This window comes from Dermacentor silvarum, chromosome 5, assembly GCF_013339745.2.
Source record: "Dermacentor silvarum isolate Dsil-2018 chromosome 5, BIME_Dsil_1.4, whole genome shotgun sequence".
Taxonomy (NCBI): Eukaryota; Metazoa; Arthropoda; class Arachnida; order Ixodida; family Ixodidae; genus Dermacentor; species Dermacentor silvarum.
In genome coordinates, this window is record NC_051158.1 from 127701666 (window position 1) to 127773754 (window position 72089).

At 46.2% G+C, this 72089-nt stretch overlaps 1 protein-coding gene and 1 long non-coding RNA gene across 2 annotated transcripts; both read right to left on the reverse strand.

The window, feature by feature from the left end:
• Nucleotides 1–3474: 3474 nt before the first annotated feature.
• On the reverse strand, nt 3475–24085 carry LOC125945998 (uncharacterized). The gene is made up of 3 exons (XR_007467305.1): nt 23972–24085; nt 16476–16564; nt 3475–3583 (listed from the first exon to the last, which is right to left on the reverse strand). It is a non-coding gene; the product is annotated as an uncharacterized LOC125945998 (long non-coding RNA).
• Nucleotides 24086–28645: 4560 nt separating this feature from the next.
• Nucleotides 28646–58592, reverse strand: LOC125945763 (sodium-dependent multivitamin transporter-like). Its single transcript, XM_049668049.1, has 5 exons — nt 58320–58592; nt 54520–54585; nt 53856–53907; nt 47063–47130; nt 28646–28807 (listed from the first exon to the last, which is right to left on the reverse strand). The coding sequence occupies exons 1-5, from the start codon at nt 58353–58355 to the stop codon at nt 28646–28648; spliced, it is 384 nt and encodes a 127-aa protein (XP_049524006.1). The 5' UTR covers nt 58356–58592.
• Nucleotides 58593–72089: the final 13497 nt, after the last annotated feature.

A 72089-nucleotide genomic window follows, 5' to 3' on the forward strand; every position in this document is an offset into this window, starting at 1 on the left:
TCCAGCAGCGGGGCCCACTCCTGCAGGAGTTCCGCCGCCTGGGCCTCCCCTCTGGCAAGGAGGAAGATCTCCTCTTCCCCGGCCGACACCACCTTTCTGCACTTCGAGGCGTCGTGGAGTTCCTTGACTCGTCAGGGCTCTCCGCACGCCTCTAAGGACATTTCTACAAGCGGGAAGGCCTCACGGCCTCCCACCCCACCCCGGGCCTGACCGGCCTGGCACAACACCCCTGCAGACTCTGCAGCACACCAAGGCCTTCCATCTCGGCCTGATACGTGCCGCCTATGCCTGCCGGTTTTGCTTCGCCCAGCCATGGCGACTCCACTCTATCCCTTCTTTCGCTCCCACTTACCCCTCCCCGTTGGCGCTGAGCCGTGCTCCCTCAAGGGCTGCAGAAGATAGCGCCAACCTTTCCCTTTCCCTCAAGAACCACTTATCATCATCGCGCGGCGACGATTCCATCTCCATTGACGACATACGGAACCTCACGGCAACGGCGACGACGACGGTGACGCCGACGGCAGAAATATGCTTTGGAGTGTCCATATAATTGCTATCGCAATAAAATGTAGGTAAACGGAGGAGTGGGATGTGGGAGGAGTTCGCGTGAGCGTTAGTTGTATATACGGAGCCTTGGCCAAGGATTCATGTCTGGGAACATCGTAGAAGACCGTCAGGAACGCGCCAGGAACGCCGTCGCCCGTGGACGCCGACGCGTTCCAACCCACGTTATGGTCTAGGAACGCAGTGGCCCGTGGACGCCGAGCCAGTTCTTTCAGAGCCGAGCATTGCTTAGCCATCGTCTAAGTGTTAATAAATACCCCATTGTACTACTCGGAGCCAGCACCGAAGCCTATTTCTCCGAGTACGTAGCGAAGGGGTTGGTTTAGCATTTTGCAGCCAAATTCAACATAGCAAATCTCCAATATACCAAAGCCCCCACATAGCAAATCCCACAACAGTGCCAGCTCCGCTGGACTTGCCTCTTGACAGGGTGGAAGGGCTCCAACCTTTTTGTCATCAGCATAGAGTTGTGCGGAATATACGAGAGTCTTCACCAGCAAAAAAACCGGGCAAATGCCCGTCAAATACTCATTCGCTAAAGGCCGTAACCAAACGGATGCCAGGATACCACGACGTGAGCACTCTCGAAGATAACTCCTTGTGTAGTGCGGTTACGAATTCCACAGTGACCTGGGGCGCTATACCGTGTAATGAGTCCAAACTGCTTTGATTCCAAACTCCTGACATCAAATTTGCGTAATCATCGACGCAAGCATCGGGCGGTGACCCGAAGCGTAGTCTGAACAACCCAATCAAACACTCTCATCGTTTATAGGAGGTCACCTTTGTTCGCTTTAAAAACCAATAACATTGTCTACACTCAGAGGTTTTTCTTATCTAATTGGCTGACAAGAGGCGAGGAGAACGCTCTAGTAGAGGCGGTTTCGAAGGGGTTGAGCCAGCACAGTGAAAATTGATAACCGCATGAAGAGGCTGGTGCCGGCTTCTCCGATTGGTCCGCTTCGCCTTACATAGCTTGCGGTGGCTGGTTTAAAATCGTGGTTGCGTGCGACGAAAAGATAAGAATGCCGCTAAAACGGATCCTCAGCAAGGAAGAGTTGGCAGAGCGATGTCGTATGCATGCCGAAAGGGCTCGATAACGTTTTACTGCCATGCAAGAAGGTTTATCATGCGCCAATAAATACCTGCTCACCGGCAGCTGCGAGCAGCGAGGGCCTGAGCGATCGGCGGGCAGGCATCTCATATTCATTTCGGAACGGGACAGTCTATGGCTATTCAGAAACATTTTTAGTTTTGTTCGGCATAATAATGCATTTTTTTCGCGTACACGTCACTTTGACGTGGTGAGTTCCCGCGGTTTTGTGAGGTCGCGTGACAGACAGGCGAAGTGGGCGTAGCCAGAAAACATTGGACCAATAACAGAGCAAAATGTTTTGACCAATCGTGGAGACTGATTGTAGAAAGTGGAATCAAATCAGTTTTAAATCATTTTGCGTTAGAGCGCCCCTGCATGACGTTCACCCGTTCTATCTCGAAGCCCTTCTGTCGAAATTTAATTGCATTTTGCACCACTCTATAGAATGCTTTTTTCAAATGAGAACGAATTCACGATTGAGTAACCTATGAAGACTGTGTGCAGTGTAGGGGGACGTAGGTTCCTGATCGCGATATTATGAAGTAACAATGTAAGGGAGACACTGGCTCATGTATCAGGGCTGTAGTTCCCATTAAATAAGTAATATTTTCCAGTTCAGTGGTTCGTATTATTTTTAAACGAATGGTTTCACTATACACGTAGACTTCAAGAAAATAAGATGGCAGTTGTTCTTGAATATCGTCATATAGTAACTGCTTTCCGGCAATGTCCTTCTTTGGTGCAAATATCGTCACATAGTACCTTCAATCACTCATAAGGAGCAATCACGGCACTAAGTGTAAAATATACGTGATTCAAACAATGCATAAAGTCATGCCCAACCAAAAAACTTATGCCGCACTTCACAGTGCTTTTTAGTGAAAGGTGCCGTGAAACAATGTTCTAACCGATGAAATAAAGGCCTCATCATTATAGGACGTCGTGTCCCGAATATCATGCCGCACTCCTTGAATTATAAGGGGAGTTATCGCACCAATAGCCGGATTTCCCTGTCTTTTCGTCTCATGTAGCGCCCTGGAAGCTACACAGCGGAGAAAGCAACAGAGCCCCGGCTAAAAGTTGAGTATCTTGACGCGAGAGGGCGAGTCACGAAACACAGCGGTGCCGTCTCGGATGACGCAGCCACTCCGAGTTAAAAAATGAAGTGACTTTTCTGCCTTTTTGAGATCGCAGGCATAAATATTTGTCACTTATTTACCTCAATATTAGCAAATATGTATTACTGAGAGTACTCTAGCGATGAAAACATCGTATAGTAGCGTTGGCGGGCCAGCTGCTTTTGATGACGCTGCATGACGTCATTGCGGAAGCGAGAGCATGTGATTTCTCTGTCTTTTTGAGGAGATTTTACATTCCCTGCTGCAGATGGGCAACGTTTCCTTACTACAAGGTATATGTTGAAAAAGTGGTCCAGGACCTCGTTATGAAATAGATGAAGACCTCTTGATTCCTGACCACTCATAAGGTGTATTAAAATTATTGTTCACAAAATAAATTGCTTAGAGAATGAATGAATTACGGGGTTTTACGTGCCAAAACCACGATCTGATTATAAGGCACGCCGTAGTGGGGGACTCCGAAAATTTGGACCACCTGGGGTTCTTTAAGGTGCACCTAAATCTAAGTTTTTGCATTTCGCCCCCATCGAAATGCGGCCGCCGTGGCTGGGATTCGATCCCGCGACCTCGTGTTCAGCAGCCCAACACCATAGCCACTGAGCAACCACGGCGGGTGAATTACTTAGAGAGATATGTCAGTTAGACACAAAGACAAAAAGAGGTGAATACTTAACCAGTGGTACGTGTAATCATCAAAACGTGCTCGTCTGCTCTTTTATATCCTTGAGAGATGACGTCGATGTAGAGGATTGCTGCTTGCGAATTTATCGCGGATGATATTGTGCTAGATAGCAGGAAAGTATTTTTAGTCAAGACTTGCATCAATAAAATGCATTCACATAGAACTGCTGCATCTTGCATAGTTTGTTAGAACCACTTATGAACGATACAAGGGGTAAAATGCGTGCAAAATACTGCAAACATGCCACATCAATTTTCACCTCAGCATTGATGCTGAAAAAAAGAGACATCCTGGTAAGATGAACAAATACAGCCACGCCGAGAGAACCAGATACATTGAGGCGGGGTTTCTGCTTCTTTCTACTCGGATCACCAGGCGCGTGTCTTCAGGTAATGCATCCTACTTTCCGTCATCAAAAAGAGCCGTGTCAGAGAAACTAAACCACTAGGGTTCAAATCTGACTTATTGTTGTGAGCCAAGCATTTTCAGGCCTTTACCAGTGCTTCAGTAGTTCCAGCATACTATACAACTCTGTAAGTATACAGAGAAGCAGTTAAACTCAACAGTTTCGCGCTTGCTTCGCAGATATACAAAAGCTTGGCGTTACAAGCCGTGTATTAAGACTTAGAGATTGACTCAAGCCAAATAAAGAAATTTACTAGCCCGACGTTTCGCAACCAATTCGGCTCCTTCTTTAGGGGGTATTCTTCGGAGGTGGCGGTCTGCCGCCTTTGAAAGGTCCATCGTAAGAAAGGAGAGGAAGGGGGAGAGAGCGTAAGGTGCGGAGACACTTGGCAGGGCACCTGTTCTAGACAGACAAAATAGGTGGGGGGGGCTTCGGCGTCGCTGGTCGGCTGGGTTGACCGATGCTGGGCGCCCTTTAGTCGCGGGAATGCGTTGACGAGGGACAGGGGGGGGGGGGAGGAGTTGTTTTGGTGTTGCTGACCTAGAGCGGGGGGTCCTTTCTTCCCTTCGTCGCGTCTGCAAGGCCATGACCATACAAAGAAGGAAGGGTGCCCTTCACGCGGTTTATATTGCCCGCCGTGTTCTGAATGTGCCAAGACTGCAGTAGTAGCCTTTTTCGCCTGTTTGTCTCTGTTAGAAGGATTTGGGTTTCTTGGAAAGAAATCTTGTGGTCGGCGTCTTCGGAATATTCGGCGACGGTGCTGCGTATTCGGTTGAATGTTCTGACGTCGTTTTCATGTTGTCTGATTCTTTCTTTTAGATTTTTGGTTTCCCGATGTACGACGCCGGATAGTCGGCACAGCTGATTTTATAGACGATGCCTTGAGCTTTTTCTTTTGGTGGACGGTCTTTTGGTTTAGGAATGAGGATATTCAAAGTGTTCATCGGTTTATGCGCGACTTTGAGGCCTTCTTTTTTTCAATATTCGGCTGAGAGCTTCGCTGGTACCTTTGACGTATGGGATGGACACTCGTTTCTGTGGTCGAGGGGGAGTCAACGATTGGAGGTCTCGTAGTTTGTTTTTTCTTTTTTGTTGTCGGGTTGTTTTTTCAATGAATTCCATTGTATAGCCGTTCCTTTTGAGTTCGTTGAGAACCGTTCTCCTTTCTTTCTTTTGGTCTGATTCCAATGTGCAATGAGTTTCGACTCTTTTCAATAAATAATTTATGACCGATGCCTTGTGGTTTGCCGGATGGTTGGATGCGAAGTGTAGGTAGCGGCCTGTGTGGGTTGGTTTTCGATAGACTGAGAATTTTAGATTGCCGTTGGGTCCTGTAACTTGTACATCTAGTAATGGTAACGATCCGTTTTGTTCGCGCTCCGACGTGAACTGTATATCCGGGTCTATGGAATTTAAGTGGTTCTGCAGGTTTTCGACTTGCGATACGATACAGAAGCAATCATCCATGTACCTGAGGAAAACTTTTGGCTTCGGGGAAAAAGTACTCAGAGTTCTGTCTTCGATATTTTCTATAATTAGGTTAGCCATGGTGACGGAAATTGAGGCCCCCATGGGAGTTCCTTTCACCTGCTTGTAGTAGCTGCCTCGGAAGGTGAAGTAGGTACTTGACAGGCATAGCTCGAGAAGGCGGCAGCTCTCGTCTACACTCAAGGGGGTTCTCTCGTCGAGTGTGTCGTCGCGTTCCTCGGCGCGACTAAAGGGCGCCCAGCATCAGTCAACCCAGCCGACCAGCGACGCCGAGGCCCCACCCCACCCCCACCACCTACTTTGTCTGTCTAGAACAGGTGCCCTGCCAAGTGTCTCCGCACCTTACGCTCTCTCCCCCTTCCTTTCCTTTCTTACGACGGACATTTTAAAAGCGGCACACCGCCACCTCCGAAGAATAACCCGTGAAGAAGGAGCCGAATTGGTTCCGAAACGTCGGGCTAGTAAATTTCTTTATTTGGTTGGAGTCAATCTCTAAGTCTTAATCAATTTTCCCAACCAGACAGGTAATTCTGTCGAAATGCTTAGCTTCAAGCCGTGGATTGCTTTGCGACAGCGGCCAGTGATATTCCTGGAGCGAAAAATGAGCAAACGGAAACACTTGCCGCAGAGAATGCCAGAGCAAGATCAGCATCCACAAGCTTAAAAGTTTGTAAACAAATTGTAAATGCGAACTCAGGGGTTCCCCTCGGCTATCGCCACTGCAAGTCGTGTACTTTCTAAAGCAAAGAAAGCCGTAGTTCCTTCGTTGTGGCGCGCTGTTTTTATTTTTGACGCACTCCGTCATTCCACGCCTCATTTTTTGACTTGATGAACTGTCATTCCAAGCCTCATCCTGCCAGTCTGCTATCCGTGCTGGCCCCCGTGACATTAGGCAGGACGAATTGGAGTCTATGGCAAGCATCGTCACTTATTCTAACTTTGACTTGTGTGATCATAGAAAGCCTGCACACGAATACTTGGCGCATTATCTGTGCAGCCTATGAAAATGGCTCAGAGAGACGCAGGAAAATGAAAATTTCCGTGCACGTGTAGCACATAAAAGAAGCGGTTCTCCGTTAGAACTGGCAGCGCTGTACTTTTTTTCGAGTGAGCTGAGCGAACGCAGTTTGGCTGAGTTGGAGAGATCTGGAAGAGGGAAGCCAATGAGAAAGGAATTGGAGTAAAACAGGCGCCCTGGCGGATGGTCGGTGGTCTGTTTCTATACGATATTTTTTATTTACATTATTAGGATTATTACATGCACTCAGAGGGCAATATAAGGTGCAAAAGAGAAAAGAAAGAGCAATAGAGAGATGAAACGACGCTGTCATTAAGTAACAATCACACGTGTCAGTCAAATCTCGCGATGCGCTATGATAGATGCCCTGCGCAGTGTAGTCAGTGAACAATTCAGCATAATGAGTACGTATCATACAGATGTCGCCGGAAGAGTAATGACTTGAATATCGCAGCATTGAACATAATCTCTCCGATGTTATCAGTATTAATTCTCTCTTTAGGACTAGAATGTGGAAGGTGTCTAATACTTCGGCCGATTTATGTCAAAGTTGTCATAGGCTAACTGGTTGAGAAACGAAAGATTGAAGAAGCGGTGACGTGTTTGTCATGAACTCGAAGGTAAACAAGTTTTGAGGGTGGTAACGCGCCCGTTACGTTATAAACAAACAACAAACCCCCCGAAAATGCGGCTTCAGAGTCAAGACACTTGCACAACACGCAACTGAACACGTTATCTTTCATTCCTCGTTTCTATTCTCCCTCCGCTGTGGCGCTGTTGTTATAATGGTTTGCCAACTAGCTTGGTCTCACACATTACCAAAGTTACGAAGGCATGAATTAGTGGCTAAACGTGCCACACAACTTTTAACCGCTGGAAGCTTGTTAATGAACAACTCGGAGTACGCTTAAGCTTCGCCTTTGAGAGTGCAACGTGATAGCGTTATTGGACGCCATTGACGCCGACACTGACACCTCATTTTCTGTGACATGGGGCCCGATCAAAATTTAGAAAAGCGCGGTTTTCAATATTCCCCTCACTGTTGCCTAGGACCAAAGTACACCGAAACACCATCTGAATTTCGCCTTTGAGATTGCAACGCGCTAGCATTCAAGGATCCCTGACTGCTTATCAAGCTTTTTTCTCGTGTGTTCAAATTACAATCCGACGCTGTCATGTCTGTAGGTTGTGGTTAAGTCGTACTTCACGATTTTTCTGACGGATTTTACTTTGAGAAATTCAATTTCTATTCACTAACACCTTGCGCCACGCGAAGGGCCCTACCGGTCGGGGTGGTTCGGGATGATGTCGTTCAGCATGATTATTTCTGCCAGATGCCAATGCTTACGCCGACACCGATGCCGGATTTTCAGCGATACGGGACCCTTAACGCTATCACGTTAAAGTACGTTAGTGTAGGTATTCCATATCATCATCGTAATCATCAGCCTATTTTTCTGTCCACTGCAGGAAAAAGAAGGCCTCTCTCAGCGATCTTTTATTACCCTTCTTGAGCGAGTTGGCTCCAACTTGGGTGTGAAAATTTCATAATTTAATCACCCACCTAATTTTCTGCCATCCTCGACTGTGCTTACCTTCCCGGCATCCCTCAGCAACACTGGGGACAAATTGCAGCAAAGTGGGTGAGCACCTTAATCGAGAAAGTGGAGGAGTGGGTTTGAAGAATAATATGCAGAAGGGAAAGGTAATGTTCAATTGCCTGGCAAGAAAAAAAGAACTCATAATCGCCAGTCGGCCTCTAGAGTCTGCACAGGAGTATGTTTATCTAGGTCAGTCAATCACTAACAGGGCAGCCTGACCACGAGAAAGTAGTTTACAAAAGAATAAAATTGCGTTGGAGTCCATACGACTGGCATTACCAAATACTGATTGGTAGCTTATCTCTGCCGTTGAAAAGAAAAGTGTACAATTATTGCATTCTACCGGTGCTAACATATGGAACAGAAACTTGGAGGCTAACAAAGGAACTCGAGAACAAGTTAAGGACCACGCAAAGAGGTGATGGAACGAAAAAAAATATGTTAGGCGCAAAGTGAGAGACAGGAAGAAAGTGGTGTGGATCAGAGACTAAACGGGGTTATGAGATATTCAAGTTGACATTATGATAACAAAAGTGGAGCTCGCCAGGCCATGCGAGGCGTAGGGTAGATAATCGGTGGATCATTTTAGTTACAGAATGGGTATTCCAAATAATGGCAGCTTATTCCAGAAAGGGCCACACGTTGGTTATAGACAACACTGCTCAAACTTCCTGAGGCGGCCGCTTAAAGGTGCTACAAATAAGAATGCGAATATCGGCTGGCTTTTGAGTTTATCATTTCAAGATGTTTATTTAAACTGGGTTCTTTTAGGAAGATTACGACAATATTTCAAATTTTCGAGTATAGGAATGTTTTCATTTTTAAGCAGTAACTAAATTTGATCAAATTACATTTGCGCCTCAAGGGAACATTTTTACATTTAAAGGGTTTTCTTTAAAGTTATCTTTATCACACCATAAAATGATCTTGATCAGGTCCTTTTCTAAGGATGCGTCACCCGTTAAACTAAACATTTCCCTCTACAATACGGAAGAAGAAGAAGAAGAAGAAGGCGCCGAGTAGTATGGTCGTGCTCACATCGGCTCCTGCTCTCTTCGATAGTTTTGGTGAGATATTCTTCTCGATCTCGATGATTTCTGCGTCAACGAATGCATAAGGACAAGAGGAACCCACGGATACCAATTTTTCAACGGTGGGTGGCCTTTTCGTTGGTTTTTCGAACTACTGCTCTTCCGTGACGCCGCGCTCTCTTCATCCTGACGGCACGGCCTAACCAGCGTTCGCCGGGCAAGGTTGGTCCCGCGCCCAGCCGGCCTCGTCATGACAGAGCAAATGGTTGTTGTAATGGTAGGAGACGATCTTCCTCCGGAAGAGTTTGGTGCGGAGCATGGCTGGCGTTCCGCCGCTGTCAAGAAAAACGCCCTGCGCGTCTCTCGTCGCGACAGCACCCGTGAACCGGCAAGCAGCTAGGGGCATCGCGAGCGTCTCAATGGCAGCGGGAAGCCTATTAGCCTAAAGAACAAGATAATTAAATCATCGCGAATGCCCCAGCTCCCGAAGGAACACTGGAAGATTATCGCCCGCCGCAGGGGGGGGGGGGGTTCTTGATGTTCAGAAGACGGGCTCCGCTCGGCTTCGGGCCGTCGCCGCCGCGGCAGGACTCACGTCCGAGCAATCTAGCCACGACATCGTCTGCCCCAAGGCAACGCAAAACATCCTCCTCCTCAGCACCGCGTCTCACAATAAGGCAGATGCTTACCTTAAAATGAATTGCATCACCCTGGAAATGAAACAGTACGAACTCAGCACTTACGAAGCCGCGCCGCACGCCACGTACAAGGGTGTAATACGTCAAATTGATGTGTCGGAGAGCCAGGCCAACCTGGAGAGAAGCATTCTCAATGAGAGAAATCCCTTAGCCCCGGGAGCCAAGCGAATCAAGAATAGCGAAACTGTAGTCATCGTTTTCGACGGCTACAAGGTCCCCAACTTCGTTTTCTACGGCTCGGCGCTAGTCAAGTGTTCCTTGTACCTCAGGCAGCATGACTGCTGCTATGTCTGCGGTAGACTAGGTCACAGAGCCGACCTCTGCCCAACGCCGGAGGACAAACTATGCAGGAAATGTGGGGCCAACAACCCCGACGAGAACCACACCTGCTCGCCTACTTGCGGCCTCTGCGGGCCCCGCATGCCATAGCAGACAAGATTTGCAAGCAAAGATTCTAACTCCCGTACATTGTTCGACGAAGGATAAGGGAAAGAAATGCGGAATCCAGAAATCGAGACCCATCACCAGCACAAACAAGCGCCGGCAGCGCACCGGCTAGACCTTCGAGCAGGCGTTCCCGCTCGAGAAGCCGCTCGAGGTCCAGGAGCCGTTCCAGGTCCAGATCCCGAGGCCGCTCCAGATCGGGCGGGCGCTCCCGGGGCCCACAGAACAGGGTCCGGTTCGAGGAGCTAGACGGTCCTGGGAAACAAGGCACCACCTGGGCATACAGGGTGCGGAGCGGAGGGAGACCTGCCGAAAAGGTAACGGGGGGTGCGGCGCCAGCGCATGGTTCGTCTGAAATAGCTCAGCTTAGGAAAGAAAATGCCGAGATGCGCAGCATAATCGAGTCAGTGCGAGCCGAAATAGCAGAGCTCAGAAAGGCTAATCATCCTCACCCCGTTCCAGTCCCTAGTTCAACCCCCTCGGTGACCCCCTATCCCCAACCCGCAGAGATTCCCATGGCTAATCAACCTCACTCCTTTTAAGTCTCGAATTCAACCCCTTTGCGGGCCCCCTCTCCCCAACCAGCAGACGTTACCATGGTCGTGGAGGCGAGCCACCCGGGAAACCCAGCCAAAAGAAAGGCCGTTCCCAGCATGCCCGAAAATGTACAGGCTAAAGCCAAGTCCGAAATCAGAGAAATATTGAATTCCATATGCTTCGAGATCCAGAAGATTAACGAACGACTCTCTGCAGTGGATCAGCGAGTTTTGATAGTTGATCTGAAGATAGACGCACAAAACGTCAAAATTCAATGCTTGGAAAACAGAAATCCAGAAATAGAGTCCAAGGTGTAGGAAATGGACATCAGGTCGTCGACCCGCGTACGTCCCGTTTTCTTGCCAGATGGCGCGTCGGTACCTACGACGCCACCACTGCACATCGCCGGACCTCCGTCCCTCGAGACCCTAGTAGCAACGCCGGAAGGCGCTCTATACAGCAAAGATGGGGCCACACACTCAATTTAGAATTTGGCAGTGGAAATGCAGGGGACTCCACCATAAAAGGTTCACCCTGCACCAGTTTGTTCGCACTCACAAAGAAAAGCCGCATGTTATATTATTGCAAGAAACGTTGATTGATGAGGTTTCACTCCAGGAATACAAAGCTCTTGCTCTCCGTGGGGACGGCACAGGAATCTGCACGTTAGTCAACAGCAAGTTCACTTTCGTCGCACACGATCTAGGGGTCCGGCCTAGCAAGACGGAGAGCTCCCTAGTCGATGTCATCCCAAGTCAATCCAACAACTCTAGCATTTTTATACTTAACGTATACAGCAGCCCGAACGATCACAGACAACGTTTCAAAACCATCATCACTAGGGCAACGAAACTCGCCGGAAACTCTCCACTGGCTGTGGCCGGCGATTTCAACGCCCCCTTTCACATTTGGAACTACCCGCACAACACGGTCAAGGGCAGACGCCTGTGGCAGGAGGCGGGAGATACGGGACTTTCTCCATTGACGGACCCAGCCTTTCCCACCAGACGCGGCACCTCCTTGACCAGGGACTCTGTCGCGGATCTCGCCTATACTAAAAATTCTGGCTCAGCCGTGTGGTCGAATCTGCTCATAGACTTCGGTAGCGATCATTACATCGCGGCAACGATCCTACAAGTGGAGCAGAAAAGAAAAAAGGCCTTCTCGGTCCCTGACTGGGACAATTTTCCTGAGGTTCACAAGGCCCGCGCCTCAGTGGAGAAAAGCCCGAGGCCTCGTCCAGTGGTCCGAACTAATTCTGCAAGATGTCTGCTCCACCACCAAAACCATAACGACGGATCTGCAGGCAGACAAAATGAATAGCAGGCTAGCACACTTACTCGAGGCCAAGCAATCAATCCTCGAAAGGTGGAAAAGCCAACGCCTGAATCGCAAGCTCAGGAAAAAGATAGCCGAGATCAACAAACAGGTCGACGAGCACTGCCGAGCCCTGTCTAGGCAGCAATGGGACAACATTTGCAATTCAATCAACGGGCAGATGCGCACGGGAGGGAGTGGAATCTTATCAAACACTTGCTCGACGACTCCGGCATCAAATCAAACCAGATAAGTGTCCTCGCTAAAGCGCTCCACGAAGCCAAGAAGTCGTCTTCGGAAGAAGTGCTGGAGATGCTAGCTAAGAAGTACCTGCCGCTAAAAAGTGTGGCCGATGAAGCGGCATACCCAGTTTACAAAGGGAAGCAGAACTCAGCGCTGGACGAGGCTTTCCAAGTCAGTGAAATCCGTCGCGCCCTTCACGACCTCAATGGTAGGTCGGCACCCGGCCCGGATCACATTAACAACAAGGCTCTCAGAAACCTAGAGGACGAATGGGTAGAGTTTCTCACAGATTAGATAAATCGCATTTGGGAGGAGGGAATTGTTCCGAAACAATGGAAGGTGGCGAAGGTCATACTCATCCCAAAGCCCGGTAAACCGCCGAGCTTGGACAACCTCCGCCCAATCTCACTGACGTCATGTGTAGGGAAGGTGGGCGAACGCGCCATCCATAACAGAATTGCCGAGTATATCGAGACCAACGACCTTCTCGCTCACAACAGGATAGGTTTCAGGCCAGGCCTCTCAACCTAGGACGCCATGAAGCTTATCAAGATCTAAATCCTGGAACGCTGCACTCGGGACACGAGATCCATCCTTGGTTTGGACCTGGAGAAGGCCTTTGATAACATCCGTCACGAATTCGTTCTCGACGCCATCTCCCAACTCAACCTGGGCTCGTCCTTCAATCCCTTCGTCAGGCCTTTCTTAAGCAAACGATCCGCCATCCTCAAGGCTGGAGATTTGGAATCAGAGAAAATTGAGCTGAGCGGAAGAGGCACCCCCCAGAGGTCAGTGATCACACCGCTCCTCTTCGACATCGCAATGGTTGGCCTCTCGAGATACCTAGGCAAGATCCAGGGCATCTGTCACACAATCTACGCGGACGACATCACTGTCTGGTGCGCGGGAGGCAATGACGGTCAAGTCGAAGCCGCTCTCCACGAAGCTGTCAACACTACAGAGCGCTTTCTAACGGACACGGGACTCTGGTGCTCCCCAAAGAAATCAGAACTCCTTCTCTACAGCCCAACTAGAAAGCGCCGCAAGCCACAGAACTGGAAACCCCCCACTGAAATCGACATTAATCTCTACATCAAGTGCGGAGATCCGATTCCCAAAGTCGCGTCCATTAGAATCTTGGGAATGACACTCGAAGAGGTGGACACAAATAGCATCACTATTCAAAACTAGCAAAGAAGACGGATAGCGTCATTGGTCTAATCAAGCGGGTAGCTAACAGAAGGAGAGGCCTGAGTGAAGAGAATCTGATAAGGCTACTCCAAGCTTTCTTGTTATGCCATTTCACGTACGTAGCGGCCATGCACGTCTGGAAGAGGGCCGAGCGAGACAAGCTAAATGCCATGATAAGGAGGGGGATCAAGAGCGCGCTCGGACTACCAAACTACACACGACTTCTGCAGTTGGGTATTCATAATACACTGGAAGAAATTGCAGAAGCACAAAGAAGGGCACATATTCTCAGACTCTCCGGCTCCACGGCGGGCAGACGACTCCTAACAGAGATGGGCGTCCCCCCGGCTAAGGTCGAAGACTGCTACAAGGGCCTTCCGAAAGAGCAGAAAGACCACATCATCATATCCCCCGCCCCGCGCAATATACATCCCCAGAGCAACGTGGAAAGAAGGAAGGCCAGGGCTGGTGGTGCTCCTACGCGGGGCGACAGAACTCCCCGGCGGCAGCTGCTTCGTTGACGCAGCCCAATATGGCAACAGCAGAAACTTCCCAGTAGTGTCTATCAACCACAGGGTTTGAACGTTAACGCAGCACATCGTCATGTGCGGCCGAGCAAGTGGGCATTGCCTTGGCCTTCTTGGACCAGAAGCATGCCAACATCTTCAGCGACTCCAGGGCAGCCATCCGCGCCTTCAGCGTTGGCGCCGTGTGTAAGGAAGCCTGTCGCATCATCGACGGCAAAAGCATCGCCACCCACACTCTCACGTGGTTCGCCGCTCACATGGGATCCATTATGGGAGGCCCCACAAACCTCAACGAGCTGGCCCACTCCAAGGCGCGAGGTCTCGCTTTCCGCCACCATGGGGAACTCCCCGGCCGGCCCGCAGTGGTGGAGAACGGAGATCAACCGACAACATATAACGAAATTACGCAGCACTTTTATCTTGGCAGGAGAGACTTTCCCCTTCCTCACAAGAAGTTAAATAGAGCGCAGGCATTGACTCTCAGATTATTGCAAAGAGGCTCGTATTCCAGCCCGGCTTTATTACACAAGCTTTATTTATTCCGACACTTATGCCAGTAGTTCTTGCAGGCACTGCAATGACTTCGCTAGCCTAGACCATATGCTCTGGCATTGCCCCTCGTTGCGAGGCACGGAACGAATCAATGAGGACAAGTGGCTCTCCGCTATCAAGAGCCCCGATGCCGGGGCGCAACTATGGGCTGTCCAGAGGGCCCACGATGCGGCGGTCGGGCATGGCCTGACTGTCCCAACGTGGGGGCGGCCCGCTGCACGCTGAGGCACGTACGTCAGTACTTTAATTAAAGTTTTACACCCATACATCCATCTTCTATAACACACAATAATCTGCATAAAGTCGGATTGCTGATGAGATGCTCTGGTCTATGTCTTTCACGCGCACTAAGATTAGCAACTGCCCCATTACCGAATACATGGACACACCTGATGTGGCAGCAACAAGTTCACATTCCGGGTCCTAAATTACACAATGTTGTTATTGTCCGTTAATGTAATTACGCCTCCAGTTAATGGCATTGTCGGCTCAACGTGTAAGAGCTTAAGGAGAAGAAGAGAGCGCTGAAGCCCAGTGGGCCTTCCTAATTTTGTTGCGGCTGGACTAGCATAACCCCACTGGCTCTTGATATTTTTTTGCCGGTGTCAGGCGCTACTCCTGGTCTGAAAATAGAGTGGACTGGTACGAGGATTCCAACTTTGGACCTTCAGATTAGAAGTCTGGTGTTCTACCTCTGCTCCACGCCACCACATAAAGTTACATATTGAAGCGGCATTCCTGATCAAATAGAGATCTAACAACTGACAAGAGATTATGCTTAACAACGGCACATATACAAGAAGGGCCAGATGATCAAACGAAATGCTATGAAGCGTAGCCAAAGATAAAGTCAAAGGATTTTTACCTTATCTCGCTACAAAGCTAAGGACCAGGAAACGCCCTGTAAATGACTGGTCCTAGGTGTGACGTAGGAGGGACAAGTTATAAAGCGAATAGCTTTCTTTGGCGATTTTGGCCATTTTCGTGGTAGGTGGACGGCACTCGGGCGTTCACCGCCCACCCAAAGGGCGGCGCGTTAACATAATAGACTAAAAATCTGTTGTGAACGTAGTCCTCAGAAACGGACGAGTTCTACCTGTGGCATTTTCAACGTTAACACTAATATTCCGCCAAAATACAATAAGAAGCCGGGACTATTAGGGTAGTTATGAAAGTAGGACAATGGCCGACAATGCGAAGGTAGACATTCCTTTCTTTGAACGTCCGTTTGCGTTATATCGTTGTGTGTGTAGGCGATTAGCAGGGTATGTCGGCGGAGTCTGCCAGTTTTGATGCTCTGGTGGTGCACTCCGAAAGGACTACCTTCCTCTCAACCGTTGCCGGCTGTAGGAGAGGGCTGAGGCACTACTAGAAATGTACTGGTTGACGTTTTTATTCTTCGCGGCATTACGCGATGGAAATACAATCTCTACCGAAATGTCCTCACTGCAAAAATATCTACGGCCTCAGGTGCGTTATTAATTTAATAAATCGCGTAGATTCCTACCAGCGTTCGGCTGGTCGGTTGCATTGACAATTGTCGATGATTATCACGCAACATTTTTGAGAAACGATACAGTACGCCACGACTTCATGGTAAAAACGTCTAGCCGGAGAGAACAAAACATACGAAGACATATGGAGACACAAAACAATTTCACTGAACTAAATAATAATAGGTACATGAACCATTAACGGTGCTACTCGTGCGCAATAATCAGTAGGACAAGTACGAAAGTTAGATTTAATTGCCTAGAAATGTAGGAATAGGAGATTCAGCCACTGTGGATCTTGATACGCAAGGCCTCCAAAAATATACCGTTCCTAGCAGGACATCTTGCTCCTCAAATGCAGGTGAAGTGGCTGTGCATTCTGAATAAATTCATTGTCCCTCTCCATTACAATAACCCAATAGCATAGTCCGCTGTTTTATCTCCTTACCTTGTTGCAGCGCTTACAACACCAGCCAAGAAGAGTCCTGCAAGTCCGGGTATATTTACAAGTTCAGTATTTATGTAGTGTGGTATAATCTGAAAATTAGAAATGATATTAGGTTGAAATCGCGGTCCTAAGGTCTAAGATGATTGGTAATTCCTACATATTATATCACTGCTATAGCCGTAGGCAGGACGAATAAAGAAATCCCAAACATTAGGAAATCTTATGGAATCCTGGAAGCCTGCTGTCTACATAGCTCGTATTGAAAACGCGACAAGAGCGGGAGTACAACTGCTGGTTAAATGGCTGGCGAAATTTCGATAAATGCAAATATCAGATTCTTGAAGCGCGGCAGTCATTGCCTTTACATCATCTCTAATAAAGTTAAAAATAAATGCCAAAATGAATAATACGTAACAAAACGACACTCATTTCACATTATTGTAGCGCTTTGTCGGATTTCAACGCTATAGACAATGCGGTCTATATGTGCAAAATACATTTCATACAAAAAAAACTTGGCATATGACGAGGCAAGATGTACGAACTGAGCGATAAGCAGGGTAGTATCTTCAGCAATTTCGATGACATAGTAAAAACAGTGAAAGAATTCTATAATGACCCGTACAGTACCCAGAGTAGCCGAGCTACTTTCATTCGAAGTAGTGATGAACAAGATACAGAGGCACCTTCTATAAGTAGCGATGGAGTTAGAAGGGCCTTACAAGACATGACCAGGGGAAAAGCCCCACTGCGTTTGGCCTACAAGGATCACTTCGCTCCCGCAATGCGATTGAAACCCTCATGCGAAAGATGCTAATGATCCAGCGACAATGAAAATAAAAAAACGGTGCTCGAATGACCCATTGAGCGAAATGCAGCTCCACTAACGTGAAACCTTGGGAGGTGCAAAGCCTGCAGTGATGCACCGCTAATGGGCTCATACTGCCTTAAGCAATCGCTCATAAACCCGTAAACGCGGCCTCCCCATTAGGACGGCAGAAGAGAAGTGAAATTCTACGATGGAATGATAAACGGCAACGCAGCCAACTGTGGAAGACTACGACGGACGCAGGAGCAGTGGCACGAACGCGTGCCGAGCGCGAGCATGAGCCGCTTGCTTACCGTGACTACGACGACGACAACGATTACGACAGGAGACGCCGACAGTACGAGCGCCAAAGATGCTTCGAATCTATAAGTTTTGTACCCATAGCTGCATGTTTAGCATATGACGAACGCTTCCATATACAACACTACAAACAAGGCTTGTCTTTTGGGTAGATCGAAACTTGCTTATTACGTTAGCAGCCACAATATATGTATACCACCAATGAACTTCCACACACACGCTCAAGTCACTTGCCGTAACATTCTGAATTGCAGCTGGTTGCTCCCTTTGAGCGAGATATGGAAAAGAAAATGTGGTGTTCCCTTATTGTGCAGGCCAGCAGTTTTGTGTGTTGAGCCATGCTTTCGGCAGGAAATCAGAAATAGCGCCTTGGTCATCGCTGCAACCTCTCTCTCTCCTTTATGTGAATTGTTTGTGGTTTAGTCTGAGGGTTTAACATTTTTTGGCAACATGACCATGTTTGCGGCATACATGTCTGTCTGTCTGTCTGTCTGTCTGTCTGTCTGTCTGTCTGTCTGTCTGTCTGTCTGTCTGTCTGTGTGTAGCCTCTTTCACGCCAGCTTGGGTGACTGGGTAGTCCAGGGTCTAATGAGTAGAACATAGGGCAGTTGTAATGAAAGAACCGAGTTCTATACCAAACGTAGGACATGTCTTAAAGCAATCAGCACAATTTGCGACCGTAACCTCTCGGCGGCATGCTTGTTTGGCTGTATCTGTAGCTTCCCACGCCATCCTGAGTAACTGGCTATGCCCAACCGGGCATGTGCGGCTCTTCAGCGACAAAAGAAGTCCTTTAAAATTTATCCAGCGATGCGCGGGATTGAACTCTCGTCATATATGTTCAGAAAATGTGGCCTCACTATATGTTCAGACAAGCACTACGCGCGGACTTCGCGGACGTGCCGCTAAGTGGCGCACCGTATTCAGAGGGAAGTGAGAGAGAGAGCAGTCCGAATGCAATACACGCCTCATACTTGAGACGCTTCGGCGGTGGCAGTACGCTGTGTTGCTACATTCTTTCACTGCGAGTTCCGTTACGGTCGACAGTCACCGACAGATAGTTTCCGCAAGATTTTTGTCATGGTGGTTGTTTATGAAATGTGTAGTCAGTAAAGCCCATCCGAATAAGCACTATATTCAGCGACCATCGACTGCAGTGCATTGCCACTCGCTAAAGTACCACATAAGTCACAGATAAGACTCGGATCGCGTTCTTCAGACGGCTCATTTTCAAGTGCCTATGCTTTCCAATTCTCAGAGCTTCTGAAAGCGCCGCGCGTCGCGCGGCCGGCCGGACACAGCGGCGCCTTTTGGTAACTTCGGCACCCGGTGAGGGAGTCCATCGGCTTCTGGGCTTTTGAACCGAAAAGCTTTCTTTGGCTCTGTGGCCCAGTTATCGGAAACTTGTTAGGTATAGATATGGCATTTGAGGCAATAACATAACTGCTTTGACAACTTTCCTTAGATGTTCAAGGCTATCGCGGAGGTGAAAATAAGCAATGGTCCACAATGTGGAGGTAGCCCTCGGCATCGATGGAGACGTTCCATCGTAGCCGTGCACTGCCGTGTCGTAACTGGGTCTCAAATTGGTTAAAAATAAACACGTTCTTGTTAAGGCGTACACACGCGACTGATCAAATCGTGATTTTAGCTGGCGGATGGTGTACTCGTTCCGTGGCGTTCCATCGGTACCCGCTAAGCGCTTTGAGATACGGCGGGCAAATTATATTTCGCTTCAAAACCGGTGGACCTTTGGAGTTACAGAACGGATGCTAAGAGAAGCGAAGGGCGGTCGAGGATGGCAGAAGACTAGGCGGGCTGATGAAGTTCGGAAATTTGCAGGTGCCAATTGGAATCAGCGCTAGACGGGGTAATTGGAGATCGCAGGGGGAGTCCTTCGTCCTGCAGTGGACATAAAAAAATACTCCATTTCCCGCTAAAGGGAACCATGTGTGGATGCAAAGCATCGGGGAGATGGTTAGCTTGAGCGGGAGATGGTTTTGCGGCAGCGGCCCGAGCGCTCATCGCGGCGCTGCACAGGAGAGAGAATGAGGCGCGCGCGCTCCGTCATTTTCATACCGCGGAACTACCGTGGCGCGCCCAGCGGAGTATGCAGCTGTTGCACCACCTGTTGTGCGCGCCGCTCTGGATTCCTAGAGGAGAGAAAGGGGTGAGCGTAGGAGAGGAGAGAGTGGAGGAGGGGACGTGCATGCACTGTGGGGGTGTGGCAATCGGGCGCCGCTCCGTACAGTAGAGGATTCCTAGAGGAGAGAGAGGGGGAGGGGACGCGCATGCGCTGTGGGGATGAGGGATGCCGCGGGACGGAGGGACGGACAAAGGCCCCGCCATAAGCTGCTTCGCATCTAATATAGGCTGCTGATGATGATGTTGATGATGACGACAGCGTTTCGCCAACTCCTGTACGCTGATCATGCATTTTAGTGGCATTTCTACCTTCCGTTGCAGGCCACCGCGATTTTTGATCAGTGACCGCAAGTTCAGCAATGGAAAGTGGGCCAATCACAGACGTCGGTACCACCCTCCTCATGAGTTAATGTGCTTGCAGTGCCCACTGCCCTAGCTGAGCTCTCGAATTCCTCTCCACTTCTGCGTGCTGCTCGCCTTTTGTCAGCCAATTAGATAAGAAAAACCCGTCAAAGTAAAAAAAAAATGTCATTGGCCTTGAATGCAAATAAACGTGGCCTTCTCTAAATGAGGAGATATTTTGATTTGGCGGTTCAGAGAACCCGGCGGGTCGCCGCCTGATCCTTGCGTCAGGCGTTACATAAATTTGTCGTAGGGAGAGTGCAATTAAAGCGTTCTGAATAGTTTTACGTTTTAGGCACCAGTATACTACTTTTTATTGTGCAGAACGAAGATGCACTCATGCATTGTTCCTACTTTGCCGGTAGACAATTTGGCGTGCAATGGGATTGCGGCAGCACGGCCGCGGTGAATTTCCTGAACGATAGCGGCAAATACGCAGCAGTCGGTGGCCTTTGGTTAACGCTGTGCAAGAATGCGCTGTACCTACAAATCGATGAATGGTCCTTGCCGCGACGAACATTCGCGATAAGTTACTACTTCATAAGCACGCACTCCTCGGCCACTGCCGTCTGCCGGTAATTGGATGCTGGACATTGGTGAGTGGATGTTGGAATTGACGTCGTCGAGGTTTCACAGAAGTTTTACACCAACCACCTGATCTCACGCTCTGTTGTGGGTAAGTACCATGTTTGAGGCCCATTATCATCATTGTCCTGTACGAATCATTTATGCCACCGACGCTGCTTACCCGAGCATGACAACGGAGAATTGCACGCGAACAGTACGCCATCCTGTCAAGAACAATTTTAATACGATCCCGGTTATGTCATCCTTGTCCGCTAAGGTATTGGTCGTTCACGCCTCCAAAATACATGCACAGCAGCCGCTGCTCCGAGTCTGTGTGGAGCACGATACATTGCACTAATTGCTCAGTGCTCCTCTTGCGCGGTACCACCAGAAATAGTGCAACAATTTTTGCATAGCCCGCAATGGTAATTTTGAAAAGTTATCGAGATTTTTGTTCAGCATGTGGTACATTACGCCACCGCTTCATGATGGAATTCAGCGGAAGACAATCTGCGATACCTGTGAGTGGTGCTCTCGCCGTTTTAGAACATATATATTCTCATTTGACGGCAGAAGTGCTTGAAGTACAGTAGATAGGCCAGTCTTCAAAATGACGGAATCTTTCTATCTTTTGTCGAATGCTGGTGCCTGCAAAACGCTTCTTGTACCCTGTATTATCTACGTGCTGCAATTGTTCTGCTGCTTGAGACTTTGATACAGGTACTACTTAGTGCTTCCTCAGCTCTCTCTGGAGCTCATATTTCTCCCTCATGTCAGAGGTGATCGAGGCCCAAAGAGTGGCCGAAATAATACGACTCTCATTATCGCGAGCGGGGAGACGCATTCTCGAATCTGTTGGATGCGGTCGCCAGGAAATCACGGAGCGCAACGCGGCCCTGTCATCCATGGTCCGAGATACGTTCAAGGTAGATCCCCTGCCACGTAACGTTCACCCTCAGTACAATGTAGGGCGCCGGGTAGCCCGGCCTCATTCCCTATTAAAAGTGGCTGCGGCCACTGCGAATTTTGCATGTTTCGCTGACGCTACCAAGTACGGGCGCTCTGATCACTATGCCGTAGTTTCAGTTGACTCCAATGGCACTCTGATTAACTCAGCATCCGTGCGGAAGGTTTCTGCAACAGTAGCCGAGCAGGTTGCCATAGCTATATCCCTCTACGTCCCCATAACTTTACAGACTCTAGGTCTGCAGCCCGAGCGTTCGCCTTCGGCTCGATCTCAAAGGAGGCGGCGGCCATCCTCGGGACCGAGAAGGCTGCTGGTTTTCATATCATCAAATGGTTCCCGGCCCATATGGGAATCAATCTGCACTCTGAGGTTGTTAACGCCAATGAGTTGGCCCATGACTGTGCGCGAGGTCTTACACACCGCGGTGCTTCCGGTAGACTCACGGGTGGCGACTTAGGACTGTACAGAGATTGGCTGCTCACCTTCTATTATCAACTTGCTCTGCCTTACATTATCAACTTGCTCGGCGGGCCTTTCCGCTACTACATCCTAAACTCACTAGACCGCACTCGTCGGCCTTTCGCATGCTCCAACCGGGGTCGTTCCCCTCCAGGGGCCGATTCAGTCACTTCGCGCCTAATGTAGAACCCCACTGTCCAGACTGTAGGGAGGCGTACTGCTCTTTATCACATATGCTCTGGCAATGCTCTGGCAATGCCCTGCATTACGCAGCTCATCACTTACCACTCTAATGGACTGGGAGGCAGCCCTTAAGAGCGGTTACCTCTCAGAGCAACTACGGGCTGTCCAGAGGGCCTGCAACAGGGCGGAGGACCACGATATTCCGACCCCAACGTGGGTGCGGCCCGCGACGGCTACGGAGACTCCCTGAAAAGGAAGGTACCCTAAAGCGCTTCCTCAGGACCACCAATAAAGTTTTTTGTCTGTCTGTCTGTCCCTCATGAATGGCGCTGCCCAGGCCTGGTCCTGTGGTTTATCATGCAGCTTGTCTCCCACCTATTCTTCCTACGTAGGGCTGACGATACGTTCTCGCGATTGATGTTGCAGCTTCGTTTTGTCCAATATCTTCCACGTATCTTCCCGACGTGGTAGCAACAATGACCTCTGTGAAGTGCAAGATGTCGCTAGCATGTGTTATTAAAAAGTTGTTGACAAATTCCTTTTTATAAAGGTTTGTTTTAGCGTGTCGAGAATATTTTTTTGACGCACCGCCTGCAGAAAATTACTGCCTTCTCTTTTGATATGTGGATACCAAGATGTATTCAAACACGTACGCCGATTGTACTTGGCGCCAGGCGCTCCACCGCTTTTTGTATAGTGCACCCAGCAACCCTCCCAGTTAAGACCTAGCAGCAGGCGAGAGGTTGCTGTGTGCCATGGTGAACAAATTGCCGCTTAGTTCACGTGAAGAGACCATGAAACACTTCATATTCTGTCCTTCTAAGAACCTTGAAGAAAGATATTGATGTAACACTCCTCTCAATTTGTCTATGGGCTTTAGATAACTCCGAAGATCCGCCATGTGATATGTCCATATTAGTTGGTCTGATATTCGCTGGAAAAGTAGAACGTGCGATGTGCATGGAAGACACCCCGCGATCAACAAAAGAGTTTTCTTTTTTTTTTCTGGAAAGTAAGGCATATATACATAGCGTGTATGCGGCTTAAGGACCTTCACCACAATGAATGTTTTCGTTAGCTGCACGTGGTTTGCTGGCCTGTATAATAACTGTGTGTGTACCTAAAATTCATTGCTTGTAGTGGGCTACTGTTCTCGCATCCAATCATTAAAAAGAAGAAATTTCATCATAGCAAAGTGGGTAGTAGGTCCGATATTGAAATATACATTACTGCGATGACATGGGTTTGAATTCAAGTAGACGCTGCCCTGGAAAAATTTTATTTTTGTTTGTGCTATGGCGATTTTGAGGCCCGGGATGATGAGATGGGCTTGCGAATAAAAACTAACATCTTTGATGACAGCAGCTATTGTCAGCATAACGAACGGACAAGAAAACCCAATTTCGAGCAATGGAATGCTGTCGCAGCAAAATGTATTCCCTGTCAAATTAAATAATTTCAGTCGTACCGTTTGGCAGAGATGACCATAGGGCCGACCAGAACATGTAAAAGAAGTTTCTTCGTTATCGAAGAAGATACGTTGTTATCGATATTTTGCTAGAGTTTCCATTTGAAATGGTTTACCGCCTCTTGCAGAGCAGTAGACTAGTACTCCAAGATAAAGTGCCGGACCAAAATGCTTACCTGGTCAATCCTCTTTATGGCACCTGACAGCCCTGGATCACATCCTCTGTACCATATCGTTATCGCAATTCCCAATAAAGTACACGAAGCGTATGGTAGAAGAAGTAAGAGAGCCCCACAGAGCACGGTTCTGCAAAGACACGAATAGAATAGAGGAAAACACGTGCAGCTCCTCCTTTGTTGAACGATTCTACGGCGAGGTTCAAAAACCTTGATGGTATTCAGTGGTGCATAACACTGCATACCCCTTTTTAATGGCTCTGATCTCCACTATAAACATACTTGAGCCCCCCCCCCCCCCACTCCCCCCCCCCCTCCCCGAAAAAAAATCTTGCTGTTGTAGCAAGCCAGCCAAGTGGAGACAACGTTTTTTGACTACTCAGGCAAATCATTTTTTGTTCAACATGTCCACAACTAGTCGGAATATGCCGCCTAATTTTTTTCTTATCCGCAGTAGTTAACGGAACATGTGTTGCAAGTCTCTCACTTCAACAAGTTTTCAAACAAACTGTGCAGCATGTGATTTTCTTTTTTTTTATCGCAGCTCTGTAGGAAACCCTGTCATACTTTGCTGAACGCGACTTCTGTTTCTGCTGTTGCTGTCTCGCCGAAGAGCTCATACAATGGAAGATCTCGTATAAGAGGCCGCATTCATAAAACGAATAGGCTTGTTTGTATCACCTGTACAACACTTGCAGATGTACCGGTTGCCAGCTCTGGTTTTTACGGTATTACACAGTAAAATAACAAACGTCATCTTCATATTCTCAGGGCAAGAAATACACGCCCTCATTAGCACAAATACATTAAGAAAGGGTATCGTTATATGCCTTCTTTCGCGAAGTTTGGCACGTCTGTTCGTAAATCAGGCCTGTGCAGAAGATTGCGAAATCATTAACTGGGCGGATCCCGGCGATGACTAGGTAAACTGTTGAGCGACCCCGGAGACATCGTATATGCAGTTGCGGGCATCGTCCCGATTGCTTAGAGGGAGGTAGTAGAGTTTTTGAGAACTTGTAGTTCTTCGTTTCTTCAACAAGTTATTTAGTTAATATATTTCTGATTAAAAATATGAATCCTTCGTTACATCGAAAATAGCTGTCGCAGTATGTAGGTAGCGAAATTTCTGAAAAAAAAAAAAACCTCTTTTTCGTTCGATGTTGTGATTGGTCGAAACCTGAGAGACTCAAAACCACTACTACGTTCTTTTATGCCGAATAGAAAGGCGATTCAATGACAAAGTATTTTGCTTCAAACTCAGAAAGCGTACAAGATAATAAAAGTGTTTATTTTTGAGGCCACAATTTTTAGCAGTATTTAACAGGTAAATTATCACACCGTCTGCATAACGATATTTTACATAACGTTTTCGGGAAGAAGGACCTACGGGAGAATCTGTTTCGAATGGTTGCTCTTGCATATGTGTTAGCCTCTTGACTATGTGTTGTATGCAAGAACACTTAACATAGTAAATCGACCTTTGTTTATCTGAAGGAAGATAAAAAATGGTCCTCCAACAAAAAGGAATGATTCCCTCATTTCAGCGAGAATATTGAGTTCGTATGGAGCAATAAGAGAGCAATGCTACTGTGTCAATTCTAATTCAGAGATAGAACGAGCTAAAGGGGAACGTTTAGCTGAGAAAAGTGAAAAACAACACGCCTCGTCATTCCAGCGCAAGAACTGCATACCTTTGGGCTTGCTTCACTGACGCACATGCGATCATGCGCTGTACAACCATTTGGTCAAGACAGAGTCGATATGTTGCCAATGCTGTGGCTCCCACTGTACAGGACCATACGTTTTCGTCGATGGTCAAGTCGAATCTGAAACTGTCAAAAGAACGATGTTGCCATTTGACTAGGTAGTAGACGAGTATATCGGCAGTAATGTGAAGTTGCGACTGGGGCTTCTGTGAGCAGGCTGCATAGATATAGAAAACTCCTGTTAACTCCAACGAATCTTGCAACGCAAATACGCATAAAAAGAAAGCGTCGATGACATTACAGATAACAGATGTACGTTTTGTTCTTAGCTATTGCATGTGTATTGTAAGAAAAATAGTTATGTGTATAGAAAAATCAACAAAATGTGAAAGGTCTAACGGTATCGTACTAGTAAAGCTGCGCCGTGCATTGGTAACAAAATGAATTCATTGTGTCACCAATCGTATAAGTTCTATTATCGAAGGAAGAAAATCTGACAAAACTAGCTAGGTTTCTGGGTTATTTAAATAAAACAATATTAGCGTCTCCCAATAAGCAGGGGATCCATTAAATCTCCACGATTGGTGGCCAACCCAACTCCCTAAAGAATTAACGACGGATTGTTGCGGCGTGCAACTTTTAAAACTCCTTGATAATAGTGTAGTTTTACGAGGGATTGTAAGGTGTTTTCTTGGGTCCTTGACTGTGCCATTTCTTGAAGTTAGCATCCTACGGCCATAGACAAACCCCTCGAAAATGCGGCTTCAGAGTCAAGACACTTGCGCAACACGCCACGGAACACGCCAAGCAATATAAACCATTTGAAAGGCAACCTCAGTGCCGTGTGTGTCCTTGTCCGGCGCACCACTACGAATAAGAAGAGAAAAGGACACCGCGGCGCAACAATAGGCTCCTGTCCAAAGCGCCGACACCGCCTCAACCTCTCTTGGTGTTGTGGTTAATGTTAAGGTTGGGAAAGAAAGGGGCGTCCACGCGTCAGTCAACGACACAAGGAGACATAGCAAGGTGGCTACGTGGGCTAATTGTTGATTTATACTGACAGAGAACAACGTGGAAATGCACGACGAGGAAAAGCAACCACACGTGACAAGTGCTGTCCCAAGACGCAACAGGACGTGATACCGTTCAGAATAATTGTCTCAGAAAAACATTTTCGCCTCTAAGTCCTGTTTGATAATAACAGAGAGTATTGCTCTGTAAGAAATATAATGTTAATGGCGCCATGAGGGGAAGTCGCGGCAGTGCGATATTGGTACTATTCGTTCGACTATAGGCAATTTTGGACCATGTTTTTGCAATGCATGAGTATTCCTGTTGAAGGGAAAAATTGTTATCGACGTGCATAGTAGCCGCCACCTTTGGTACTGTAACTGCAATACTACTTCAGGTGTAAGCTTAGGAAAGAGAGATGTGCTATTATTTTCCAGCACCACCATTTTCCTGTATTCATTGTTACACACGCGTTTCGCCCAGTGACTTCAGGTGATGTAGCATGCGATGTAGCATGCGTTAAAGAGGACGAAGGCGTTCACGAGACAGTCATTCACGAGACAGTCAATAAATCACTCCTTATTCCCACTAGAAGGCTTTGTTACTTCTTATTATTTTCTCTTACCAAAGGTCGTGGGTGCGACTGAGATCATCGGTGAGTTCGAGCGCAATACCTCTATCTTAATTAAGGTAGCGTTAATTAGGGCACTCGAACCTACGACCTTTGTTGATGGTAGCAAGGTGGCACCATGAATTGGGGTGGCATAATGTCCAACAACGAATTTTTCGACCCGTGAACCATCGAATGTTTTCGCCTTAAAAGCTGTGCCTTGCGCAGCAGTTACAAAACATTTTTACAAAATCTACTTTTGATTAACTATAGCTGCTCCGTTTGAGGTTTGAGCGTGGGCATGGTTAAGAGTTTCGAAGCGCATTGGTATACCATAGGAGCCAGTTATATTTACTCGTCCTAAATACCTGGGTGTAAATCAGCGTTCGATCCTAAATAAATAGCAAGAGCGAACCAGGCACCGAGAAACAAAGTTACATAGAAAAGTAAACGCTTTTTGACTGCAGTAGCGTTAGTTAAAAAATTTCAAGAACAATTTTAAGGATCTTATGGATGGCAGGCACTTGTTCACAACCTGAATTACTTTACAAACTCAAAGGAAGTGAGTGAATCACGTAAGACGCCTCTGGAAACATTTTAGGAAATCCATACCAGCTCAAATAAAGAATGCTCGTATTGCGGTGTAGATAATATTTATACCCCTAAATACATAATGAGAACTGTGACTAATATTAGTGAACCTCCACTTCGATGTCCCGGACGTATACATTATGCCACGTGTGAGCTAGATATGCGGTAGTACCATCTGTGCTTTCAGGAGGTGAAATATCTGATTATGGACACCCTAGTCTGTACGATCAAGAGAAATAAAAATAGCTACAGATTGAGAATAAAAGTTACCGGAGCACATATTCGCGTATTCTTTTTTTTTTGATGCCACTCCACGTAGGCAATGAAACAGTCAATCATTCCACACAAAAAAGCTCAGAATTTGCAATGATCAATGAAGAACGTCATCCTGGTTTAGTTGGTTCAGGCTTGTCGGTTTAGTACGTGCTACTCCTGTGTCTGCTTTCTCTCGTCCTTTGTTAAAGTGTATAATTTTTAGCCCTGCCTGCTGCTGCCATGTATACTCATTGTAAATAATTTTACGATACACAAATGCATTTCTTGCGCTCATGAAAATTAATGAAAATTTGCTTGTTCAATGCTAGCCCAAACATAGGCGAAATATAAATCAAAAGGTTCTGTTATTACGCGTCAACTTGTAGTAAAGAAGCACAGCACGCTAATTGCTATGTTTGTGCTCGCACATATACTGAAGATATTGATATGTTGAAAAAAGAGCATTTTCATGCTGCTGCTAATATACCTACACTTGTTTACTTACTCTCCATTGTACATCCCGACGTCCATCTCACTTAGTGGCTGAACCGTTGAGTTTGCGGACAGCGAATCCACCATGATCTTTGCAAACAGTGCGGCAGGGGCGACCAGGATAATAATAAACTGCATGCAATCCGTCCACACCACTCCACGAAGGCCTCCCTAAAAATTCCATCACACGTTAGCAGGCAGAAGCTAAGACAAGAAACATAGTTTAAATTTCATCTAACAATAAAGACTACGTTTTTATTTTATATTTCCTACGTTTCCCATACCTATCATTACAATACACATACATAAAATTAGCCACGTTAAAGAACTTCTGGTGTTCAAAATTAATTCGGATCCAGTCCCCCACTATGGCGTGAATTTATTTCACTTCAGTCAGATTGGGCAGCAAATATCCTCATATGTTACAGAGACAGGGTAGAAGATAATTGTCATATCAAAGCGTAAGATGCACGCCAGAAAAAGCTGAAAAAAAGTATGCATTTTAGTTTGAATTCTTACAGTGCAAAAAGCTTCACAAGTGCTATAGATATAGAAAAAGGAAAGTTCCTTTCTTAAAGAAAGGCGGTTGAACGCAAAGCTTTCTCCCATGGAAACTGAATCATAGTCCGAAACAAAAGACCACGCAACGAACCAACAAATGCTGAGTGACCCGAAGCGATGCATATGTGATTTGATTGCTTGTTTAGGATTGTAATTTTTGAACGTTAAAGTTGAATTAAGACACATTTCGTTAAGTTGCGTAGCCTTTATTTCAGATCATGTAGTCATTGACTAGACGCACACTCTCACACTTTCGCGGACGACTCTACACTTCCACAGTATTGCCTTGTGATCATTGTGGTAGACGGTCAAAGGCTCTGCCATTGTTGGTACACGGGATGGGCCTTACGGGCACGATCGCGTTCGCGCTTACGTTCCCGTATGGCAGCTTCTGCCGTGCCCTGAACCGCGGCCTACGCATGGTCACGACCGGGAATGCATTGCGTGAGGCGCGTAATGAAATGCAGATATATACAGTTCGTTTGGGTAGCGTAGCGCTGCAGTTCCCATTGTTCCTATCGGTACAACTGCGAATGTAAACTGTGGTGTTCTACGATACGTATGTCGTGCGCCGTTGTTGTATTGTGTGCGCAGATGCGCAGCCATTCTTCTATTGTGTTCGCAGATGCGCAGATAGTTCTACTGTGTAAGTTGGCTTTCCTGCAGTGTGTTTTCGGCGCTCACGGACGAATCAGTGAGACAGCTTTGCTTTAAAAACTACAAAAACAGAACATTCATGAGCCATTCCACTATGTGAAGGTGGATGACCAGCGAAGCTGTTAGATGAAATATCTAAATACTTAAATACATACCAAGAACATAAATGTATTGGTGTTCTTTATTTTATGACGCAAGTTACCATTGCTTTGTGGTCGCTATCGTTGACGGTCAAGGGTTTGCTTATGGTGTTGGACAGATTCACGGCGAAGGCAAAGTCGAAAGACGATCGCCTCATGAAAGTTGGAACCTTGGTATCGGTGTAGCACTGTAGCCTAACCATACGAGCATAAACGAGGGCAGCCACCCATGTAGCACAACCAGGCTGGCCCCAGCACGGCAATATCACGGCGAACACCAGCACAAATATAGGCCCGAAGCCGGCAGCGCTACCCGCGTTAGGAATGGCCCAGTACGGGCATGCCACTAAAGGGCCTATTTCGGCCATCATGTCGCAGCGCCAATACAAGCAGATAACCGGCTCTGCCGTTCATTGCCATTCTAGTGTCCCACCTTGCCTACTGGCAGCGCCAGTATTGGTCAATAGCCGGCTCTGCCGCTTTTAGTCCATTTATTGTCCCGCATTACACACTGACATGGCCATATTGCCAGATTGTGATGTATGTGTGCGATGCCGTTATTTCCTACGATTTTAATATTGCAGGGTAGCTCGATGCAACATGCCATGATCTACTATATAATCATACATAATTTCTTTATTGGTCTTAAAATAGGTTGATACAGTTTGTCGCTCGTATCCCCAATCCTGTGGGCCACCTAGGAAAGCTTTGCTTATGACGCTACGGGGGGTTGAGGCTGGGCTCGCAAAAGGTGCACTTGGAAGATGCTGAACGGGTTGACCCGCTTCGGCGTAACGCCGCCTTCTGCTATTAGCACAGTCGACTGCGCCTGGCACAGAAAAGCGCCAGAAAGAAGAAGGTACGGCGCCCCAGAAGAAGAAGACGGCGCCTGGCAGACATTGTTATGAAGTCTTGCGCTTGATTGATGTAGCTCTCTGCGTCTCTCAGGCACCATCTGCATACAGTACAAATACCTATATTATCCCAACACTGCCAGCAGTGCATAATATAAGCAAGAGGCACAAAACTGAGAAATTAAATGCGTATCACCAGTTCCCACTCTGCATAGCTGCACGTTAAACAGGCTCTTGCTTTTCTTCCCATGCATGCTATACGGCAGTTGAACTGCATGGCCCGTGATGGCGTTCATTATATTGAAGGCAACCTCCCACAGAGATGATATTCCTCCATTCAAACAAGTTGTTGAAGCTGAAAAAAGGAAGCATAAATACGAAAAAATTAGGTAGAAAATGCCGCTGCATCAAAATATGCGATTTTTGTTTAACTAGCCAATAATGATGAATTATGCCTTCACCACAAGACTTCTCGCAAGTTCTTGTGGGTAGCTGTACTTAGTCTTTGGCAATGCGTAAGCTTTTAGAACAGACGTAGCAAAGAAAGGGTGCATTATTTCATGATAAACACCTAAGCATGCTACAATACGACAGATTAGAGTTTTGCAGGAGGTTCTGAACACAAGTCAGCTCGCGGAATGTACTTCCTGAGTAAGGAATTACGACAATCCAACTTTGGTCTCCTTGAGTGTACCAGCCGAAATGTGCCGTGCTGCGTGTTTTCAAACAGACATTGTGTATCAGCTGACGCTGAAGCGGTGCAGCACCGTCTACCTACGTAGTAGTAAAAAGTAGCCGTACATTATCTCTGTAAAAAAAAAAAGAAAATACACGCATTAGGCAATGCACATAGTTGAGACACTATACTTGAGAATAAAAATAAGACAATTGTACATACCTTGCGATAATTGAGTTTATTTCGCAGTAAATGCAGTTTTCCGACGTTTGGCATGTTGTTCATGTTTCACCCGATAGCAGTGTGGAACCAAGCTTAGTAGTAGCGAAGGTCAAGCCGCTGGTACTGAACACGTTGCAATACAAGTTAATGCATGCTTCGCAAGCAAAACATGGTGCAAGCAATGTGGCGAACGACAGCTCACAGACAGAAGCAGGTTGTGTACGGGTCCCTCGTCCTCCGAGAGACCGAGAGTCCCTACGTTTTTTGGCAACGGGCGAGGTCCGCGCAGGGAGCAAGAAATTTCACAGGGCATCATTCACGCATCTTTGTGCACCCATCCGGTTCTGAGTAGCAGCGCAGGCTCGGCTGTGCGCATAATAGGCAGTGCATACCTTCGACACTGCAAAGCAAAGGGACGCAGGGAAAAAGTGGTGAGAGTGAAACGCATTCTTGGTGTTTAGACGTCACTTCGCCTGATAGTAGTGATGAGCGATACGCGCACGTTTTTTTATTCTTTTATTTATTTTTTTATTTTTTCAGAAGATGCTGTGGCTGAACGAGCAGTAGTACTTGTGCTGATCTTATTATATATTATAGCTGAAATGTAAAACACGACAAATTGACCTGTAGAACAACTCAAAGTGATCAATGAATGCTTTCATTGTTCTTTTTTTTTTGCGCTGCTTATCCCAGGAGAACGGTAGAGCAAGACAACGTGTGCGCAAAGCGATAGTCCGGTGCACAGTATCACTTGCTAACATGCCCCCATGCATTTCTTCTAATTAAATAATACAACCTCCCCCTTCGAAAAAAAAAACGAATAGACACAACGAAGCGGCAGCCGTATCTAAGAAACCTCGCGACAATACCTTACGCGGCGCATAACATATAAGTGAAGCCCGAAAAGCGAGTACAAGGATCTCGTTCAAGTTCGCCATATTAATTAACTTAATTATGTTAGTATAGTGTCAAAGCCCGAAGGCTTTACATAAAAAAGCGGGTAGTTTTTTTTTCATAGGCAAGAAAGTTTTAAATGTGGCCGCTGCGAGAAGAAACGTAGGTGGGAGGTACAAAATATGTCCTTTAAGCAACGGGAGTATTACAATAAATCCTAATAAATAAATTCAAGCGAGGTCATATAGAGCGACAAGATAAACCAAGCGATGATCTTATAGAAGACGCACTGGCTACACGTGAGTCAATGTATGTAACAAAACATGGACGGCAATGTTTTGGACACTTTCGAGAGCTTGCGATAAGCAGTTGCTGGATTCTAGACAGAACTGGTGTACTCAAAGATTGACCCACCATGGATTTATACAACGCTATGTTTATTGATTAGCTGATATAAGATGCAAACGTCACCGAACAATTTATTCAAATCTGTGTTGCTCTCACAAAAAGACTTCACCTACTAGAAAAATGTATATATATTTTAGTAGTTTTTTTCTTTATGCTTGTTTCACTTTTTAATCAGAAATAATTTTATTCAGTAGCTTACATTTTTATCCAGTAGCGTTCATTTTCTTTTTTTCTAGTTCTATTTTCCTGTATTCTCCTTAATCTTAGCCTCGCTCTTCGTTCTCAGTCCTAGGTCGGTAACTTCAACTCTTTCAGCCATCCGTCAAGTTCGGAATGGCGCTGCGGGCCACGAACATTCCTGTTCTTTTTCATTTTTCTTTATTTTCTGGTCTCTTCCAACGGAGAGCGCCTTCTGTAGTCGTCTTGGTCGTCTGACCAAACCTTTTCTCTTCCATCTCCCCCTCCCACCCCCGTCTATCTGTAGTGGCGTTCTCTGTTCACCGCCTTCCCCTTTCTCTTCAGTATAGATATATTTGGCGTCGTGAAAATAAGCATTTCATTGTAATTAAGTTAGCGTTGGGATTGTCTCACATTTTTGTCCTTTCTATTTGCTGTTTTTTGTTTTAGAAGTATGCACCAATAGCCCCGCAGAAACCTGTTCTTCAACATGGCGCCACGTCTTTTTGTTTCCCGGTTCTTTCTGCGGGGAGGAGTTTACTCCTACTGTGCCAGTTGGTCTTCAAAAACCATCTAGCATTAAAAAAAACACGCACAACAGAGCTTTCCGGGAAAGGCACCTAAGATTATAATGTAGCTGGCCGCAGGAGACGCTATAGCTGTACGGTTCGACATGCTCTTTATGCAGAAAAATAATATAGGGAGCAGTCCTCCAAAATGACTTGTATTGAGTACACGGTTCGATATGCTCTTTATGCAGAAATTTAAGCAGTCATCCAAAATGACTTGCATTGTACTATCAATAAATTTACAGCCGCTACAGAAGTTCAGCTAGCAACGCCATTACTGGAAAGTGGTACAGATGATTGCACCATAAAGTTATGCAGTATTTTGAAATTCACTACCCGCAACACTATTTAAACGACGCACATGTAAGCGCACATGCTTTTTAATTATATACCCCCTTGAAGTTGTTATGTTACCTCCCTCATGACTCCGACAGACAGGGGTAATTGGAGATCGCAGGGAGAGGCCTTCGTCCTGCAGTGGACATAACATATAGGCTGATGATGATGACGATGATCAAGTTGTTATTGCGCCTATCGAGGATGCACACGGCCAACGCGCATTGCTGCCTTATCATGGAGTGCCCTTGTGCCACGTGTAAAGAATCTCCGACAGAATGATTCAACACAATAAATACAATTACGCGAAAGTTAACAGCGTTTGTAATAAAACAAAACAAAAAAAAAAGATATGCAGAACATACATAACAATTTAGTAAGAAACAAAAAAGTTACCAGAGTGATCTCGTTGCAGTTGGCGTGATCGGTTAAAAATTCAAATAAATATTGCGTGCTGTATAACATATATAATCAGGATTGGCCAGCGAATGCTGCGTGAAAAGTAATATTGAAATGCCGCTCTCTTTGACGGGTCGATATTTAAGGGTCTATCAGAACTGCTAAACAATGTGGCTATGCCTATAGCTTTGAACGGACGTTGTTAAGCAATGTTTAGAAATGTACAGACAATTACGGCACTCTAATGGCAAAGCAGTTCTGGGATAGCCAGTTGAGTCGCCCGGCTTAGCCATTAACGGGCATTCACCGGCGAGGCAGGGCCAGCGCTGGATGTCTGTTACAGTGTCTTTGCCAGCACTGGAATTACGGAGGCAACGGCGGGCCCTCGCGGCCCAGCCGGTGCCGGCTGAAAACCATCATCGACCCTAGTTGGCCCCATGTAATGTGCTGCCTGGTCAACTGCCATCTGGGCGTGACATCTCCACTTTGAAGTCGCCAGCGACGAGGATTGGAGTTTGATCGTCGTAGTCCGGATCGATCAGGCACCGAATGTGGTCGTTCATAAAATAATTACCATTACCTAATGAAATCTCAGTAACGAAAAAATTACTGGCGGCTACTCCACTGTACAGGAAACAATACGCACTAGGTTTACTTCGCGTAAGGCCGTTCCTCTTTTTTCAAATCGTGCTGCGTGATAGCTGGGACACCCTGTGTATGTCGAGAGAAGGGAAACCGACGGGCTCGATTTTTAGGCATTCCCATGTAATGCTGTCTATATATATATATATATATATATATATATATATATATATATATATATACATGAACGATACGAAAGAGAACCGAGGGGCCCGGTTTTTATTATTTATCGCAAGAAGCCAACAAAGCCACCAAAGATAACAAAAGGGCAATTACTTTTACTTCCTAATTGAAATAAACAAATGGTTGATGGAAATGAACGTAGAATAAAACACAACTGGCCGCAGGTGGGTGCGATGCTCTTGTCATTGGACACTTTCTGGGGTATTTATCTTACCACTAGAACTAACTCTGGGAGTGTTAGCCAGCGCCACCACTCACAAACCTTGGCTGCGGATGTGGAATAGCCTTTCTGCCGCAGGCGTCACGAGTACGTGGTCTTTTTGGGTGACAGTAACTGGTCAATAAACCCACACATGCTACCTGAAGGGGTGCGACTGTTTTCACAACAAATCCGTCTAGGGGCGGGGCCTCGCCTCGATGCCGTAGCCTCGCCTCGATGAGGTATCACCATTTTCTTTTTTTTCCCTCTCTGTTTGGCGGCGCGGTCGTCGTGCGGCGCCTCAGTTCGGATCAGCTCATTCCACGTGAGGGCGAACTTGGCGCGCGTATGATATTCGCGGCGTGCGTTGTTTTGTTTCGCTTGTGAAAACGTGGAATACAACGATGAGCGAGCCGCCTCACCGACAGAAGGTGATCGAAAAGTACCTACAAGAGTTACATCATCATGAAGACGGCTACTCCCATGGCTACCTGAAGTCAGACGATGAGCTTAAGCTTTTTGAGAGGTCCTTGGCTGCCGTCAACGAGAGGTATGCTGTGCGGACATCTAGGGATCTGAACAAGCCGTCTAAATGTAAGGATGTATCGACTGCTTCTTCATGTTTCACTTTGCGCGTAGATATATCATTGAAAACTCAGTAGTAATTTTAACCAGGGACCCAACCCGGCAGAACGACTTGTTTTCAATTGCGATTGGTGGGCAACACTAGACAATTTATTTATCTTTATTCGCCTTTTTGAAGATCGGGTTATCATTGTTCTGGTTACCGGTTCAGAGTTCCCCTGGCGCCGATTTATTTCGGTTTGAGTGGAATATTGTTCTGGTTACCGCGTCAGGACCCGATCCTAAGAAATTTTGATAAACGTAGAAATAACTGAACTGCTATTTTTTGGTTTCAGTCATGATTAGAACCGCACATGCAAGCAAATTGCCACTTTAAAAAATGAGAAAATCTGCCCCTGTGCTCTTTACATATTTGCTTTGAATTCAAGACAGAGCTGCGCTTGGGCGTTTGTTTTGTATGCATCTGCGCTTTTTTAACATTGAAAAAAGCAATCGTGCGCAACACGAGACACTATTTGCAGTGGGGCTGCACTCCATGTCGTGACACGGCCGTGCGTGCCATCCGTGGTTCTGCTAGAAGTGTGAATTGGACGTCTAGAGCCAGGCATAGGCCTGATGATGAACTCTGTATATGAACTGAAGCGTCAGTGCGGAGATTTTTGCCGTATTATATTAAAATTCCAACGCCCAACCAAACTGTAGCATGTTGGTGCTGCTTTTAAGTTGTTACTTTTTAAAACCCACAGAAAAAGTCTGGGTAATTAATAATAATAATAATAATAATAATAATAATAATTCTCGCTGAGGAGAGCCAGAATTTCTTGTCAGAAGCATACGGATCTTAAAGTTTCTTTGCTGCCCCTTAAACAACAACTAAATCTGGATTCAATATTGTCTTCTGCCATGTATAAAACTAGGCGCCGTAATTAAATCGTCTTTATTGTTTATTTTCAGCCAATGTAGTCTTCTCCATGATCCACTCCGGGTGCAGAATCGCTCTGGACAATGTACCGTTTCGAGTTGTCAAAGAAACCGCCAAAGTCTGCATATTTGGAACGGAATACTACAAGAAGACCCCAGAAGAAGAAAATGTCACAGTTTCGCCCTAAGGGCGAAGCAATGAATGCGATAGCAACACAGCAATGTCATACGAAGTAAGGTGAGCGGTTTGTAGCAATATGAATTGTAGTAAACATGAACTGATTAAGTAAGCAAGTGTGCTGCGGCGTAAGTAGACCGACATGAAGAGAGACTCGATGACCACGAGAAGGCGCGTGTGAAACGGTGGTGTTGATGAGAAGCGCTTCCCGTGGGTAGCGTGCGAAGGGACACACCTGTAGCGCTGTACTGCCGATCCGGGCAGCATTACATGTGTAGCGAGCGTTGGAAAATGTGGCCCGACTATTACTAACTGAATGTACAAGCGTGGTGTGAGCGCGCACAAACAAACATAAATAGATCACACTGAATGACTGCAGACAACGGCTGTCAGAACGCTGGCAGCAAGCGCATACGCTGCAGCGGGCGAAGGTACAGCGGTGAGCACTGTTAGGGTGAACACGCGAGCGCGTGGCCGACGGCACTGTCAGCGCCCCGTTACGGTCATCACTGGAAACATTGCGCATGCGCATCACGCCTTCCGCGAAATAATTGTTCCACCGCGCGCATGACGTCATGAATGCACTTGTTCGTCGTCTGCTAGCCGCATTTTTGTTTTCTAAGCCCATGCATCCTGCATTTTAAGATTTCTTTAAACATCTGTGCTTGAACAGAACAAGACAAAAAAACTTGTATATCTATGGGGGCGTGTCTATTCGTTCCCTTCAAAGTTGTTGTGCATGCAACGCCGTATATAAAACAACCAAACATCTTTCGCCGCCGTTCATTCTGTCGCCAGATCGTATTATGGCTAGGGTTCCCGATGATGAACGGCGCTCAATTGTCGATCTTTCCCTGAAAGGTTATTCCCAGCGGTATATTGGCGCTTTAGTTAATAGGCCCCTGAAGACTGTAAACAGGATAATTCAAGCCTACAAGTATGAAGGTCGCATTTAGGATGCACCCCGCGCGCCCCGCCCTAAAGCTACCACAGACGATGAAGACGCCCTCATAGTTGCAGCTGCTGTTCGTAACCCTTTCTTGCCAGCCCCAGCAATACGCGAGGACTTGGATTTGGACGTTTCGGACACCACTGTTCGACGTCGCCTGCGTACTGCGGGCCTTCGCAGTCGCGTCGCAGCGCAGAAGCCACTACTAACGGCGGCAAACAAGGACGCACGACGGCAGTTCGCTGAGCTGCACGAAGCATGGACATCAGAAGAGTGGGTTCGCGTCATCTTTTCGGATGAGTCGACGTTTTCGACGCGACAAGACCAAAGATTGCGTGTTTGGAGACTACCAGGCACACGGTGAGGCAAACTTCCTGCTTTGAAAAGCAATTGTTTTAGTTAACGTCACAATGCCACGCAGGAACGACCCGGACAACGTGCAAGGTGTTTCTGCCAGTGGGAGATCGAGTGTGAACGTGTGGGGTGCTGTTTCAAGATATGGTTTAGGGCCCCTGCAACGTATACGTGGGCACTTATCGTCGGAACAATACTGCAACATTTTGAACAATGTGCTGTTGCCATATGCGAGCAGTTTATTCCCAGACGGTGATTACCTGTTCCAACAGGACCGGTCACCGATACACACGGCGCGGGCTGTCAAGGAGTTCCAGGCGGAGCAGCACATGCAGCTACTGGAATGGCCTCCGAAAGGAGCGGACCTGAATGTGATAGAAAACGTGTGGGGCCGTCTGAAAGCTTCTTTGGCAAGGAAGCCCCTTTATTCCGCGACTTCGGACCAGTTGTGGGCGCAAGTCAGCAACGAGTGGGAAAGGCTGAAAGCCGATCGGGAATATGTTCGATCACTTTACGACTCGTTACCGTCCAGAATAGCTGCAGTCGTTGCTGTAAGTGGTCACATGGCTCGCTATTAGATTTGCTCATGTTTTTATATTTGTTCTCATGGTCTTGTTTAACTTGAATTGCAAAAGTGCAATTTTCTTGAATAAAAAGTTTAATAATTATCCCTCTTACACTCACTTTTTTCCTTCACGCGCCAATCTTCAATCCAGATGGACCTTGAAATGCAGAAGGTATCAGCTCAGCGAACAAAAAATGCGGCTAGCAGACGACGAACAAGCGTATCGATGACGTGATGCGCGCGGTGGAAAGAGTGTTTCGCAAAGCACATGCTGCGCATGTGCAATGTTTCCAACGATGGCTGTTACGCGGCGCTGATAGTGCCGTCGGCCACGCGCTCGCGTGTTCACCCTAACAGTGCTCACCGCTGTACGTGCGCTCTATCGCTTCAACAGAAACTGAGCGGCGAATATACAGTGCATGAAGGTGACAGCCATGTGGAGATAAGAGACGGTGCGGGCGAGCGACGAGCGCGGTTGTTGGCAAAGTAGAAGTGCGCCCCCCCCCCCCCCCCCACGCTCCCTCCGGCGCTGGCTTCCCGCTTCCTTGCTTGCGCGTGGGAGAGATAAGAGACGGCGCGGGCGAGCGACGAGCGCGGTTGTTGGCAGAGTAGAAGTGCCCCCCCCCACCGCTCCCTCTGCCGCTGGCTTCCCGCTTCCTTGCTTGCGCGTGGGAGATTGAGTGCGTTCGCTCTCCGTGATAGCGCGCGTCCCCGCACGCTTCCGCTCGGGCATATGGCGCGCGGCGAAGATTTTATCTATACGGAACATCACGGCGACGGCGACGCCGACGGCAGAAATCCGGTTGAAGTGTCCATATAATTGCTATCGCAATAAAAGAGTACAACACATACAGTCTCGGCATCCAAGCCGAGACTGTATGTGCTGTACTCTTTTTATGTTTCGCAATCTGTTTATTTTGGTATTTCCCACGTGTATACACAGGGTGTTTCAGCGAACAGTTTAAAAAATTCTTAAATGTTGCCCGTGACTGATAGCACAATTTTAGTTCATGAGCTGGTCTACTCGAAGAGGCGGACATTACTTGCACAAGAAATTGAAATACATAATCAAATAATTAACAACATGCACTAATTAAGTTTTTAACGAATTAGCTGATGGTCCATATTGCAATTTACAAGTTGTAGCCGTGGAGTTCGCAAGGCGGATCCACTTGGAACGAATTCTCGGGATGACACCAGTTTCGAGATAGTAATTCCCATACTTTGCGGAGAAATGCATTGGCGTTCTAGTTAGTTTTTTAAGAAAACGTCAACTCATGCATTTAAGCACAAAATTAACTGGAACGCCAATGCATTTCTCTGCAAAGTTCGGGAATTAATATCTCGAAACTGGTGTCATCCCGAGAATTAATTCCAAGTGGATGCGCTTGCGAACTCCACGGCTACAATTTGTCAATTGCAATATGGGCCATCAGGTAATCACTTAAATACTTAATTAGTGAATTTTTGTGGATTAGTCGATTATGCATTTCCATTTTTGGGCAAGTAATGTCCGCCTCTTCGAGTAGACCAGCTCATTAACTAGAATTGGGCTATCTGCTACAGGCAAACATAAATAAATTTTGAAAGTGTTCGCTGAAACACCCTGTATAATGGACAAGTGGAATTCAATTTTAAGTTGTTAGTTCAGCGCTGTGTTCTGTCTCGTCTTCACTTTTTCCTCATCTTGTCGCGCTGTTTAAAACCATAAAGTATGCTCAATATACAAGACAATGCCTACTTTCTAGGTGGACCTTCCCCAGCCATGCGGCCATATAAAAGAGGGTCGGCTGAAAGCAGAGGTCAAGCAGCTGCAAGAAGCACTTGACACAGAGCAGCAGACTGTGGCCAAAGAGACGCGAGTATATATTAGAATTGCCGACTGCGGTTCCCATCGTAACCATGGTTTCGAGGACATGGAAGCTTTTAGCCAAAACATGGACAGGAACATTGCTGAGCGAATTCAAATGTTGGCAAGGGAAGGAATTACATCTGTATCAGATGTGAAAAGTGCCTGCCCTATTACGTGCACGACGAACTTTTTTGCAAACAAGAAAAAGCCTGATAGCAGCTGCAGGGCCTTTTTCCCAACACATCGTGATATCAGCAACCAGATCCAAGCTGTTCTTAAGAAAGACCGCTTCAGCACAGTTGATCAAGAGAAGGCTAGCATCGTTATTGAAAAGATCAGGGGGGAGCGACCCGAATCCTCCATTGCCTATGGGCCGTATGCAGCACGCAGCTGCGTGGGTAGCAGCGACTCGAACAACGTGGAAGAGAGCATTGCCTGCGAGTGTGAAGACACGTTGCTGTTCTGCTTCCAGACAAAATTCATGAAAGAAATGACTAAAAAGTATGGATGCTCAGTGGTTTGCCTGGACGCAACACACAATACTAGTGACTATGGCTTACCACTTTTTTTTTCTTGTTGTGAAAACACCGTTGGGATACACACCAGCTGGTGTGTTTATCGTACAGCTTGAGACGGCCCACTGTATCGCTGAGGCTCTAGACGTTCTCAAGCAGTGGTGTGATAACTGGTCCCCACAGTACTGAATGGTAGATTACAGTAAGGCAGAAATAAGTGCCATCAAGCAAGTGTTTCCAGAGAGTCAAATCTCCATCTGGGGCTTCCATAGACTGCAGGCATGGCAAAGGTGGCTGCGCAGAAAGGAAAACAACATATCCGATCCGGATGAGGCCCTGAGTCTCATGAAACAGGATGAGTTTGACAATGCATTTGAAGTCCTTGTTGCCTGAGAGTATTGGAAAAAATGAAAAATTCCGCAGTTACTTTGAAGCAGTGTGACTCTCTGTAAAGGAGCTGGGGAGCTGGGGAGGCTGGAGTTTGATGTTGTCTTGACCACAAATAACGGCATTGAGGCCCAAAACAGGGTGTTGAAGGCACAGTATGTGAAAAGTGCCAGTGGGAAACGGTCGTTAACATCCCTAATCACAGCTGTCGTCCATGGCTACCTTCCCGACAAAGAAGTGAAATTCCACGAGCAAGCAAGGAGGCAGTAATCAGTGTACAGACAGTACAGTGAAAATATTCCTGCACACCTGCACAACGGGCCTCACGGGTTTGTTAAACATATGCTGAGACGGCTCGTTAACGCAGAAGAATACAACCACACAGACATGAAAGAGCTGCACATTGAAGGCATGTTCTCTGTTCATTCTGAAAGAAGTGATGATGATGATGTGGACACAGTCGACTTCACCAAGCCATCTTGTACCTGACCTGACTTTAGAAAGCACAAGTACCCTTGCAAACACTTTAGTGTTGTTTTTAAGTGCAGCGACAGGTGGGGCTTTTGCTCTCTTCCGCAGAGTTACCTCAATAAACCGCAAGTTAAATTTGGAAGCTGTCTAGAATCAGAAACAGGTTCTGATATTCCCCTTGTCAATGAGCCCTGCCCTTCTGAAGTGTCTTCACAGGCTCTTGATACAGCAGTATCAGAGCCGGACATTACCTTTGTCAATGCGCCAAGCTTTTGTCAAATGCCTTTACAGCCTGTGGTTGCTATGGTTCCTGGGACAGCAGCCCCCTCAGTGTCGGAGTTGCGCAAACGTATAACCGAGGAACTTGAAAAGTTCAGTTGCCTCCTTCACTGCTGGCATGACGTTGAAACACTGTTGGAGGCTAGCGGCTTATTGCAAGTCGCCTCCCGTAAGTTGGCTGAATCTGTGCCACAATGTTCTGGCCTTCACATTCGGGGCTTACCGATAAAGGGATGCTGGTCTCTGAAGCCTCTTTCAAAGAGAAGGCGCCTATAGTGTGCTGTCTCTCTGCCATTGCTTCGTTGACTTTTCACAGGAGCATTGGCTCGGACTGCTGGGAAAGGATCAAGGGAAATTGGCACTCGGTGTTCTTTCCTCATTTTTTAAAGAAATTGCAAACTTTACAAAACTCAATTTTTACCATGCATAACTTTGGCTTAAACAGAGTGTTTGGACATCTGTAAATATGTGCAAATATTTTTTAGAATGCTTAGAGCTTTTAAGATTATTATGCTATATTTTATACTAGACTCCATTATAGTCATGTAATTGCGACATTGGCAACGGCTGTGTATGTGTAGAAATACTGCCTTAATGTTTCGTGTCGGTGACACTTTCAGTTTATAGATTCTCTAAAAATACGTTTTTAGGCTGGTGCTTTCAATTTATGTGTATAAAACTGTTTGTAAAGTTGCATCCCTTCTGCACGTCCATGAAAGTGCTTGCTTTTCTACTTTCCTTTTAACATTTTAATATAGCAGCTATTGTATATGAAAACATGTTATTACATTTTTGTCTGGTGGTTACTTCAAGAAATATTCAGTAGCATGCTTGTAATATGCATCGACTGTAAATAAACCACATTTGAGAGAATGCCTAATTTGCATCAAGAGTTTACTTTGAAAATGTGAGGTATGGTTCAGCAATTGTTGTTAAGGTTGAGCTACACAGTAGAGCAATTTCGCCAAGACTACTTGAACAGCTGTGACTGGTATTAGAGGCTGGGTAAACTGGACATTTTCGAGGGCAATTATGAGAATTACCCTTTCAGTGAAATGCTTTAGGTATACATACTCATACTACTGACTTGAGGGAGCTGTTTAGTTATCCAGACTTAAAAGTTTTTTTCAGTGGCATCTTATGGGAATGGGTATATAAAAAGAGGTTGCATAAGGAACATGAACGCACAATAAAATAGGCGATCGTCTAAACTTAGCATTTATCAGCTAGTATTTTCAACATGTAACTTTAGTATCGTGGAACTAGAAACAGCCAATGTTGAGCTGCCCAGTTTTTGCCCATCGTGTAACCAAAACATGCGACCTGATGTAAGGTGCATCAGTCGTTAGTATGGTGCATACTACATAGCCGTGCCACGAAAAGGGTCTCGTGAACCCTCTTTTTTGTGCCTTGGAGGTTCATTCATTTTTCTCGTATACCTCCTTTGGCCAGTCAGTGGTGCTTGAATCCTGTAAATGAAATGAAGAATATTTATTTCTCGTGTTTTTACATACATGTGAAAAGACACACAGGTCAACTGTAACATTATGCGGCTTTGGTAAGTACCAAAAACAACAGTGACGTGCTTCCATAGTCCACATCGGCATGTAGCCAGGATTTTGTTTGGGTCTAAACTACTGAATTGGAGGGGGGGGGGGAGGGGGCACCATGGGAAAACGCCACAGGTGGAAGGGGGCAGAGGACTTCCCAGCAAAACTGAAGATTTCTTGGGGTAGGGGGGGGCACTCTAACCACCGGCTATGTGCCTGGTACACAGCCATAATCGGCTTTTCCTAAATCTATTCATTCACTAGGAACCTAACGGCCCTGAGAGGGGCATCGCATAAGGGAAAATAAGCTAAAAACCGCTGTCGCACAGTATCCTCTTTACACTGCTTGCACAGAATCTTTGAGCTTGAACGCTGCTGGATATCTGCATGAGACTGAAATGTTTGCAAGTGCATCACCATCTAAAATAGCAGTTTTTTTTCTCTGGAGTCTTCTTGTAGTATTCCGTTCGAAATATGCAGACTTTGACGGTTTCTTTGACAACTCCAAACGGTACATTGTCCAGAGAAATTCTGCACTCGGAGTGGATCATCGAGAAGACGACAATAGCTGAAAATAAACCATAAAGATGATTTAATGATGGCACCTAGTTTTATGCATGGCAGAAGGCAATATCGAATCTAGATTTAGTTTTTGTTTAATGGGCAGCAAAGAAACTTCAAGATCCGCAAGCTTCTGGCAAGAAATTCAGGGTCTCCTGAGCCAGAATAATAATAAATATTATCATTAATAACCCATACTTTTTGTGTGGTTTTAAAAAGTAACAACTTGAAAGCAGTACCAACATGCTACAGTTTGGTTGGGCCTTGGAATTTTAACATAATACGGCAAAAAGCTCGACGCTGACGCTGACAGAGTTCATCATTAGGCCTAAGCCTTGCTCTAGACGTCCAATTCACACTTCTAGCAGGACCACGGATGGCACACACGGCCGTGTCACGGCATGGAGTACGGCCTCATTTCAAATAGTGTCTCGTGTTGCGCATGATTGCTTTTTCAATGTTAAAAAAAGAAGCGCAGATGCATACGAAACAAATGCCCAAGCACAGCTCTGTCTTGAATTCAACGCAAATATGTGAAGAGCACAGGGGCAGACTTTCTCATTTTTAATGTTGCAATTCGTTTGCATGCACGGTTCTAATCATGACTGAAACCAAAAAATAGCAGTTCAGTTATTTTTACGTTTATCAAAATTTCTTAGGATCGGGTCATGACGCGGTAACCAGAACAATACTCCACTCAAACCGAAATAAATTGGCGCCAAAGGAACTCTGAACCGGTAACCAGAACAATGATAACCCGATCTTCAAAAAGGCTAATGAAGATAAATAAATTGTTTGGTGTTGCGCACTAACCGCAACTGAAAACAAGTCATTCTGCCGGGTTGGGTCCCCGGTTAAAATTACTACTGAGTTTTCAATGATAAATCTACGCGCAGAGTGAAACATGAAGAAGCAGTCGATACATCCTTACATTTAGACGGCTTGTTCAGATCTCTAGATGTCCCCACAGCATACCTCTCGTTGACGGCAGCCAAGGACCTCTCAAAAAGCTTAAGCTCATCGTCTGACTTCAGGTAGCCATGGGAGTAGCCGTCTTCATGATGATGTAGCTCTTGTAGGTACTTTTCGATCACCTTCTGTCGGTGAGGAGGCTCGCTCGTTGTTGTATTCCGCGGTTTCACAAGCGAAACAAAACAACGCACGCCGCGAATATGATACGCGCGCCAATTCTCCCTCACGTGGAATGAGCTGATACGAACTGAGGCGCCGCACACCGACCGCGCCGCCAAACAGAGAAAAAAAAAAGAAAATGGTGATACGTCATCGAGGCGAGGCCACGTCATCGAGGCGAGGCCCCGCCCCTAGACGGATTTGTTGGGAAAACAGTCGCACCCTACCTGAAGGCATCAATGTTGCCGGAGTCCTTGGTGTCTGTTTGTTGGCTTCAATTGATATATATATATATATATATATATATATATATATATATATATATGTTCTTTTACTTTACATCTTCTGTATTGGCGACCCGATGAATTGAAGTAAATTCCTGGTTTTTACGTGTCACAGTCCCACATCTTATCACGAGCCACGCCGTATACCACCCGGAGTTGTTTAGCGTGCATGTATATCGAAGTGGACGAGCTGTTCCCCACCCCGTTCCCATCTAAGTGCGGCTGCCGCAGCCGCGATCAAGCCTCAAGCTCAGCACTGCAATGCCCAGTGAACTACGGTGGCGCTTCGCTTTTGACAGGGTTCTCAGGTAACAGGTAACTAGGTAGAGTTGCCAGACAATATCAAATTAGAACAGAAAAAGGCATGGAGGTCAGCCATAGTAGATTCCAGGACCATGTTCGAAAATAGAATAAAAGACCGCGTTGAAAACGCGACACACGCAGCAGACTCCATTAGAAGTGACACCATCAAATAAAGTAAATAAAGGAGGTGGCAGAGCCTGGTGGTTATTAACACTATAGAAAGAGTATATTCATATTGATGTATGTCCACAATATGTGCAGTGATAGACATTCAGATGATGCGAAAAGACACAGTGCTTTAGTAAACTGCGGTACTGTATAATTATTATGCAATTCTGCTTTAACAGTAGACGACACAGTGATGAAAAAAAAGGTGCAGTTAACCAAATTTGTGGAAGTAAGAATTGTCGAAGTAGAAACATTTCGGGACAAATTCAGATAACGCTATGTAGAATACCGCAAAGTATTATTGCATGCCTAAACTGAACACTATTGACATCATTCATCGCAATAAGATGCTTTTGGCTAATTAAAAAAATTCGAAATCATTATTGGAGTAATGCACATGAACTCATCCAAGCGTGACCATCCAAACAGATAATAAGTACAATGCAATTTTCATACCAATGCTGTGTAAATTGTTCCGGAAAGTCCAATGGCAATGTTGCACCATAACAAGGGAGCGTTGAACACTGCAAAAGGTCGTTTTGGCAAAAATTGTTACTGAACAAAATATAAATGGTGGTGTGCTGTGTTCTTGAAGAACGCAGACTAGCATGCAGACAATTCATGGTTGTGTTTTCAGCACCCGCACTCTTAGACTGCAGGCTGAACAGTATTGCGAGACACATTTTTACCGATTCCAGTTATTGTTGACGCTGAAATAATCTGGATTTGCGAAAGTACATAATCTCTCTTCGCACACACACATTGCTGCCAGAGAGTTTTTTGATTTTCCACTCTCTTCAACTGGAGCCTAACACCACATTTTGCGTAGACGAACTGCGCTGGGCGAGTCTCTTGCGTTTATTAGTGCAGCACTCTTTACAAGGCCAGCCACGTGCACCATTTGCGTCTTAGTAGAGTAATATGCAATTATGATAATTGAGGTCGCCTTAGTTCATAATGTTGAACGCCGTAGTGGGGCGCAATGGAATAATTTCGACCACATGGCGTTTTTTATCGTGCACCTAAACTAAGCACGCGAGCTTTGTTGCTTTTAGGCCTAGGTCGGCGCCGCCGGGAGTTGAATCTACGACTGCGTGCTTAAGGCAGAACGCTATCCCCGCTGAGATTCCGTATTAATTTCACGCAAGTTGCCAGTTCAAGCCATGAACGACAGGCATAGTAGACAGGATGCCGTAGTCGTGCGCCTGCATATACATAACCCCGTCAGACAGGTGCACTAGTGTAAAATTGAAAGTACAAGAAAACAGAACATTGAACGCGATCCACCTGCACCGTTGTGGTTGTTTGACGGCTATACCCATGGTAATACGATTTAAAGGCATAAACACAAAGGTACTCGCTGTATCACCAACGAATGTTAAATTTAAAAGAACCGAGGAGCATGCATGTGTCATATGTGCAGCGCTGGCTGCCAAAGACATAATATGGAATAATAAAGAAAAACTATTTGTACATTAGTGAGCGTCGCTAAACAAAGCGTTACTGCGAGTGCACAATCGCTGTTGGGCGTTTTTGCTTTTTGTTGTTTGTTTCACGTGGCCCCAGATATGTGTGTACAACTTGGTCTATAAAAAGTATGACTGCATGTAAGCGCCAATATAATGGGTTTTCCTTTCTCCGTTCGCGTGCAGTTATGCTCTCTTTCTTCTACTTTTTGCAAACACAATACGCTCTGGAGAGCCGCTTTTTTCAGCAATTTCATGCGAAGGAAGTTGTTGCAGTGTAATCGAACACGGTCACTTCTATATGACACGCGGTTTAGGCATGCCGCGTTGCCACTTATCCTGATCAATCATGTGGCCGTTTGGATGCACTAAAAAGGCCACCAACATTAGGGAATAAACGTTCTTGATTTGACCACTACCCACCCGTTGGGCAGCCTTCATTCTCCGCTCTTCCAGAATTTGTTTTCTGGTCTATCTCGCGTTCGAAAAAAAGGGAAAAAAGTCACAGGCCTGCGCAGCACACGCAGTAGAGTCACAGCGTAAGCTGGTTGAGCGGCGCAGGTGTAGCTCCAATTTCGGCACCACACACAACAAGGTCTTCGCGGCAAAGTGTCTTCGCCTCGATTTTGACCAGAACGATCTGAACTGTCCGCTCGGCTTCGACGGCGAGCTGCGGCTTCTAATGCTCTCTGCACAGCAGTCTGCTGAGCCCGATGATGCCTGGTTGTAGCCGCGCACGTAGCTCTACGATTCGCTTCTTCAGCAGTGGTTCGTACCTTGCGAGGAGACGCCTTAAAGTGTACCGAAGAGGTTCCCAGAATATGTGGCACACATCTAACATCGGGATAGCGTTGGTTGCGCGCCTCGTCTGAATCGCATCTCGCCGCACACGGTGGTTGCAGGCACGTTAACTAGATGGCGCCACCATACTGGCGGAGGCTCGGGTCATCTGCGCCTGCGCGCCTGCCTATAGGGCGCGTCTAAAGGGAATTTTTCTTCTGCCTGATAGCAAGCACTTGCGTGGCTCAATAGATAAATCCACGAATAGATTGGCTTCTAATTATTTTCAAACAAATCGGCTCTCCATTTTTATACTGGCGCTTAATTTTCTATTAATTATTAATTTTGCAGTGCACTCTTTGTACATCATTCTCACTCCATCTGTTATCACTGAACCGGCTTTAACATGTTCTAAAAGCAAGAAAATGATATCATGGATGACTCTATCAAAAGCCTTTTCAAGATCAATTTGTATCATGGACACTCGGCCCTCCTTTTCGTCACAACATTCCAGTATGGCCCTTGCAGTATGTATATTCGAAAATATTGATCTCCCAGGAATTGAGACTAGAGTTCTGGCTTATGCGGATGATGTGGCAATTTTTTGCAGAGATACAGAGAGTGGGGAGAAAACTATGAAAAAGTTGTTTCTTTTTGTGCCGCAACTGGAAGTGCTGTCAGCTGGACTAAGTGCCTAGGCTTATGGCATGGCAGTTGGCCACAGACACACGGCTATTTTTGCAACATAAATTGGAGCGTTATCCCCGCAAAATACCTTGGGGTGCCATTGCAACATTATCGTGACAGTGCAGAGTATTGGAGCGAAGAATTAAAAAGAGATAAAGGCCAGACATAAAAATGTGGTGGGCATAATTTCTCGATGTTTTCAAGAGCAAATGTGTGCAATTTGTTTGTAGTTGCAAAAGTGTATTATGTACTACAAGTATTGTTCATGGCAAGAGTTTCGGTGCAGAAATTTCATAGAGTGTTTGCAGTATCTATATATGAGGATCTACTTGGGAAAGAACTAGCCGATGTAACTTGTTTCACTCGTTGAAAAATGGGGGACTGGGGCTAACACATTTGTTTTTGAAACAGATGGTAAGTAGGTTGTATTTCTTACGGGATCAAAGTGATATATTTATGCGTACTGTTATTCAAGTGAGGTTAAGTTCTTCCTTGCCTGAGTGGGTTGTCTCATCAAGAAATGAACGCACACAAACGCCAATTGGTTTTCTGAAGGAAGTTGTTGTGTCATTTTCATTACTGAAAGCACATTTTTACAATGAATCTTTGTCTTCTGTGACGCGAAAGAAACTCTATCTAGATGTTTTCTTACTGCTTCCTGTATATCGCACGATATACAACTTAGGACCTGAGCGGAATGTGTTGAAACGCATGAAAAATATGCCTGTTAGACCTTCAGCGAAAACATCCCTTTTTCAATTGCATTCTGGCACTCTCCCTTTGAAGCCATGGCTAGAAAGTAAATGCTTATTTGTTCCGTGGTCTGTTAACTGCATCATATGTAACAAATCGGAAACTATCGAGTACATCTTCCTGGATTGCCATGACTCCGTTTTCTTGTGGGACGTTCTCAAATGAACTCGGAAAAAAGGACTGCAGATAAGCCCTTTCGTTATTCGTTTCTTGCCACGCGCAGACGCAGAGGCAGTGCCCGCTGACATGATATTGCTTTTGTGTATGAACAGTGTGTGGAAAACGCGCATGGATGTCAGGAATTCCCGCGTAGATGCAAGGTCGGCAAGGCAACACCTAATTGAAGGTCTCACGTACACCCGGGATGCCCTAAAGCACATGATTGAACCACCAGAGTGGTTTCAGGAGCTTGACGTTTGGGTGTCTGTGGTGGCGTCTTTGAAGGCCTTTAAAATTAGTACAGTCTAGTCAAATTATGTAATAATATTGTGTAGCGCCAAGTGACCTGCTTTGTATTTGTACGGGCGTATGTATAGTTGGCGAAGAAGGTAACAAAGAAAACAACTTGCGTTGCTCAGTGATTAAGTATCCAACTCCCACGCAGCAGGCTTGGGTTCGATACCGGCGGAGAGCGGGTACTTTTTTTCGCATTTCCGACGATAGCGGTAACGGGGTGGCGGCGGCATCATCGCGACCAGAAACGGCTATTGGAATGAGCCCATAACAGCTTACGCTGTAATATAGAAGCTATGTTCTCAAGAAACCGACGCCCCATATAACACGGGCCCCCAATAATGCTTCTTCACTCGCGATTTTAAAGCGAAGCTTTGTACCTCTACCAGCCAAGGGTTCTGTCGTGTCCGTCGTCGTAATCAAAAAACGATCCCGACGAACCGCTAACAATTGCAGGTATAGCAGTATAGCTTACTCGAATTCAGGCATTCAGCGTACAAATAAGCACTCGTTTTCGCAAGAAAAACCACAAAAACAAGCTTCAAAGTGATGAGCCAACATGATGGATGATAAGGGCTGCGGGCAAACAACGGAAACAGGCTCGGCGCGGTCCGTAAGATTAGATTGCAGCTGTTGCAAATCTTATGCAGCTGCTTGAAAGAGGGTTGACGTCATTCGAAACCCTTCCAGCCTAGTAACTGCCTCGGTTCATTTTCTAGACTACCCCACTATGGGTAGACCACGGAAAGTAAAGACGGCAGAACGTGCACTCGCGGAACGTGCATTGATTTAACCTTGGCAATGAATATAACTACAGTGAAAACTGAAAACTTGAGTGTATATCACACTGATCATAAAGCAGTAGTGAACATTGTTGTGAAGTAAATAATAATAAAGGCCGTGGTTAAAGTTACGTTGTAGTGTGTGAAATATCAAGTGCGCCGCAGTCCCCGTGAGGGTGGCGTAAAAAGCTTCGCTTTCCAACCACCTTCACAGGGTGGATTGGCGGGCAATTTTTTATATAAAAGGGCCGTTCGAACTTTGCCAAATTTCCAGAAAGTAACCGAACTTGACATCTGCTATGGGCATATCATAGCGGTTCTGTCAGCAGAATGAATTTAGCGGAAGTATGCACTCTAAAACCATATTAACTTTCTAAAGACAATACTGTGAAGTTCTAATGGGTGCCACAAAAGGACCACACAACTGGACCAGTCACACACATAAAACCACCCATTCCGACCATTTAAATCAGCAAAGCTACTTCAGTTAACGGAGAAGTTTGCGATGTAGACAATCTAGAAAGGCCTAGCCATTGAGACACTCTTGTACTCTGCACACATTATCGATAGATGGCCATAGCAACCAATCGCCCACAATTTCCTACATAGCGCCTCACTCTTACAGAAAGTTATGCGCAATATCTTCTCCATGTGATCGGTCCAGATATGTATGTCTGTGTTTTTGTGTGTGTCCGTGTGCTGGGTTGTGCGTGCGTTGTTTGTGTGTGTGTGTTCATGTGTGTGGTAATTCCGCCTGCTGAGGCAAACTTCCACGTCCTAATGGGTAGAGTGTGTGGCTTCTGTGCTTCCGCTTGTTATAATCCAGCCATTGGACACTTCAAATTTATGTTTTGTAGCGCAAAAGAGTGACCGGTTTCTAAGCAGCATCGCCACCTGCATGAGCTCGTGGTTGCTGTGCTTGACTAAACATCTCGGGCTGCTACCTGTTCGCCCGCGTCCCATTGACCTCATTTCAGTTTATTCATTTAAATGTATTTATACCTATATATAAGTAGAACATTCGGGTGATGGCAAAAATTTTCCTGGGGTGCCATTATCAATGCAATAAAAAAGAAAAAACTTAGTTACGGCTTAGGAAAATAAGCCGTGACAGCATTTTTCTTCTATTTTTTTCCTCACAGGTGCTCAGACTAGCACGTGTTTAAGCATACGGCTTTGTCAGTAACACACTTTGTTCTCAGAATTTCCTCCCTATCATCTGTTCTGTAAAATCGGCTATGATTCATTGTGGTGGCTCACTCGTTATCACTTTCTGGATCATGACCTTCGGAATATCGCTTTTTGGCTGCGGAATATGAGATAGTGTGTGTTATGAAGGACCCGGTCGACCGAAATCCAAAACGGTTGATGGGTCTCATTGCTTCATGGCTTGAATTCTCATTATGAATCACACGTGGTTCAAATTCCAATCTACCTCTTCACTAATGCGTGCCTCGTAACCACCATTTGACTACGGATCCCTAATCCACGCAATTAACCTGTCGGTGGTGTGGCTTCAAGCACATTCAGGAAACTGCCGCTATCCGAATTAGTTATCGAGACTAAGTACCTGAAGATGCGCGAAGGGACAAGCTCTCAAGTCAGTCGCGTGGCGCAAGATACATTAACTGCAGGCCGCTAGGAGCGTCATTCTTACCGCAATGCAAATGAACTTATGACCATAAACTAGCGCTATTATTGACGATTTTTACTACCAAATGTCAGGCCTCACGTGCATAAATCAGGTGTGCGCAGATTTGGCCTACTTGAAAATTTTCCACGTGTCGGTGTATAACCTTTACATTTTCACATATGTCGACTTGACTCACATGCGTAAAAGCGACCAGTACGTTTGGCGAGCCCGGAAAATGGCGTTGTAGACTGTACATAAGTTGCACGTATTCGCGGTATTAGAGAGGATGTCGTATTTCAGCACAGCTGCAGCGGCCTCTCGGAAATCATGTACTTTTATTCCTACAGGGGTGCGCAGCTGCGCGATGCGACGCGGCTTCTCCCCTAGATGTTGCATTGGTAGTAGAATATTATGATTCTAGTGTGCCTTTTCGTTGATCATTGAGATACGCGCGGTAAAAGCTGTCGCTGTTTCGAAGGAGTTCGTTGTTTACAGTTCCCGCTCTTTGCACCTTATTTCTTCCGTACATCATTCGTCGTACGAGCATGTAGTTTTCTAGTATCCCGAGATATGCTTAGTAGAGCAGCCCTAGTGCTGAGCATAGTTTACTTCGGTTCATATTTTACGCTTGCGCTACGTCCAATTTCACCGACCGTTTGAACTCCAATCCGGTTGCCACAATATTTGATACGTACCTCTGACCAGCATCACTGATGCTGCCAAAATAGAGATGGCGCCAATACTTTGCTGAAACAAGAATGACGAAAAATGAACAATGTGCAGGCATTAGTTTATTTACTTGGCGGGAGGATGTCGACTTTGAGCATTTTGAGCGTCTATGAGCGTTTTTAAGCGACTGCTGAGCATCTGAATCAGTTTTTGGTGTTCTTGGCATTAGGACTTGCGAACCTACGACTTGCGAGCGTGAGTGGCCTTGTTCCAGCGAACGCTTCTTAAGCTAGTATTCAGTTCGTTTTTGCACGCCGCTCGCGTTTTGTGCATGCAGAGTTGCAAAAAGTAGGGCCATCGGGGGTCCTCAATGATATAATCAGTTCAGCGAGACTTGGTAAAGTGATATGGGGGCTTATTATTCAATTAAATACAGCATGAATGTCTTGCTTTAGAATAATATGGTGGCGCCAAATTTTGTACCCTACCAAACGCCTCCACCACAAAGGTTCAACGATAAGAAAGAATGATAGCTAAGACATTCATACAATAGAGGTGGTGACCTCCTAAGGTTCAATCAGATATCGTCAAGACCATCATAACGTGAAAAACTGATGAGAAAATTTGTTTTCACTTTTTCTTTCCTGTAAATGTACTTTGTGCGTGGTCAAAATAATTTTATCTGCTTACCGTAAGAAAAATATAGATGACACAGGCCGTCAGAGAAATGGCTCTGTTGAAGCGCCAACGAATGTACTGCAGAAAATGGGTATTGTCTTAAAGCATAAAAAATTAAGAAATACTTAGCGTATTTGCAAATGATAGAGCACAATTAATCAACTCACAGTTTAGCCCGAAAGGCGAAGCATTGATTTCGACAGCAATTAAGTGGACAGCTATATATGAAGTAAGCATATTAGTTTCGGCCATATAAACTTGTGAAGATTAGCATACTGACTAAATCAACAGGCATGGTGTCACGCGCGCAAGAGCAAACATGAACACATCCACATCCCACTTGAAATTACTACTGCATTTCCCCTTACTTTCTTCTGTGCTGACGAGAACATTCTAATATTTTGGACACAACCCTTTGTGAGGAGAATCTCTAAGTGTGCCCAGTATGCCGCCTTCCGAAACTGCTGGACAGCAGCAATCCCGTATACCCGACTACTGCTTTCTACTAAAGTTTTCCCTGACTCTGTTTTTGACATAGGATACCCGCTACGATTCCCGGCCTCTCCATTATACATGCTGCTAAATACTATAACCCCTATCGCGTTGTGAAGGGAAGGCCCTCCGTTAATTACCTTGTGGAGCCACGCACACCGTCGACAGGCACGATGCCATCGCCACCGCGAACTTTTCAAAGTCTGGCGCATCAAGCTGTACTGTGATTCATTTCTTGCGTGTACGTGTACAGCCACAAGGATGGATTTTTTATTTGTGCTGGAGGGTGATTGTAGGGAAGAAGAGTGGCTTCTGCCTTAGCGGAATTCTCATCGGTATAAGAACGTCGTTGTTGCTCCACTTGGGTAAACGTCTAAAATTTGTGACCGCTACCCGTTCTCCGCCGCCACACACCTCTGCCTCCCCGTTTCCCAACGCACTAAAGCACATTTCATTACCATTATTTTAGGTTGGCAAAGGCAGCATGGGGCATATGCGCAATGTTTTCCGTTCTTTATTAAGGAACGGTGTTAGACACGGAATGTACTTATGCACAAATACGCTGCCGCATCGCACACTTTCGGCCATAAAATGTTACTTCACAAAGGGCACATTTCTTAAGTAATATGCGACGTGTCCTATGAAGAAGTTGAAATTCAATGTGCACATGCCTAGGTATGTAGTGCCACACGCAGTTTATTTTACTTACCTGTATGACCTTTGTTTTTTTTTTGTGGCATCACAGTTGCGTAATTACTCTCGTCAATTCGGTACCTGTCGTATCTCGTGCTAATTACGCTGCTATCTTGGCAGCCATCTCGCAAAACTACAAGTTTGTAAGTGTGCTTGATGCACGTAGAACGTTATCAAATTTCGAAAGCCGCAACGCAAAAATTCAAAAGGCATGATAAAGTGCTGCATAAGGTGATAGTTTACTTCATCTGATACTGCAGCTGACAACCACGCTGCCCCAGCGTTCATCTCTATCATGAGGCAAGCTCGCCTACTTAACAAATGAGTTTTCCTTGTATTTTGGGCAGTCTCTTGACCATTAACTTCCAAGTCACTTTCTCAAGATGGCATTCTTCAGCCGAAGAGCGCCTCACAAATTTTAATAATAGAGGTGGGTGAATGTTAACGTTTATTGCGATAGCAATTATATGGACACTTCCACCGGATTTCTGCCGTTGGCGTCGCCGTCGTCGTCGCCGTCGCCGTCGCCGTGAGTTTCCGTATAGATAAAATCTTCGCCGCGCGCCGTATGCCCGAGCGGAAGCGTGCGGGGACGCACGCTGTCACGGAGAGCGAACGCACTCAATCTTCCACGCGCAAGCAAGGAAGCGGGAAGCGAGCGCCGGAGGGAGCGGGGGGGGGGGGGGGGGGGGGCGCACTTCTACTGTGCCAACAACCGCGCTCGTCGTTCGCTCGCCCGCACAGTCTCTTATCTCCACACGGCTCTGACCTTTATGCGCCGTGCATTCGCCGCTCAGTTTCCTTTGAAGCGATAGACCGCACGTACCTTCGCCCGCTGCGCGGCGTATGCGCTCGCTGCCAGCGTTTTGACAGTCGTTGGCTGCAGTCATTCAGTGTGATCTATTCATGTTTGTTTGTGCGCGCTCACACCACAGTTAGTAATAGTCGGGCCACATTTTCCAACGCACGCTACACATGCAATGCTGCCCGGATCGGCAGTGCAGCGCTACAGGTGTGTCCCTTCGCACGCCCTGCCCACGGGAAGCGCTTCTCATCAACACCACCGTTTCACACGCGCCTTCTCGTGGTCATCGAGTCTCTCTTCATGTCGGTCTACTTACGCCGCAGCACACCTGCTTACTTAATCAGCTCATGTTTACTACAATTCATATTGCTACCAAAGCCGCTCACCTTACTTCGTATGACATTGCTGTGTTGCTATCGCATTCATTGCTTCGCCCTTAAGGCGAAACTGCGACATTTTTTCGAATACAAATCGAATGCGAATACCAAGTATGGAATATACATTCGAATATCGAATACTCAAACGCAGACGCCTATATTTAAAGCCGGTTATTTATTTTGATATAGTTATAGGTACCACGCCTTTACTGATCTAGTGAAAAAAAGACACTGAACTATCATGGACAAAGGAACCATTCTAAAAATAAGATCACTAATTGTCATTACTGCACGAATAGAGCCTGGTTGCAAACGAGCTTTCCCAGAAAGAATGGTGCTGGATGAGTAAGTTTCTAAAACCGCTAAGTAAATTGTTGCCGAATAACGATCAAAAGGTCTTTAACAAGAACAAAATGCTGTTTAAGGACTTGTTTGTCGAAGACACGCGTAAAAGGGGCCATTTTACAAATGTCCCCGGCACACAAGTCGTTCAGCAGCGAGAACATGTCACAGGTTGTAGCCTCAACGATAAAACTACTACACAATTAGACTGCAAAAAACACTAAATGACACACTACGAGCAATAATAAATGAAAGGTTGTCATGCAGGCTACCGCTGCGAAATCAATAATAATTCTCGCATTACCTATTATGTTTCTCCATTGCTTCGAAAAAGTGTGCCGTTGTCACACTTCTGAAGATTCACAAAGCTTTCGTTAGTCTACAGAGCACGTGAACCAAAGTTTTTCATTCGGCTGTTGCAAAATAATTTAGTTACATTCAAACACTCGATAATACCAAACAGTTCCTTTTCGAATAGGAAAAGGAATACGAATAGTTAGTGTGTAGTATTTTGTTCGTATTTGAGTCTTCAAATATTCACCCATCCCTATTCAATACCCTACCAGTTAGTTTCGAATGCGCTGTACGTAGTTAAGCTAGGTACTTTACATTTTAGAGCAGATGTTAGAGTAATAAACGAATTGTGTCGAAGCGAACGAACCACGAAATTTCTGGTTTTCATCCCGAAAGCCCGAACTGAAGTTCTTTGGGAATCCGCAGTAATATTATTTATCCTTTTGAGTGAGAGTCTGGTGTTCTGACAATTTATTTAGACAATTAGCTACATGGATAGCAGGGGGCTTGCGGGAGCACTACATAGATTGGAAAAGTATTTTTTTATATATATTGTACTGAAGGGACTGGGCCATGGTGCTGGTGAAGGAAGAAGAAGACAAGCAACGCTTGCTCGCCCGCTTCGCCATAGCTCCCTTTTGACTTGTTTCAGTCTGCCGTTCTAACGCCAGATCGAGTGTTGCTAGGAAAACATCCCCATTGCAATATCAAGGAACTTATCTAGCATTTCACGCCGGAAGATTTCCTGAGTTCGTTTCACGTCCTCACTCCAGGATACGTTAGTTGTTATTGTCGAAAGTTGTTCTTACCTCAAACACTGACGTAATTCGCAGCCTATGGAGCATCGGTACAATCACTTGTGTAGCCAGAGGCAAACAGAGCAGGGGGGTCAGGGCGCACAACGTGGTATGCCAGCCGTAGGCATAAAAGTGCGCCGGGAAGGCTACCAATGCAGGCGATGAGTAGACAGAAGCCACCGACGAAGCCGCAAGGGGAAGAATACCTAGTGCACGATTTCCGAGAAAGATTTCGTCCTTCGTGTTTCCGCCTCCACTGGAAGATCCACTCTTCCGGAAGGAGAAATAGAGACCCACCGATAAGTTTGCTGCCACCAGGACTCCGAATAAAGCATATTCCAACAGTAGCACCATTGCGCACGACTCGCTCAAGGAGTTTGACGATGAGCGTGAGTTTGTGCTTGCTAAAATGATATTTGTCAAAAGATATGCTATTGCAAATTAAATATGCTCTATAGACCTACGAGTCCATGATACTAGCGTTTCGATGTTGTCAGAGTGGCGGGTGATGTGAAAACTCTGGTTTCACGTAAGTGCCCAAAAACAACTGTCACACAACTCCAAAAGGCCCTCAGCGTTATAAAAATAAGATTAAAACCTTCCCATAAGTGCCCACTTAGCCCCAGGATTCGTAGCAAACGCTTGGCAGCACGCTATATATCTGGAGTTCATGCGCTTGTAAAACGCCAGGTGCTCTATGCAGCTAAATAAAGGTTCAACCAGCTTTTTGCCTCTCTGGTTTCTTCTTTCTTTCACATGTGATACTGGCACGTGCAACATTTATTTGTTTCTGAATGACGTTTTTATCTTCCGGTAGCCTTGTTCGGGGTTTTGTAGAGAAAGGGGGCATTCCTACGTGTTATGGTCTTGCAGCAGCTGCATAAATGGAGCCGGTTCTATCTGTTAGTTGCATTGCGGACGTTACCGCTAGAGGCGTTTTTATCTTCCGTTAGGCTTGCTCGGGGTTTCGTATAGAAATGGGGTATTACCACGTGTCATGGGCTTGCAGTACCTGCAGTAATGGAGCCGGTTGTATCTGTTAGTTGCATTGCAGGCGTTCCCGCTAGATTTTTACAGCGAAGCTGCTATGGGCTAGGTTCGAGGAGATCACGTCCGTGTACGCCGGAAATAGGAAACAATTTTGTGGCGCCTCCGTAACTTCGTATATACCAAATTAGCATGGATTGGTACGCATGCATGAGTAACATGACTGATCGGTCATACCATCAATAATATCACCTTTTCATGAATATTCACTACAGGACACCTACGCTGGATTTCATCTGCGCAGTAATGGAGCGGCTCTGCTTTTTGTTTTGCAAAACGTATCGGCAGCTAAGAGGGCGGTGCGACTTTCGCCGATATGCACCGATCGCTGTTACAAATTGCAACCCAACTTTTGAAACCGCGAGCGTAGCATTTGCTTTTGAGCTCTGCTATTCAAACCCCCGAGCTATCCTGCAAGCCCATAAGTCAATTTGCCAACGGCACATACATGTACTTATGTCCTGGTGTGTATGCTTCGTTCCCCGCAACCTTTCCCATTTGGAGGAAGTTTGTCTTCGGAGGCTTTGGGTTAGGGTGGCCCTGACACAAGCTATGCCCTGTACCTGGCGATGTGCAAGTACCAACCCTTACAACGTATCCTAAGTTCCCTGCCCCTGTATCTACGGCGGACACTTGCCATATCTCGCGGCTGAGTCCTGGTACTAAGGACATGAGGCTCACGATGCTTGGGCGGGCGGGGGGCGGGGAAACTAAAGCTGGATGTCTCAGGTGACTTTACCTGCTGTATAGCGAACTACACCTGAGCTAACCCATTGTTGCAGTAGCTGCATGAGGGCTGACTGGATTTGTTTGACGCTATTTGTTTTTTTGGTATTTATGCCTAATAAACATTTAAGCATGTAGACAAAAAATTAGGCTTCCGTCTGTTATGAAAGTCCTACAGGTCACGCCGCGCACAGTACAAGAAGACCTATTAAGGCGAAAGCCTTAATGACCGTCCGGTGTTACCGAAAAAATGTCCGTCCGGCGTTATGGCATGAATATTGATGGTGCCACTATTGATGGTGAAACGGACGATCATTGGTGGCAATCGAACCCATGGCCTTTGGTGTTAAGTCATCATGGCACCAAAATGCTTTGGCACCACAACTGATGGTTGAACCCACGACCATTGTTGGAAGTCGAACCAACGATGTTTCTTGTTAATTAGGTCGAAGTGATATTCAGGCACATGTAATTAGGGTAGAGTAAATTAAAACACTTGAACTCGCGATATATGATGGCAAAAATAGTTTATAGCAAGTAACAACATATTCGAATGAGACACTCAAGTAATTTAATGAATGTTCTGTGAGCGCGCTAGCTTTCGCCGTCCTCCTCTTTAGCATACGCTAAAGTGAATACCAACTTTTTATTTATAGCAAGTGCAAAAATGGTTCTACACGTGGTCTCCATATGGTCTCAATTGTACGTAGACTACACAATGGTACATAGTCTAGCGGTGACAAATATTGATATGCTTCCATGGAAGTGCTAATGGAACCTGAGTTCCATTAGCCGTTAAGCGCTGCTGTTGCTACAAATGTAATGACTTTCTTTCAATAATCTTAACAGACAACTCCTTAGTTCTTTCGGGGTTCATCCTAATGAAATTACCACGGCGCGTCTCCATAGCGTGTAAACTCATGATCACGCATTTATTCAATTATCATTAAGTCTGTTTACTACATTTTGTGTACGCAATATACAGACATGCTTCTAAAACGTTGTTACTAGGCACACGAACAAAGTAACCCTATAGGGAATATGCGCGAATCACCTCAAGCAGATATTCAAGTTGATGATGATGAATTAATTTGGCGTTCTCTGGCGCAAGGACCAAGTATGGCCAAAGAGCGCCAAGCTAGCGTTAATCAGTTTGTAAGGTTGCGATTAAGTACGAGGTAGTAGTGATGTGGCTGTACAGGACCTTAACAACAGTCGTTGTAGAATTGGATGGGTGAATCCAACGCCGCGAAAGAGCGTACGCAGTAGGACGTACAGCGGTGAGCACTGTTAGGGTGAACACGCGAGCGCGTGGCCGACGGCACTGTCAGCGCCCCGTTACGGTCATCACTGGAAACATTGCGCATGCGCATCACGCCTTCCGCGAAATAATTGTTCCACCGCGCGCATGACGTCATGAATGCACTTGTTCGTCGTCTGCTAGCCGCATTTTTGTTTTCTAAGCCCATGCATCCTGCATTTTAAGATTTCTTTAAACATCTGTGCTTGAACAGAACAAGACAAAAAACTTGTATATCTATGGGGGCGTGTCTATTCGTTCCCTTAAAAGTTGTTGTGCATGCAACGCCGTATATAAAACAACCAAACATCTTTCGCAGCCGTTCATTCTGTCGCCAGATCGTATTATGGCTAGGGTTCCCTGATGAACGGCGCTCAATTGTCGATCTTTCCCTGAAAGGTTATTCCCAGCGGTATATTGGCGCTTTAGTTAATAGGCCCCTGAAGACTGTGAACAGGATAATTCAAGCCTACAAGTATGAAGGTCGCATTCAGGATGCACCCCGCGCGCCCCGCCCTAAAGCTACCACAGACGATGAAGACGCCCTCATAGTTGCAGCTGCTGTTCGTAACCCTTTCTTGCCAGCCCCAGCAATACGCGAGGACTTGGATTTGGACGTTTCGGACACCACTGTTCGACGTCGCCTGCGTACTGCGGGCCTTCGCAGTCGCGTCGCAGCGCAGAAGCCACTACTAACGGCGGCAAACAAGGACGCACGACGGCAGTTCGCTGAGCTGCACGAAGCATGGACATCAGAAGAGTGGGGTCGCGTCATCTTTTCGGATGAGTCGACGTTTTCGACGCGACAAGACCAAAGATTGCGTGTTTGGAGACTACCAGGCACACGGTGAGGCAAACTTCCTGCTTTGAAAAGCAATTGTTTTAGTTAACGTCACAATGCCACGCAGGAACGACCCGGACAACGTGCAAGGTGTTTCTGCCAGTGGGAGATCGAGTGTGAACGTGTGGGGTGCTGTTTCAAGATATGGTTTAGGGCCCCTGCAACGTATACGTGGACACTTATCGTAGGAACAATACTGCAACATTTTGAACAATGTGCTGTTGCCATATGCGAGCAGTTTATTCCCAGACGGTGATTACCTGTTCCAACAGGACCGGTCACCGATACACACGGCGCGGGCTGTCAAGGAGTTCCAGGCGGAGCAGCACATGCAGCTACTGGAATGGCCTCCGAAAGGAGCGGACCTGAATGTGATAGAAAACGTGTGGGGCCGTCTGAAAGCTTCCTTGGCAAGGAAGCCCCTTTATTCCGCGACTTCGGACCAGTTGTGGGCGCAAGTCAGCAACGAGTGGGAAAGGCTGAAAGCCGATCGGGAATATGTTCGATCACTTTACGACTCGTTACCGTCCAGAATAGCTGCAGTCGTTGCTGTAAGTTGTCACATGACTCGCTATTAGATTTGCTCATGTTTTTATATTTGTTCTCATGGTCTTGTTTAACTTGAATTGCAAAAGTGCAATTTTCTTGAATAAAAAGTTCAATAATTATCCCTCTTACACTCACTTTTTTCCTTCACGCGCCAATCTTCAATCCAGATGGACCTTGAAATGCAGAAGGTATCAGCTCAGCGAACAAAAAATGCGGCTAGCAGACGACGAACAAGCGTATCGATGACGTGATGCGCGCGGTGGAAAGAGTGTTTCGCAAAGCAGATGCTGCGCATGTGCAATGTTTCCAACGATGGCTGTTACGCGGCGCTGATAGTGCCGTCGGCCACGCGCTCGCGTGTTCACCCTAACAGTGCTCACCGCTGTACATTCAGTAGTTCGGAAGTCCTAGTCGTACAAAAGGTTGTTGGCCAAATATGGCGCGAACGACAGCAGAGCCGGCAATGTGATCGGCGCCGGCGGCCGCGCTCTACGCGTGGAACGATTTCCTTGGTGTAGCCCAGGGATACTAGGGCCGCGATTTTGTAGCGATGCCGTTTGACTGATTCTGCACTAGTCTTACCATTCAACGCTCACGGCCGGCTGATCACGTTGATAACGCGAGCGGACCGTCGCTCTGACCACTGAGAAAGCGCGATAAGAGCGAAAAGGCATTATTACCAGAAAAGCATCGCTACAAAATACCGGCCTAGATGCCGGTGGCAAACGATGCAATCGTATCCGCTTGCACCAATGCGTGTGCCGTTACTTGGAAGGTACCAAAATTGTCATACCGAGACAAGAGTGTATGACGAACATGAATGATAGGTCATGACACGAATATCATGACAAGTGTGTCATGTAGACCATGAAACAGCCGCCTATATCTTAAAGCTCTCAAAGTAGTTTCTTTACCTTGGTAGGTACGAAGATTGGCATAGTGTGACAAGAGTGCATGGCAAACAAATGATAGGGCATGACATGAATGTCATGACATGTGTGTCATGAAGATCCTGAAACAGCTGGTTAAAATGACAATGACTCAACGAAAAAAGATTAACACTCAGAATCCGCTGAAAACGGGTTCGGACGTGGGTAGTAAGTGAAGGAAACACTAAAGGATGATGTGAGTCAAAGTCATGAGGATGACTCAGCAAAATTACAATGACTCAGCGAAAAACTTAACATTCAAAAACCAGTAAAATAAGTTCGGATGTGGATAATAAGTGAATAAAACACTAAAGGGTAGTGGTAGAAGTCATAGTCGAGAGCATGACACAGCAAAAATGACAATGACTAAGCAAAAAAGATTAAGGCACAAAAACCACTGAAATGGGTTCGGACATGGGTTCTAGGTGAAGGAAACACTAAAAGATGAGGGTAGAAGTCATAGTCATGAGCATGACTCAGCAAAAATGGCAATGACTGAGCAAAACAAAAGAATACTCAAAAACCAATGGAATGGGTTCGGATTTGGTAGTAAGTGAATGTAAAGGCTAATTATTGTTGGTCGAAGTTATAGTCATGAGCATGACTGGGGCTTTCGCCTTAAGGTCATGCGTGTCAAGTAGGTCATGAAACAGCCGCCTACGTCTTGGTGCTCTCATGGTCGTTTCTTCTACTTGGTAGGCTGCCCGCACGCAGCTACGCATAACATCCATTCCCACAGGGCGTGGGTTCTGCCGGCTTTTTGAGTGATCAACTTTTCAAATACTATAATTATGATAGAAAGTGTCAACGAGAAAATTGCAGAGAAACTCGGAAAACTGCCGATACAAATTTCTTTTCCTCAATACGTCATACAAAAAAGTGTTTTCCGAGCGCAAAAGCAACCCGCGAATACACGCAAAGTTGCAGCGCGAATGGTCACACGAGGTAGAGTGACCTAGAACTCGAGGCACTTTGCCTGTATTCGTGAGCTTCCCTCACGCTCGGAAAGACACTTGTGTGTAGCACGTATTGAGGAAAAGAACGCTGTATCGGGAGGTTTTCATGTTGCTCTGCAGTTCTCTGATTGACACTTTTTATCTAATTATAATATCTGACAAGTTGATAATTAATTAAGGCTAATTACGCAATTACGCATAATACATAATTACATTTTTAAATGTGGGTGCACCCTCTACGACACTGCTGTTTTCCGTGCAGTTGTGGGCCTGATTTTAAAATGTGTTCCATCGTGGCTACTAAATTCTTTTACAATGCACGTATGGTGTATATTACAGTCTCGCATGTTTTATTCAACATTTTTGCATTGTGGGAGTTCATGAGTGCGTAAACTGCTGGGATGGTTATGTATCTCCTAATAAAGTTATCCAGCTGCTTCATGCTCAATTTCGTTTCTTATCGTGTCTTCGCAAAATAAAGTCTATGAGATAATTGTGCGGTGGGTGTAAGTGTATTTGTGGACACGCTGTATAATGCATTGCCACATACGCTTACATTGGCATATTCTCATATGCAATTTAAGAAAAAATGAAGTCGCCTCTTTTTTTAGACCCTGCAAGCGTCATTCAGTCCTCAATGGACGAAAGCAAAATGAATAATACACACGGTCTATGTTAGGTGGAATTGTAATAAAAATTACTCCATCTCCCGCTATAGGGAACCATATGTGGATGCGAAGCAGCGGGGAGGGTTAGCTTGAGTGGGAGATGGTTTCGCGGCAGCGGCCCGAGCGCTCATTGCGCCGCTGCACAGGAGAGAAGGACGCGCGCACGCTCCGTCATTTTCATAGCGCGGAACTACCGTGGCGCCCCCAGCGGAGTATGCAGCTGTCGCACCACCTGTCGTGCGCGCCGCTACGGATTCCTAGATGAGAGAAAGGGGGGGAGCGTAGGAGAGGAGAGAGAGGGGGAGAGCACGCGCATGCGCTGTGGGGGTGTGGGACGCGGGTGCCGCTCCGTAAAGGATTCCTAGAGGAGTGAAAGGGGGAGCGTAGGAGAAGAGAGAGAGGGGGAGGGGACGCGCATGCGCTGTGGGGGTGTGGGACGCCGCGGGACATGGACAAAGCCCCCGCCATAAGATGCTTCGCATCTAAAAAATAATTTCCTCAGGTTTTTACCAGTAAACTGTATTAGTGGTGTAATCAAGATAAGACGCCTGCCTTCGCCCCTCCTAATTAGTTCCCACTTGAAAGAGTTTTTACATATCTATATGCATTCTCATCAAGAAAGGGGTCAGGCAGGGAGACAGAATCTCTCCAATGCTATTCACTGCATGCTCAGAAGTATTCGGGCTCTTGGTCTGGAAGGGCTTGGGGGTGAGGATCGACGGCGAATGTCTCAGCAGCCGTCGGTTTGCAGATGACATTGTCCTGTTCAGCAACAATGGAGACGAATTACAACAAATGATTGAGGACCTTAATCGAGAAAGTGTAAGAATTGGGTTTAAGATGAATATGCAGAAGACAAAGATAATGTTCAATAGCCTGGCAAGGGAACAGGAATTCAGGATCGCCAGTCAGCCTCTAGAGTCTGCAAAGGAGTACGTTTATCTGGGTCAATTACTCAGAGGGGACCCTGATTATGAGAGAGAAATTTACAGAAGAATAAAATTGGGTTGGAGTGCATACGGCAGGAATTGCCAATTCCTGACTGGGAGCTTACCACTGTCGTTGAAAAGAAAAGTGTACAATCATTGCATTCTACCGGTGCTAACATATGAGGCAGAAACTTGGAGGGTCACAAAGAAGCTCGAGAACAAGTTGACGACCGCACAAAGAGCGATGGAACGAAAAATTTTAGGAGTAACGTTAAGAGACAGGAAGAGAGCGGTGTGGATCAGAGAACAAACAGGCATAGACTATATTCTATGACATTAAGCGGAAGAAATGGAGCTGGGCAGGCCATGTAATGCGTAAGATGGATAACCGCTGGACCATTAGGGTTACAGAATGGATACTAAGAGAAGGGAAGCGAAATCGAGGACGGCAGAAAACCAGGTGGGATGATGAAGTGAGGAAATTCGCAGGCGCAAGTTGGAATACGCTAGCGCAGGACAGGGGTAATTGGAGATCGCAGGGAGAGGCCTTCGTCCTGCAGTGGACATAAATATAGGCTGATGATGATGATGTATTCTCATTATAAGTTCTAGCCATGAACAGTCACTTTGCACTAGTGCGTTGCATTTCGAAAGCTTGCGCCATTTCATTTCTTAATTTATATCGCGGCCACACTGAATTCGCGCAACGATGCTTGAACGCTTTTCTGAGTTTGAATGGAAACAGCGATAAGCGTGAAATGCACATTTTCCGATGCAATCACTCACGCTTTTATTTTATTTTTTATTGTTGGATGAATGGCTAGACCGAGCAAAAATTGTTCGCGCGAGCGGCACTTGAGTGGGCTTTGAGTGCTGCCCGATCGATCTGTGTTCACGTCATTCACGCCCTGCGTAAGATACTTTCATGTTAGCGAGCATTAGGACTGGTACACTTATCACTTTAATCTGAAATAACGAATTTCCTTCGCGCTTTGAGCTTTACTGGCTCCACTATGAACGAAAATTTAGCGGAAGCCGAGCAATGTCAAGCCGACGGCGCCACTAAGCTGGTGAAGATGATGATGGTTAATTGGCATCCCCTTTGAAATGGGGCGGCGACAAATAGTCACCTAGCCTGCTTGATTTAATGAGGTATACGGTACATGTGCTTTATCTAGCATTTTTGTATTCCTCACATTATTCTTTTTTTCTTTTTCAAAAATTTACCTTGTACCGCTACCTATCGTATACACCTTTTCCCTGCTTTTATTCCACCAGTACTCTAATCGTCTCTTGCTGATCTCTACGGCTGATCTGTTTATGTTTCCTTCCACTTTAAACCCAAGCGCTTCTGGGAGTTGCACGTTACCTACGGTTCTCGCTGGGTGGATCCCGTCGCATTCCATTAGGAAGTGCTGAGTGGTCTCTGGATCTTTACTGCAGCATACACATGCCTCATCTAGTTCCCAATATTTGTTCCGTTATGTTTTTGTCCTTAGGGAACCAGCTCGAGCCTCAAATAGCAAGGCACTGCCTATTGTGTTATCGTACAGATTTTCCCTTCTCATTCTTGTAAATCTCCGTTGTCCTTTTTGTTTCCATTATTTGCATCCAATTCACGGTCTCTATTTCTCTCAGTTTCTTTCTGATGTCTCCTGGTTGTCCACTTACAGTTTCGATTATCCTGTACTTGGTTGCCAACTTCCTTGACCTCTTCCTCCATTCTGTGTTCACGCTTTTCATGTAGAGATACTTGTGCACTTTAGCCGCCCATTTATTTTCATCCATGTTCCTGAGCCTTTCTTCAAAACTTATTTTGCTCTGTGCTTCTCTGACTTCAAAAGAGGCCCAACCAATGTCACCCTCCACTGCCTCATTTGTGGTACTAACATGGGCTCCCAAAGCCAGCCGGCCTACTGATCTTTTGTTAGCTTCCAAACACGACAAGATATCCCATTTTAAGCATAGAAAGGCATTTGCGAATGCTAGCGCTGGCATCATTACTCCTTTCCAGATTCCATGCACCACCTCATACTTATTGTGGACCCACAGAGCTCTGTGTTTCATTATTGCTGCATTTCGCTTCCCCTTTATTTTCAGATTATCTTGGTGGTTGCTTGAGTAATTCTTTCCTTCGTTTATGTGCACGCCGAGGTACTTATAATGCTTCACTATGGGTATTACTTGCTGTTGAATTGACACCACGAAGTTACTCGTCTCTTCATTAAAGATCATAATTCCTGATTTCTCTGTGCTAAAATTAAAGCCTAGATTTGTCGCTGAATTCCCACAGATATTCGCAAGTATCTGTAAATCTTTTTTATTGTCCGCTAGTAGCACAATGTCGTCTGCGTACATCAGTCCGGGGACCTTCTATGGCACCTACATTACGCATGTAGGATCAATCAAAACCTAATTCGCTGCTTTCCAGTCGTCCTTCTATACCCTTAACGTAAAGCGTGAACAACAATGGTGACAGAGGGCATCCTTTCTTCAATCCTTGGTGGATTCCCACCATTTCATTACCTTCTCGACCTTCTCATACCACTTGTACTTGGTTGTCTCTATATATCTCCCTCAGCAGCTCCACAAAATCGTCATCTATGCCTTCGTTCTTAAGAATATCCCATAACAATTCCCTGTCTACGTTACCATAAGCTCCTTTAATATCTAGAAATGCTGTCGATAAAGGTCTTTTCTGAGCTACTGAAATCTCTATGCACTGAGTTATACAAACATATTATCCTGTAAGCGTCTGCCTGGCCTGAACCCATTCTGTAGTTCCCCCAATACATCGTTTTTCTCCACCCAGTTCGACAGTTTTAATTTTATGGCTTGCATTGCCATCTTATATATCACCGATGTTACTGTAACAGGATTCTACGAGCCCGTCTTATCGTTATCTCAATTGCCTTTGTAGATGAGATTCATCTTGCTTTCACGCCATTCAACGGGAATTTTATTTGTTCTAATCACTTGCTCTATGGCATTAGTCAGCCGTGTCTTGCTTTTTGGACCGGGTTTTTTGATTAGCTGTATTGGGATTTCATCGGGTCCTGCTGCCGTGTTGTTAGGGACATTTTCTGCTGCCTTTTTCCAATAAAAGCTTTCTATGCTAAATTTTGATCTCGCAGGCCTCTCTGCTGTTGCTGGATCTGTTGTCTGAACTACGCTTTTTCTAGTGCCGAAGTTATCCTTAATAACGTCTCTGATGCACCGCAGCGCATCGTCTCCTTCGTAGATGTTACCGTCTTCATCCCTTATAGCCGTTTCCGAGTTTTTAGTTGGAGCTCCGAGTGCTTTTATACGGTTCCAGAATCTTTTTGGGGCGCCTTTGTCTCTTTTGTGAATGTTGTGCACCCAACGTTCACTTGCGCATTTAATTTTCTCTTGCACGAGCTCACTCGCTACCCTTTTCTTTTCTCGGTATGTATTCTATCTAAGGAGCACCACTTCTTCTTGTAATCCCAACTTTTTGGCTTCTCGATAAGCCCTAGATGCCTCTTTACGCTCTTCTATAGCTTGTTTTATTTCCTTGTTCCAGCTCTTACGTGGTTTTCTCTTTCCAATCCAACAATTGTTTTGCCGTGTCTGCGTTATTTCATGCTGGATAACGTCCACCAGTTCCCTATATTCCCAGACTGCTGTAGGAAAAGCCTCAATTTTCTTCTCTATGTTGTTTGCGGTCTCTATTATTTGCTCGTCATTCATTTTTAAAACTCTGAGGCTATTGGTTCATGTTCTGCGTTGGTATCTCGACCAAACTTTAATGATAAAGTCAATGATCTCTTCCCAGGCTAGTTTTTCCATTTTCGTCTATTATCATTTGGTCTAAATGTTCGTAGGCAATTTCTGAGACTAAGGCGTAGTCGATACATGACTGCCTGTTTCCACATTGCCACGTTACCCGTCCATGACACTTATTCTCCCTTTTAACTACTATAAGGTTCTGATTACCACACAGATCCTGCACTAGAGAGCCGTTGTATTCAGTATACCCGTCTAAATCGTCCATGTGTGCGTTCACATCTCCCACTAATATCACCTGGCCCGATTTACTGAACTCATTAATATCGCTTCTACTGCAATCAACCAATTACTTATTTTTTTCTCTGCTATCACTACCTGTCCATAGGTAAGCTACTCCCAGCCACGCAACTGGGACCGCCGACCGCGGCGCCATCTATCGGCTCGCAGCAGAGCTAGTGGGTGCGCCCGCGCGCTGCCGAACATATTCTGGTCGCTCGAGCGCGCGCAGTGTCAACACCTTAGTGTTCTTACACCGTGGTCTTCTTGATAATCTAGGTGGTGTTGCTTCAGTCGGCTTGTTTTTAAAGCGTCTCTTCGACACCATTTCTAATGCGTTAATTTTTCATTGACTAACGTAAAAACCACTCCTATGTGTATTGTAAGGCAGCAGCACAGCTGTTGTCTCGTCGCCTTCATTTGGCTGAGCCACGCGCTGAACGAAGACGACGCGCACAGTGATGATGATTACGTACAGGTGAAGAAGATGAAGGATTAATATTTTGGTCACACTAATTACCCCCTCGCGCGGAAGCGGCCAACCTGGCCGCTGGTTATAGCGGTGCGGTACGTCGTTGGAAGGGCTTTAGGCGCGAAACGTGGACAATTTCTGTGCCACGGTAGCGGCCATCGGAAGGCGTGACAACGGGAGTGACGCGGTAGTTCACTGGCGAAGTTTGCTCTGCAACAGTGTAGGGCCCTATAAAACGCGACTGAAACTTTTCGCACAGGCCAGGAACTCGAGTGGGTGTCCACAATAACACTTCATCGCCGGGGCTGAACTGAACGAGGCCGTGAAATGCATCGTAGCGAGTCTTCCTATCCTGTTCACTTGCCTCAGTGTTGAGGCGGGCGCGATGGCGACACGCGGCAAGGCGAGATATTAACCTCTTACTCAATGACGCCGACGATTTCACGGGGGCATCAAAAAAAGAGACGTCGAGGAGAGAGGTCGGTTGACGCCCGTAAACTAGAAAGAATGGTGAGTAGCCAGTAGTGCGCTGTGCAGCGGTGTTGTAGGCAAAAGTCACGGATGGCACGGTGGTATCCCAGTTGGTGTGGTCAGCATTGATGTACATGGAGATCATGTCAGAGAGAGTTCGATGGAAGCGCTCTGTGAGGCCATTAGTCTGAGGATGGTGGCTGGTAGTCGTCTTATGGATGGTGTTGCATGTGCGGAGGACGTCCTCGAGTAGCTTCGACAGAAACGCCTTGCCACGGTCGCTCAAAAGGACGCGTGGCGCTCCATGTCGTAGAAAGATGGCTTCCAGGAAGAAAGTCGCAATCTCCTCCGCGGATCCTGAAGGTAGCGCAGCTGTTTCGGCGTACCTGGTCAAGTGGTCAACTGCAGTGACGACCCATCACTTGCCGTTAGCTGATAATGGCAGCGGTTCGTAGAGGTCAATCCCGATGAGTGCGAATGGAGCGTCAGGACAGGGAAGAGGTTGCAGCAGTCCAGCAGGAGCTGAAGTGGGCCGTTTGCGGTGCTGGCAGAGCGAGCAAGACGCGACGTATTTTGCTACGCAGGTGGCAAGTCCAGGCCAGGAAAAACGACTGCGGATGCGTTCATAGGTCTTGTGAAAGCCGAGATGTCCAGCCGTGGGATCATCATGAAAATGTCTTCAATATCTGTTCCCTGAGTGATCGAGGAGCGACAGGAACCCAACGCTGTCCTTCGGGGTGGAAGACATACCGGTAGAGGATTGAGTTTTCACACTTGAAGTTCTGTAACTGGCGACGGGCTCGCGCGTTACGAGGACGAGATGAGCCGTGAAGGCGTTCCATAATTGAGTGGCAGTAAGTGTCGTCGC

Coding starts and splice junctions, on each gene's coding strand:
- LOC125945763 (XM_049668049.1), bottom strand. CDS start 58,355: ATGCTCCATAGGCTGCGAATTACGTCAGTGTTTGAG. Junction 47,131..53,855: donor ATCAGTGATGCTGGTCAGAG/GTACGTATCAAA, acceptor GACCTTTTGCAG/TGTTCAACGCTCCCTTGTTA. Junction 28,808..47,062: donor GAACAATTTACACAGCATTG/GTATGAAAATTG, acceptor TGGAATTTTTAG/GGAGGCCTTCGTGGAGTGGT.